Source organism: Rutilus rutilus (genome assembly GCF_951802725.1).
Source record: "Rutilus rutilus genome assembly, chromosome: 10".
NCBI classification, from domain to species: domain Eukaryota; kingdom Metazoa; phylum Chordata; class Actinopteri; order Cypriniformes; family Leuciscidae; genus Rutilus; species Rutilus rutilus.
Window position 1 is genome coordinate 39309230 of NC_140215.1, and position 65510 is coordinate 39374739.

The window sequence follows — 65510 nt, forward strand, 5'->3', positions numbered from 1 at the left end:
AAACATTATATTTTAGTTAACATGATTTCTGCGCTAGTCTTACCTGCAAATGCTTCTTTAGGTTGGATGTTGAGCCCTTTGATAAAGAAAGTGTTTTTGTTGGTGGAAGGCACAGTTTCCACTGTGCAATCATGTTGTTTGCATTTTCTTTAATAGAAAACGTACTCGGTTACTAACGTAACCTCGGTTCTCTCTAGAGAGGGAATGAGTACTGCCTAAGTCTTACGCTAGGGGAAAATCTCTTTTCCGCAAGATACTGAAGCCAAAAAATTATCCTTAATTTTTAAAATAATGTAAAACGCGTTGCGGCATCATGCAGACAAAGGCGAGACGGCTCGCGCGCCTATTGGCTGCCCTGCGGCAACTGCAGCAGCCTATCAATAAGGCCCTATCGTGATGTCAGCTCCAATGGGGGCGCTTCGCGCCCAATACGTCACGTCCCGCCGAAACGGGCGTGGCCTTTGGCTATAAGTATAGCTTCGAGAGGCTAGCTAACTGGTTTTTTTTTCGCCGGAGCGAACCAGAGCATGTGCAGGCACGGCAAGATACGCAGTACTCGTTCCCTCTCTAGAGAGAACCAAGGTTACGTTAGTAACCGAGTACGTTCTCTTACGAGAGGTTCTCTCGTACTGCGTAAGTCTTACGCTAGGGGAACACAGTGTAAAACGCCGTGCATGCTAAGATCCAGCACCAAAGTCCCAAGGGCAAGTGCCCGGGCTCATATAGTACATGATCATAAGGGACTCACAGAGAGTCCAGGAAAGAGTGGCTAGAATAGCATCATTCCTGTAAAATATAACATCCTATAAGGAGCAGTTATACTGATAATGTTTCATACAGTCAGGGCGACCCCCGGCCTGGACTGACGAATATAGTGAGTCTTACACACTGCCCATAGTGCTGTGCGATCAATCAGCGAGCGTTTGCTCAAGCAGTTTCAGTATTCTGGGCCGAAAACATCGGGGCAGACAGTACCGATTTTTTGACCGAAAGCAGCTTATCCTGCAAAGCGGGAACCTCTAGGTTATAAAACCTTATAAATGTAGACGGGGTGGCCCAGCCTGCTGCCATACAGATATCTTGCAAGGCAATCCCACTAGACCAAGCCCACGACGAGGCCATACCTCTCGTGGAGTGCACTCTGACACCTAATGGGCACTGCAAGCCCTTAGAGGTATAAGCCAGCGCTATAGCATCGACTATCCATCTGGATAGGCTCTGTTTCGACACCGCAAGTCCCTTAGAACGTCCGTAGAATGAAACAAAGAGCTGCTCTGTCTGTCTGAAAACAGACGTGCGAGACACATAAGCCCTTAATGCCCTGACCGGGCAAAGGAAGCTGGCGTCCTTTTCCTCGTTAGAGACCGGCAGGGCGGACAGGGAAATCACCTGAGCCCTGAACGGTGTGTTGAGGGATTTAGGAACGTACCCGTGCCTCGGTTTGAGTATGACTTTTGAGTCATTTGGCCCAAACTCCATACATGTCCAGAAGAAACACTGTCTTGAAAGACACGTGTTTGATATCTATTGATTGGATCGGCTCGAATGGGGCACCTTTCATGGCCTCCAAGACCGTAGAAAGGTCCCATATGGGAACTGAGGGAGGTCTGGGAGGATTTAACCTCTTAGCTCCTCTAAGGAAGCGAATGACCAGATCTTTCCTTCCAAGTGACTGGCCAAGCGTTGGTTTAGAAAAAGCTGCTATAGCCGCCACATAATCTTTGAGCGTGGATGGGGCTCTTCCCTCATCCAGTAGCTCTTGTAGGAAGGAGAGAACCTCCGTCACTCCACAGTCTTGGGGTGAAAAGTCGTGTGCTGTGCACCAGCTAGAGAACACAGACCATTTTGAGGAATAGAGCCGCCTCGTAGAGGGGGCTCTAGCCTGCATGATCGTGTTTAACACTCCCTGTGGGAGATCAGTGGGTACCCGTTGATGGCCCACGCATGTAGGGACCAAAGCTCCGGGCGAGGATGCCAGATCGAGCCCCTGGCCTGAGAGAGGAGGTCCCTCCTCACTGGTATTGACCATGGGGCAGCGCTCGTCAGCTGCATCAGAACTGGGAACCAAGCCTGGTTCTTCCAGAACGGAGCCACTAGAAGCACTGAGCATATGTTTTCCCTGATCCGCTCTAACACCTGAGGTAGGAGCGCGACGGGGGGAAAAGCATAGAGCGGGCAGCGGGGCCAGACGTGGGCCAGCGCATCCCTGCTCTTGGAGAAAAACTCCGGGCAGTGAGCGTTTTCTTGAGACGCAAACAGGTCTATTTCCGCTCTGCCGAATGTCTCCCACAGCAGTTGGACTGTCTGTGGGTGTAGAGACCATTTTCCTGCCGGAACATTGTTCCTGGACAGTCTGTCTGGTCCCACGTTCAGATGGCCTGGCACATGCGCTGCTCTCAGCGAGCGCAGGTTGTGCTGAACCCAAACCAGGAGGCGTTCCGTCAGCCTGTACAGGTTTCGGGATCTGATACCTCCCTGGTGACTTATATAGGATACCACCGACATGTTGTCCGAACGGACCAAGACGTGGTGTCCTTTTATTCGGGGACAAAAGCGCCTCAGCGTGTTGTCGACTGCCATCATTTCCAGGCAGTTTATGTGTAGGAGCTTTTCCCGTTCCGACCACTGGCCGAAGAACGGTCTGCCCTCGAGCAGCGCTCCCCATCCCGAGGTGGAGGCGTCCGTAGACACCACCATCACACTCGAGGAAGTCCCCAGGCTTACACCTGACCGGTACCAGTCGGTCACTTTCCAAGATTTCAGGGCTGCGATGCATCCTTGAGTGATCTTGAGGCGAAAAAGACCAGAGGTCCAAGCTCGCTGTGGTACTTGTGCTTTTAGCCAGAACTGCAGGGGCGCATGCGAAGCAGACCCAGCTGGAGCACTGATGATGCTGAGGCCATAAGACCAAGCATTTTCTGAACCCTTCTGAGCGGGACTATAGTGCCACGGCGGAAGGATTTCGTCATGCGCTGGATGTCCAGCCTGCGCTGTGGCGATAGCTGAGCTGTCATAGACAGCGAGTCCAGTTCCAAGCCCAGAAAAGAAATTCTCTGACTGGTAGACAGTGAACTCTTTGCCAATTGACTTTGAGACCTAGATTCTCGAGATGCTCGAGTAAAATGGTCCTGTGTTCTATGAGCTCTGATTGTGATCGAGCTAGAATCAGCCAATCGTCCAGGTAATTCAAAACTCGCACGCCCCGGAGTTTCAGGGGTGCGAGCGCTGCGTCCATGCACATCGTGAATGTGCGGGGTGCTAGGGACAACCCGAACTGCAGGACTGTGTATTGATAAGCCTGGCCCTCGAAGGCGAATCTCAAGAAACGCCTGTGACGTGACGCTATTTGTATTTGAAATACGCGTCCTTCAGATCTATTGACATAAACCAGTACCCCTGGCGAATTTTCCTGGTTGTGAGCATTCTGAACCGGTGTTTTGAAAGCACTTTGTTCAGCTGTCTCAGATCTAGAATGGTCTGAGACCCCCGTCTTTTTCCGGTACCAGAAAGTATCTGCTGTATAGACCCCCTTCGCTCTGAGCCTGAGATAAAGGCTCTATGGCCCCTTTGCTCAACAGTTTCGCTATTTCGGCTCGAAGTAGATGTGCTACTTCCTTTTCCACCGTAGTTTCGATTTGCGCCGCATAACGGCGGGGACGTCGAGCGAACTGTAGTGAATAGCCTCTCTTTATGATGTTTAGCACCCATTCTGATACCCCGGGAAGCTTTGCCCATGCACTTGCATGAATAGCTAGGGGTTGAATGGAATCTGGGCTCTGGCCGCGACATGGTGGCGACCGGAGCGCTCCGGTGTGCTGAAACACAAACATCGTGCTTGTAGCATTCGAGGCGGGGGGCGCGCTGATCACAGCGGGCAGCCTGCCCGAGCTCGACTCTCTTACGGCGGGTTGCCGAGGGAGAGTGAGCGGGGGGAACCCCGTGGGGCTTGTCATGTCTGTGAGTGACAGCGGGCACATTTACTGCACTGAAAACACCGTCGGCGTGAGCTGACTGTATGCGTGTTGGTTTCGTTTTTACAGAAACCGTGGTACGTGCAGTGTGTAGTGTTTGTGGGCACTGGGTCGTGGGCACATACACTACGTTTAATGCACAATCGACATGAGTCGATTTTATGTGTGCGAGCCCTGTATTTTGGCGGGCTGTGCTTGTGTGTAGGAATGAACACTGGGTTGTGGGCATTTTTACTACACTCATAACACCATCGGCCTTGAGAAACCGTGAGATATGCAATGTGTAGTGTTTGTGGGCACTGGGTCGTGGGCACATTCACTACATCTAATGCACAATCGACATGAGTCGATTTTATTTGTGCGAGCCGCGTGTGGCGGGCTGTGCTTGTGTGTAGGAATGAGCACTGGGCTGTGGGCATTTTACTACACTCATAACACCATCGGCCGTGGCCGGAATACCAGAAAATACACTCTTTATGGGATTTATCTGGGTTTGTGTGCAGGCAAACGGGCTGTGAAACCGGCTTGTTTTCTGCTAAATACACTGGAACAGTCACATTTTCTGGAACTGAACGAGCGAGAAGTTTTGGTGGAAGTCCGGCCGCAGCGGGACTTGAACACCGTCGTTTCCCTAGACTGGCTAGGAAGACTTTGAGTTGCCATAGAAACAGTGTTTGGGTGCAGGCGAGCGGGTTGTACAACGCGCTCGCTGGCTGCAAAATACACATCTCCAGTCGCCTTTTTAAGGGAACTGACAGAACAAAAGCATTGACGGCATAATTTTATCTGCCGGCAGACACGGAATTCGAACACAGGTCTCTGGCGCGAAAGCCTAAGATTCCGCCACTGAGCTACAGGGGGGAATACATAAGCTTACAGTTAGCGCGAGCATATAAGAGAGCATCAACGTGTCTTGTGATGGCGTTTGTTTGCAGGCATGCATGTATTACAACAGGCTCGTTTACTGCAATATTGACATTTCCAGTCGCCTGAACTTAAAGAGGGAACTGAGAAATGTGTGAGAAATGATCTGGCCTCAACGGATCTAAACACTCTCTTTTCTCCTTTCACCGTTGAGTGACGCGTGAATGGGCGGGGGTAGCTTTCTTGTAACGTAAAGAAAAAACTAACCACGTGACCGTCCGCTCCTGACATCCCCTGTGAACGGCGCAGTTTGCGCGGCTCGAACAGAGGGAGAGCAGGTATCATCACCCCCACAGACGCGGCTTCTTGGTCGATATCCACGACGGAAGCGGCGGCAGACGGCGGCCACTGTCCATCAGGAAGAGACTCTAGCGAAGCAGGCGGGCGAACCGGCGAGCTTTGCGAGTTGGGGGAGGTTCCGGGACCCGTTGAGCACAGCGCTTTTTACGGCGCGGTACGGAGGTGCAGTCTCAGAGAAGGATGCCAGGCGAGTCCTCAGAGTCACCGTAGGCAGTAGCTCGCAGTGAAGGCAGCCGCCGTCAGCGAGCGCGAGAGCTGCGTGATCCTCACCCAGGAAAGGGTTTTCAAGACGCCCGGCTCTTTAGTGCAATGAGAGTGTGTCGCGGCGGCGAACACACACACACACTAAACACAGTAGCAGAGAAAATGATATAACGCCGGATAGCGCAGCAGGAACGGCGACTGAAGGCGGCGCAGGTGCAGTGGCTCATCCCGCTGAAGAGCTTTCTCAGACGGCGTGGCTTCTTCCTCACGGGATCCAGCGATGCGTGAGCTCCGCTGAAGAGATGAAAAATCAGTTAGCTAGCCTCTCGAAGCTATATTTATAGCCAAAGGCCACGCCCGTTTCAGCGGGACGTGACGTATTGGGCGCGAAGCGCCCCCATTGGAGCTGACGATAGGGCCTTATCGATAGGCTGCTGCAGTTGCCGCAGGGCAGCCAATAGGAGCGCGAGCCGTCTCGCCTGTGTCTGCATGCTGCCGCAACGCATTATACATTATTTAAAAAATTAAGGATAATTTTTTGGCTTCAGTATCTCGCGGAAAAGAGATTTTCCCCTAGCGTAAGACTTACGCAGTACGAGAGAACCTCTCGTAAGAGAACAAAATATTAGCGATGAACTGAAAGTGTCTTTCACCGTGGGCAGTCTCGTTTCAACCGCAGTGATTGGATTTGCGTTTGAGGATTGTAGACAGCTGTTATTTGCACATGCGCCAGCGGGTGGCGCACGTGAGTCACGACTGGCAACAGAACCAGGAACTACTGCCTAATCAAGCAGCGCTTAATATACTGTTATTATGCCCAGGGCCGTTTCAAGATATTTGGGGGCCCTAGGCAAAAGAGTGAAGTGAGGTCCCAAGTCCTCCCTCACCTCCCCTCCCTCCCTCCCTTCTTAAGAGCTGTCTTCTCTTTATGCAGAGCAGTGTTTTAATCTTGAGCTATACAATTTATGTTGAATTAAAAGAAAGGTATTAAAATGGTGTATAACACAAACTATTTTAACAACATTGTACAACAAGGATTTTTTGGTCAAAGAATAACCATCCAAAATTAAGAGGTTTAGCAACGCTTGCGGACTTTAGCTTGCACAAAAGCAGTGACCAAATCTTCCATGTTCAATGACCTCCTTACGTTACGCTCTATTGATATAAGTGCCAGTCCTCTCAGTCTTTCTTGGCTCATGGATGATCTGAGGTAAGACTTAATCAGTTTCAAAGCTGAAAAGCTTCTCTCTCCAGAAGCTACAGTGATAGGAAGTGTCAGAAGGAGACGTAGTGCTATGCTGAGATTGCTGTACAAATCCAGCATGCCCTCACTGTAAATGTAATTCAGCATGTCTTGTGGGCATGTAGAGACATGATCAGGAAAGGTATGGATGGCTGATCTGACCTCCAAAACTAAATCATCTGCCTCAATGTCATGAAGCATCTTCTCTAAGGTTTTGCATTTCACTTGCAGTTTATTCTCTTCTACAGCTTGCCTCATGTTGTCTTTGGAAAATAGAAAACTGTACAGTGCATACACATCTTCCATTTTTGAGAAGCGGTCGTTGAGACTTCTAAGTGCAGTGTCTACTAAAGGGAGAAATAATTCCCTTCTGAATGCCTCTTCTGGACTGTGTAGAGTTTCTTCTGCTGCTGAGTCACAGTCAAAATGCTTTGGTGTTCTTTTCTGTCTCTTTGCAGGAAGTATTTTTTCAATCTTCAGTTCCTCTGCAATGTCCATTGCATCTGTTTGACAGCAAGACAATCCACTTTCTCTAAACTGCATAAGATAACCTCTCACACCTTCTGTTTCTCTTCTGAGTGTTTCCAGAGAAACATTTGGACTCTGCAGAAGTTTACTCATGTGGTTTATCTGGTACAAAATATTGTACCAGATAATGGTGCATAAAAGGAAACGCCATGTGTTCATTTCACTGTGCAAACTTTTGGCAGTGGACAATGTTTCAGCATCCCTCTTTTCAACAGCAAAAGTCTGAAGTGCAGACAGTGCTTCCAAAACCTCCGGTAGGTGGTAACGCAACACTTTAACACTGTCTATTCGAGCTTCCCACCTGGTTGTTGACAACATTTTTAAAGTCAACTGCATGACATGTTGCTTGAGAACAGCCCACCGTTGCACTGAAGAGCTGAACAGATTGTAGAGTCGTTGGAGCAAACCAAAAAAGGACATAGACATAACAGATGACTTTGCTGCATCTGAAACAACAAGATTTAGTGTGTGACTGCTGCAGGGCACACACAGAGCTTTGCTGTTCATTTGCAAAATTCTGGCCTGCACACCTTGTTTGTGGCCCATCATGTTGCTCCCATTGTCATATGATTGGCCGCGACAGTCAGAAATGTTGAGCACATTTTGCTGAAGGAAGCCTACTAGAGTCTCTGTTAGCCCTCTTCCGGTTGTGTCCTTAACATCAAAAAAGCCAACAAAATGCTCCGATATAGCTGCTCCAACAGATGTTTCACAGTTTACTATTCTAAGCACCAATGACAGCTGTTCCTTGTGTGACAGGTCTGGTGTGCAGTCCATTATGACAGAGTAGTACTTGGCCAGTTTAACTCTTCGCATTATTTCCTCAATGATTTTCTCTCTTACCAAATTTATAATCTCATTTTGAATAGTTGGACTTAGATAGTGAACTTTCATCTCTTTGTTTTTAATTCTTTTCAAATGTTCATTGAGCACAGAATCAAACTGACCCATGAGTTCAACCAGTGACAGAAAATTCCCATTGCGATCATCAAATGGTACATTAGATGTACCCCTGAGGGCTTGGTTTTGTTCAGCCAGGTGACAGATAATGGCTATGACTCTGTGTATAACTGCTTTCCGTGAACCTTCTTGGTGCTTTTGTGAACCTTCTTGGTGGAAATTCAGCGTTTTTAGGAAAATCAAAGTCCACAATTTGAACTGGTCCATTTCTAACAATTTGACGAGTTTCATCATTTATTACGTCTGGCCACAACCCAGGATCAACACTGAGGGTTGCAGTAAGTGCAGCCTCTTCAGATTCAGGAGGAGTAGAGGTATCTTCTGCTGGAGAAGTAGAGGAGCTTTCTTCGGCTGGAGTGGTGGAGGTGGAGGTATCTTCTGCTGGAGAAGTAGAGGAGCTTTCTTCGGCTGGAGTGGTGGAGGTGGAGGTATCTTCTGCTGGAGAAGTAGAGGAGCTTTCTTCGGCTGGAGTGGTGGAGGTGGAGGTAGTAAGAAGCAGTGGGGCGCAGTCAGTCTCAAACTGAGATGATGATTGACTGCTCCTGGCTGGGTCTCGAGAGTTGACATCTGAAGTTCCATCACAGCCTAAAAGAAATAGTTAAATACAGATTTTTAATAGTAATAATAATAATAATAATAATTTATTATTATTATTATTACTGTGTTATAATTATTATTATTATTATTTTACTAATTTTAATATAAGTAATTAAAAATAATTATTTTAGATGTAACACATACCTTCAGCTTGTGAAGAGGTGGCATTATCAATTGGCACAGACAGAAATTTAAGCAAAGCACCTAATAAAGCAAAAAAAAAAAAAAAAAAAAAACTGGTGAACAGCCATACGTTTATTGTTATTCTCATAGCATATCATGAAAGTGAAGTGTGGAGGATTCGATATTTACTTTACAGGAAAAGAACTTCACTTCCCATAATGCCACAGACAGTAACGTCATACGCAAAACTACCTGTTGCGTACGGTACAAAGTGTTGAGATGTGTTGATGGAGAAGAATAGAAGGACAAACGCGAAGGAAAAATGGCATTTTTCTCCAGATGGAATAGAAACATCACCAACGGAAATTGATAGCCTGTGTACACCTAAAATGTAACCGGACTTGATGGATTATTTTGTTTGGACCTAACTGCATGGGAGTCATAGGACCAGCTCATTTTGTTTGGAATTGACAAAGTTTTTATAGTTTCTGCCGCAGGCAGACAGCCGTCAAGAGTAAGTGACAACAGTTAACTAGCTTTTGCCTTTATAACGTTACGTTACATGGCTCTGATTATGCCAAAACACTGATTTATTTATTTTTAAATGAAACCATTGTAATCCTGATAGTATTCCCTCTTTTTACAAAATGTAACTGTAATATGATTACTATGTTTTTTGGATGTCACTTCAACATTACAGTGATAAGGGCACTCATAGTGTTTGTCGTTGCATAGGGGGAATCGCTCTAGTTTGGGGGGCCCCTCTCACGGAGCAGTACTGGAGAGTGATAGCGCTGTCTCACTGTGGTGGTTTGTTTACGGTGGTTGATAATGTTTGACGAGGGCAGATACACAACCTTAACGACCGCGCGGCCATCGGGGGCCCCCTTCAGCTGCGGGCCCTAGGCTGCTGCCTACCTTGCCTACCCCATTGCGATGGCTCTGATTATGCCAAAACACTGATTTATTTATTTTTAAATGAAACCATTGTAATCCTGATAGTATTCCCTCTTTTTACAAAATGTAACTGTAATATGATTACTATGTTTTTTTTGTTTTGTTTTTTTTACGTAACTGTAACAAATTACAGTTACTGGATTTGTGTATCCTGATCCTACAATGCTGTGGTCACAAAGGCAAGGAAAGTTTTATTTTATCTGAGGTGTTTTTGGGGTCCTTGAGATGTTTTGACATGCCCTGACATTTGTGCTTTTTTCAGTTGCTTATAAACATATTAAAGGTAGGGTAGGTAATCCTTTTTCTAAAAAAAAAACATTCCAAATTTGTTTAAACTGTCTTTATATACCAATACATAATTAAAATGTAAGTACTCTGAAAAAGAAACTATAAAAATCGAGTGACTGTAGACCTTTTAATCTGCAATAAACACAGCTCATTATTTCCATTCACTCCCACCCCCTCCCTTCTGAGCTCCTTCCAAAGCCACGCCCCCAAAACACATGAACGCGCGACGCCAAACGCTCAGGCTGAGCTGGAAGACGCATTTATTACCTGAGACGAGTGGAGAGGAAGGAGCGCAGTACATACAGTGACATCATGTCAGAATCACATGTAATAAAATACCTAACTTTATCACTATGAATATAAACAAATAAGATTTATTTTAGTACTCACTATCAAGCTAGCATATCGATACTGGTAAAGTTTCATTCGGTAACGAGCTATATTTATAAGGCAAAACTAAAAACGGGTTGCATTGATACACGTTTTTCCATTACCATCAGTTACACTGTGATGAAGGTGAATTTCGTGTAAGATTCATAACATATACGGTGTTTTGCATGTAAGAGTTTCCATGATGAAAACATTGTTGACTCTAATGAAGACTAACGTACACTCCGAGTCCGGAGACAAGTACCGCATCGTCGGTTCGAGGACAGGTCCGGGGTTGAGGGCGAAGCAGAGGAGGTCGTTCAAGAGTGCGGGCAGGGTCAGAGGAAGTAGTTTTTGCCTTGTTTGCCTTCGCTGACTGCATGCAGGTGCTTTGAGCTGAATATTTCCGGGAACGTGATGAGTGCACGCAGTGGGGCTCGGGCACGAGACATGAAGGCATCTGATTGGTTCTTTACATTCGCACCGAATGGCAGAGTTTTTACTGTCCTGCAGCTGCTACAGAGGTCCGATTTTTTTCATTCCTTTTTCTAAACACATAATGTATTGACTACTATCAGGATGGAAGGACCATTTCACCCAGTATAAAAAAAAGTGTTTCTGAACAGGATTACCTACCCTACCTTTAATGGCAAAGGTATAATTACACTCCATTTAGCACAAACAGGGCTACCATAATATGAGAGCAACATGTATGTACATGTTTGTATTTTTGAGAGAATAATGTTTATGCATGGTTATTGAAAAAACTAAAAATGAAGATTTCTGAAATAAGGCCACAAAACACATACTAAATATGTGTCCACAAGACTTCTGAATAATGCATTTTGTTGCCTAGAGTTTTTTCTTCAAAATGATGTGAAAATCATCCTGCCTAATCATTCACATAAAACAGAACATTGATTTAAATTTTGTAACACACTTTTTGTTTGGAAAGGCAATATACGAGTGGGCGTGATTCACACCTGAGGAGACAATGCCCCTGCATAATGAGGCTGCATAAATAATGAGCCATTCATTCAGGTGTGTGACTGAGCCACAAGAAAGAATGCAAGGACTATATATATATATATATATATATATATAATTGGTTCACAGTTGGAAACACAGTTGCTGTTTTTTTTTTTTTCACAAATTGTGCTTGCAAATTGTATAATAGCCGAGGTAAACATTTCTAGTAATTGTGCGGTTAATTGTTCTCATACTGTATTTTCAGAAAGTTTTGGAATATATTCTCTACCCAAATGTGTCACTAATAAAACACAATAAAAATAATTTAAAGAGAAGACTTATATTGACCTTTTAAGATTTTGTTTACATCTATCCTTGTATATATATATATTTTTTTTTTGTGCTATTTTATTAAAAAGGTTATACAATTACAACAACAATTAAAATTGTAACAATATTTCAAGTGTAATCTTTCTTTGTAAAAACTAAAGTATACATTTTATCATATTTATTTCAAAGTTAACCCTCTGGGGTCTAAAGTGTTTTTGGGGTCCTTGAGATGTTCTGACATGCCCTTACATTTGTGCTTTTTTTCAGTTGCTTATAAACATATTAATGGCAAAGGTGTAATTACACTCTATTTAGCACAAACAGGGCTACCATAATATGTGAGCAACAAGTATGTACATGTTTGTATTTTTGAGAAAATAATGTTTATGCATGGTTATTGAAAAAACTAAAAATGAAAATTTCTGAAATAAGGCCACAAAACACATACTAAATATGTGTCAATAAGACTTCTGAATAATGCATTTTGTCGCCTAGAGTTTTTTCTTCAAAATGATGTGAAAATCATCCTGCCTAATCATTCACATAAAACAATACATTGATTTAAATTTTGTAACACACTTTTTGTTTGGAAAGGCAATATGCGGGTGGGCGTGATTCACACCTGAGGAGACAATGCCCCCGCATAATGAGGCTGCATACTTAATGAGCCTTTCATTCAGGTGTGTGACTGAGCCACAAGAAAGAATGCAAGGACAATATATATACAATATATATATATAATTGGTTCACAGTTGTTGTTGTTTTTTCCACAAATTGTGCTTGCAAATTGTATAATATCCAAGGTAAACATTTCTAGTAATTGTGCAGTTAATTGTTCTCATACTGTATTTTCAGATTTGGAATATATTCTCTACCCAAATGTGTCACTAATAAAGCATAATAAAATTATTTAAAGAGAAGGCTTATAATGACCTTTTAAGATTTTGTTTACATCTATACTCTTTATTAATATGTGCATAGTTTAATGTTATATTTTATTGTTAAAAATAAAAAAACTTTTTATTGTTCATAGAATAGTTTCTCGTCATTCATTAATCATTCAGTGAGCCTGAGTCAAAACATTGTTATTATTATTATTATTATTATTATAGGCCTATATATATATATATATATAGCACATTTCAAGGAACTCCATATTCATATGGGTAATTATTAAATAAAAACATGTATCGATAAAACACTTTTTAATAAAATAAGTGTTAAGGCATAAAAGCATATGAAATGTACACATATAGGTTTATATACATATATACATTAAGAAAAGAATGCTTACATTTTATGCAGTTTCCATTGAAAAATCAGTATCAAATCACAAAGAAATTAATCTTGGTGGCAAATTATTTATTTTCATTCACAATCAGCATTCTCTGTAGACTATTGGGTGATTTAAACCTTGTCCGATGTGGGACTCGAACCGATGTCGTTCACGTCAGTGATTTGCCCATGAAATATATAAAAAGGCAATTTTCTATAAAATATGAATACCAATCTACCAAAAACCACACAGAAGTGTGAAAGGTGGGTTTACCTTTTCCCTTTCCCCTCCCTTTCGTTTCATTTTTCTCTTTTTTTCCTTCTCTTTTCTCTCTTTTTCCTCCTTCCCCTTCTTCCCCTTCTTTTTCCTTCTCCACTTCCTCAAACAGACTATTGTTCCCCAGCTTTAGCGGGAGAGGTTAAGGCGATGGACTTGAAATCCATTGGGGTCTCCCCGCGCAGGTTCGAACCCTGCCGACTACGTGGCTCCCCGTCACTTTGTCTGTTTGCGACAGGAATTGTGACATCCAGGAGCTTTGTACGAGCTGCTTTTTTCTCTAAAACGGAAAATTGGGCAACCCACATCTCTTTTCAAGCCTGAAGTGAGCAGGGTTTTGTGTAGGTGAAGACGTCGTTAGTTTATAAATAAGTGTTTTGGCACACCTGTCCGAGTGACGCTACAAATTCTTCTAAAATCGGATTTTATTTCGGGCATGTTAAATTAGCGTTCGACAAACGCGAACAACCTTTTATTTATATACACTCACAATAACAATTAAATGTTGTGCTTTTGTAAAATAAAGAAAACAAACAGGGTGCGCTTTCTGCCATCTCGGTCTCCGTCACAGAAATTAACCAAAATTCTATAGGCTACTTGCCTCGGTCACGATAAGAAATATGTCTATAGAAAGCTTGAGTGAACAAATATGATCTGATTATGCAAATATGCAAATCCATATGAAACCATCCAATATTAAATTGGCTATGATATAACCATGGCTGTGTATTCCCCTATATTCACTACAGTGGCTGGAAACATTGTTTTCATTCATAATTACTTGCATGGATTCACATCGCAAATCAATCAGCAATTGAAAAATTCAGATTCAAATTCTAGACATGCCCCTTTGTCTCTTGATGTCAGTCTCCAGTAGAGATCCATTTCCTGGAGAGTTTAGGTGTAGGAGTTTAGTCATAATTACAACTTGTAACTTATGGTAGAACTCCGACTTGTACCACGTGATCGCTGTACCACCTGACCACTGCAGATTCAATCATCTCGTAATTACGGTAATTATTACGACGTCCAACCCTAATCAAACACACCTGAACAAGCTAATCAAGGTCTTCAAGATTAGGCTATATTAGAAAGCTGCAGGCAAGTGATATTCATTAGGGTTGGAGTTACCCAGACCCCCAATTGGATCTTCAAAAAGTGTTTTAAACTCTTCTGATAGCGTTTGTTGTGGGACTCAGCTGATATTTTGATGCAGCAACAGGGGTCTTTCTTTGTAGTTTTGTGGTCCTTGCTGTCCGCCCCCCTCCTGACTCACTAATTCAGTGCATCTTCCAGCAGAGTTGATTTTGAGATTGCAGGTCGAGAGGATGACAGCTCAAGTGTATTGCTCATTTAGTGCTGTTTTATTGTGTCTGTCTGCTTGTTTATTGTGCAGACAGACTTGTTTATTGTGCAGACAGTTTATTGTGTTTTATTGTGTCTGTCTGCTTGTCTGCTTGCCGTAGTCGTTACTACGTGACAGATTAAGAATATTAATGTTATGTTTTAGGTTATGTGGCATTGTAATCGTTTCTGTATATCATTAAATGCCAAAAGCAACCCTTCTCTTCCTTTTTAAAATCACTTCCTTTTTTTGTATTTTGTCTGATGATTAAATTACCCCTACGCCATCCTCTTTACTGTTGCTTAGTGATTTTTGCGCTCTTTAGCTCTTTGCCGTTCCATCAGCAGCTGTTGCTTAAAGTCCCTAGTAACCAAGCATTACAGCAGGCAAAACAACACCAAATGCTGGGAAATAACCCCGCCACATCTTAATCTTGAAGAGGAAGACCACCTCTCTCAAAGGCTGGGAAGAGCACAGCAAGAGATTAGGGGAGGTCTGCAACAAACCTTCGCCCGAACAGGGACTTGAACCCTGGACCTTCAGATTAAAAGTCCAAGGCGCTACCATTTGAGCTAGCCGGGCTTTCGCCAGGGAACAGCCACCCTAGGGATATAACAGCACTTTCCCCCTAAAGTGTTCATGCTTTGTCAGCTTAAAGTTTGTGGTATTAAAGGATGAAGACCACAATTTATAAAGGGACGAGAGAGATAGGCTGCTCCTTCCAAAGCTAGGAACACTGACATTGAAAGAGTGGAGTTTTTTTTTCGTGGCATGTTGCTAACTCTAAGGTGGTTTCGACAAAAGAGCAACTGGGACATAATGAGTAGGTTTCTGTTTGACTTTTCTAAGAGAGAACGAATGCAACATTTCAAAACACTAATATCCAAGATTCTCCATAAAATATAATGCGGCGACTCTTGAGCTGCACAACATGAAGGCCGTGAAGTTGTCGGGGGATGCCAAAGCCATTGCTCCGACAGCCTGAATAGAATGGCCAAAATCACATATGATCTGGGCCTTTTGAAACGATGCCCACTTCAGGCTTGAAAAGAGCCCAATGTCCGTGTTCGGAAAAAAAAAGCAGATCGTACAAAGATCCTGGATGTCACAATCAGACAAAGTGACAAGGAGTCACATAGTCAGCAGGGTTCGAACCTGCGTGGGGAGACCCCAATGGTTTTCGAGGCCATCGCCTTAACCTCTCGGTCATGACTGCTCTTGAAAGTGAGTCAGTGATAGTGGTAGTGAGTCACATGCTATTTTCCTTTCTGGAAGTGAGCAGCAGAGGACACCCGGGCCAACCATCAATGTGGATGTGAGCAGCAGAGGATGCACTCAGCTAACATATTGTGTTGGCAAAAAGGAGTTCAACGACGTCTTCACCTACACAAAAACCAGCTCACTTCAGGCTTGAAAAGAGATGTGGGTTGCCCAGTTTTCTGTGTTAGAGAAAAAAAAAAAATGCAGCTCGTACAAAGCTCCTGGATGTCACAATTCCTGTCGCAAACAGACGAAGAGGGTTCGAACCTGCGCGGGGAGACCCCAATGGATTTCAAGTCCATCGCCTTAACCTCTCGGCCACGACTACTCCTGCCACTTCTTGCGTGGGTTTGGTTGTGAAACGCAGTTTGCAGACCAGACAGTTGTCAGCGATTCTTTCTTTTGTATAGTCATGCAGTGTGAAACTGTCATCGGTGCATCGTGCACACAGCAGCAACTGAACGTTAACCCAGATAGTCGTGCAGTGTGAAAAGAACAGTGACTCGACTACTTTGAAAATTGTGCAGTGTGAACGCGGCGTTACAGGCATTCAGAACTCATTTGGTCGCAGGTAACTAAAGGGATCATCTGTTAATAGGCTTGAAGTTGCAACTTCCTAAAATAAAACGACCACTAGAAGACACAATTTCACTAAAATGCTTCAGAATGCAGAAGACTATTGGTCAATAGACAATACTGGTTGAAACTTCACAGAATTGTTCGTCCAAACATTGCATTTGGATTCAGAAGTTTCCATGTCAACACTATCAACGCCAAACTGAATCTGCATCAGTCAGGTGGTACAACTAGAGCACTGCAAGTTGTTTACGTTCATTATCACTATAATGTTATGCATTTTAGACATGAGGCAATTTAGTGCAGTCTTTCGACCTTTGACACTTTACAGACTCTGCTGTGTGTTTTCAAGCGTTTTGAAGGAGGCACGGCTTTGGAGAGTGGGATCTCACGCATTGATTCCAATGAGCCATTATGTGAGAGAACAGCCAAACTAACACTGGAACACAAAAATCTAATTCCTTGTTTTCCCACTTAAAAAAAAAAAAAGAAAAAAAGAGAGGAAATGGTCTTACAAGTGTGAGATTTATTTGGTGATAAACAGGGAAAACACCATACATCCAATGGTTAAATCAGCACAGTTAACTGCATGCATAGCCACATTACTTATGGCCAGGACATTTGCCATAAGGGTCAGTTGGCTTTGGAGGTTCGGCTGCAGGCTTCATTGGAGGCTTGGGCGGTCCGGCTGCAGGCTTCACAGGAGGCTTCGGGGGTTCGGCTGCAGGCTTCATTGGAGGCTTGGGCGGTTCGGCTGCAGGCTTCACAGGAGGCTTCGGGGGTTCAGCTGCAGGCTTCATTGGAGGCTTCGGGGGTTCGGCCGCAGGCTTCATTGGAGGCTTCGGGGGTTCGGCTGCAGGCTTCATTGGAGGCTTGGCTGCAGGCTTCACTGGAGGCTTCGGGGGTTCCACTGGAGGCATCACTGGCAGTTCGTCTGATGGCTCCGGAGGTTCGGTAGAAGGCTCCGGCAGTTCAGCAGAAGGCTCCGGCAGTTCGGCAGAAGGCTCCGGCAGTTCGGCAGAAGGCTCCGGCAGTTCGGTAGAAGGCTCCGGCAGTTCGGCAGAAGGCTCCGGCAGTTCGGCAGAAGGCTCCGGCAGTTCGGTAGAAGGCTCCGGCAGTTCGGCAGAAGGCTCCGGCTCTTCGGTAGAAGGCTCCACTGGAAGCTTTACTGGAGGCTTCGGAGGTTCAGCTGCAGGCTTCACTGGAGGCTTTGGAGGTTCGGCTGCAGGCTTCCCTGGAGGCTTCGGCGGTTCGGCTGCAGGCTTCCCTGGAGGCTTCGGCGGTTCGGCTGCAGGCTTCCCTGGAGGCTTCGGAGGTTCAGCTGCAGGCTTCACTGGAGGCTTCGGAGGTTCGGCTGCAGGCTTCCCTGGAGGCTTTGGAGGTTCAGCTGCAGGCTTTCCTGGAGGCTTCGGCGGTTCGGCTGCAGGCTTCACTGGATGGATACAGATAGTCAACTTCAGTCAGTCCGTTTAGAGGCATTCAGTCTCAGATACAGCACAAAACCCAAATACCAAGTTTTACACCTCTTAATTATTAATCATGATCGTATTAATTAATCACATGAATTAATTTTGTAAAGCCATCCTGTGCTATTGGCTGAATACTTTTTACATTGAGAACGATTAATTATAAAACAAGACAAACTGAAATGAGGAAGCTGACCCAAACACTAATATAATAACAAATACCTGCAAATGGATCCATACACTGATGTCCACATCCATTGCTGCAGCATTTCTCATTGTTCGGACAGTCACTGTCATAGTAACACAACTCTGCACACATTCCTGTTCCAGACTTTGTGCTTGGACACTCCCCTGCCTTTGCTGTTATAGGGACACATGACAGAGAAACCACATCACTGAATACTGAATGTCTCGTACACTGTATGAAAAAAAAAAGAAGAGATGATCGTAGGAGGATTTACCGGAATATTCAGTCCATCTACTTCATAGTTTCACGTTTAGGTCAATGTGTTACTTGCAGTTTCTTTGCAATTATTTGTGAAACTTACTAGCAATTCCTGAGTGAAAACATTTGTTCAGGGGTTTTTTTCTGGAAGACGTATAGCATGCATCAATAATTAAAACTCACTGAAAACAGGCGGCACACACGCAGCCCCACAGGGAAATTGACAGCATTTGTGTCCTCCAGAGCAGTCTCTATCAGAAGTGCATCCTCGTCGGGAGGGCACGACCGTCAGCATCGCCGGACACTGACCAGACACTACAGAAGAGGATCATTAGGGGAGACCAGGAAGTACTGTAAAAGTTTGCTTCAGCATTTGCAAGTCAGGGGTTTTGCAATGAGTCTCAAACTTTATAATATTCACACATTTATCTGCTTCAAGTCAAGTAGCTTAGAAGTCTACCATTTTTCACTAAACTGCATCAATCGGTTTCAAAGACTGAGCGTGAAGTTACAACCTACCCCACTGTAGTAGAGTGAGTAATAGTGCAATGCTGATAGAAATCAGTTAATATGTTGTATACAAATTTACTGGTGTACATCTTCAAAAATGATGCCATCCCCATGACCACCCTCATTTCCTTTTTAGCATTTTAATAAGCTACTCAACAGAAAACAAAACAAACATAGAAACCCACTATATATGTAAAACGCAGACTTATCGGTTATAATTAGCTCCCCACGTTATATTGTAGGCTTATGCATTTGTTAAAACAAAACAAACAAAAAAACTTTAGGCAAAAGTTTAAACTCAGGATTGATACAGTCCGGTAACAATTTTGCAGCCATATTATAACACTAATGTTCGTGTTTAACAGTAAACAAAAATGCCTATTAGTGATTATATGGGTTTTACTTGTACAATGAAAAATGCATAAAGTTACGACAGTTTGCATATTTATACGTTGCTTATTATTAAAACTAAACCAACACACAAAGATGAACTTCCACTTGACGTCTGTACTGTATTTTTGTAAGCAGATGTGTCTGAAATCAAATTTTGTAAGGCACTTTATTTATGCACTTCTGCAGGCTGCGTAATGAAGCTAAAACAACTTCTCACCTAGGACTCCAGCGTCTGTTGTGCTTAAACAAGCAGACAGACACAATAAAACAGCACTAAATGAGCAATACACTTGAGCTGTCATCCTCTCGACCTGCAATCTCAAAATCAACTCTGCTGGAAGATGCACTGAATTAGTGAGTCAGGAGGGGGGCGGACAGCAAGGACCACAAAACTACAAAGAAAGACCCCTGTTGCTGCATCAAAATATCAGCTGAGTCCCACAACAAACGCTATCAGAAGAGTTTAAAACACTTTTTGAAGATCCAATTGGGGGTCTGGGTAACTCCAACCCTAATGAATATCACTTGCCTGCAGCTTTCTAATATAGCCTAATCTTGAAGACCTTGATTAGCTTGTTCAGGTGTGTTTGATTAGGGTTGGACGTCGTAATAATTACCGTAATTACGAGATGATTGAATCTGCAGTGGTCAGGTGGTACAGCGATCACGTGGTACAAGTCGGAGTTCTACCACAAGTTACAAGTTGTAATTATGACTAAACTCCTACACCTAAACTCTCCAGGAAATGGATCTCTACTGGAGACTGACATCAAGAGACAAAGGGGCATGTCTAGAATTTGAATCTGAATTTTTCAATTGCTGATTGATTTGCGATGTGAATCCATGCAAGTAATTATGAATGAAAACAATGTTTCCAGCCACTGTAGTGAATATAGGGGAATACACAGCCATGGTTATATCATAGCCAATTTAATATTGGATGGTTTCATATGGATTTGCATATTTGCATAATCAGATAATATTTGTTCACTCAAGCTTTCTATAGACATATTTCTTATCGTGACCGAGGCAAGTAGCCTATAGAATTTTGGTTAATTTCTGTGACGGAGACCGAGACGGCAGAAAGCGCACCCTGTTTGTTTTCTTTATTTTACAAAAGCACAACATTTAATTGTTATTGTGAGTGTATATAAATAAAAGGTTGTTCGCGTTTGTCGAACGCTAATTTAACATGCCCGAAATAAAATCCGATTTTAGAAGAATTTGTAGCGTCACTCGGACAGGTGTGCCAAAACACTTATTTATAAACTAACGACGTCTTCACCTACACAAAACCCTGCTCACTTCAGGCTTGAAAAGAGATGTGGGTTGCCCAATTTTCCGTTTTAGAGAAAAAAGCAGCTCGTACAAAGCTCCTGGATGTCACAATTCCTGTCGCAAACAGACAAAGTGACGGGGAGCCACGTAGTCGGCAGGGTTCGAACCTGCGCGGGGAGACCCCAATGGATTTCAAGTCCATCGCCTTAACCTCTCGGCCACGACTACTCCTGCCAGTGAGTCACATGCTCAGAGAACACCTGGGGCCAACTATCAATGTGGATGGCGAAAATATTGTGTTGGCAAAAAGGAGTTCAACAACGTCTTCACCTACACGAAAAGATGCCATGATCCGGATTTGGACTGGGGATGCTGCGGGCACAACGCAGAGTACTAAATGCTATGGCGAGAAAGCAATCTTTCCACTTGCCCCGGGCCTGCACATACAGAGTCAACGGCAAGCTTCAGCTCAGTTCTCTCAAAGTCCCCCACCACCGCTTGCCTAGACAGTAGGGTCTTTGAGCAACAGCCTCTGGTGGAACGGCATTCTGTCGTTCTATTGCGCACGCGCGACATTAACTGCTACCTCGCGACGTTCTACTGTAACCGTCTACTACGGGAGAACAGCTGATTTGCCGTAGTCGTTACTACGTGACAGATTAAGAATATTAATGTTATGTTTTAGGTTATGTGGCATTGTAATCGTTTCTGTATATCATTAAATGCCAAAAGCAACCCTTCTCTTCCTTTTTAAAATCACTTCCTTTTTTTGTATTTTGTCTGATGATTAAATTACCCCTACGCCATCCTCTTTAATGTTGCTTAGTGATTTTTGCGCTCTTTAGCTCTTTGCCGTTCCATCAGCAGCTGTTGCTTAAAGTCCCTAGTAACCAAGCATTACAGCAGGCAAAACAACACCAAATGCTGGGAAATAACCCCGCCACATCTTAATCTTGAAGAGGAAGACCACCTCTCTCAAAGGCTGGGAAGAGCACAGCAAGAGATTAGGGGAGGTCTGCAACAAACCTTCGCCCGAACAGGGACTTGAACCCTGGACCTTCAGATTAAAAGTCCAAGGCGCTACCATTTGAGCTAGCCGGGCTTTCGCCAGGGAACAGCCACCCTAGGGATATAACAGCACTTTCCCCCTAAAGTGTTCATGCTTTGTCAGCTTAAAGTTTGTGGTATTAAAGGATGAAGACCACAATTTATAAAGGGACGAGAGAGATAGGCTGCTCCTTCCAAAGCTAGGAACACTGACATTGAAAGAGTGGAGTTTTTTTTTCGTGGCATGTTGCTAACTCTAAGGTGGTTTCGACAAAAGAGCAACTGGGACATAATGAGTAGGTTTCTGTTTGACTTTTCTAAGAGAGAACGAATGCAACATTTCAAAACACTAATATCCAAGATTCTCCATAAAATATAATGCGGCGACTCTTGAGCTGCACAACATGAAGGCCGTGAAGTTGTCGGGGGATGCCAAAGCCATTGCTCCGACAGCCTGAATAGAATGGCCAAAATCACATATGATCTGGGCCTTTTGAAACGATGCCCACTTCAGGCTTGAAAAGAGCCCAATGTCCGTGTTCGAAAAAAAAAAGCAGATCGTACAAAGATCCTGGATGTCACAATCAGACAAAGTGACAAGGAGTCACATAGTCAGCAGGGTTCGAACCTGCGTGGGGAGACCCCAATGGTTTTCGAGGCCATCGCCTTAACCTCTCGGTCACGACTGCTCTTGAAAGTGAGTCAGTGATAGTGGTAGTGAGTCACATGCTATTTTCCTTTCTGGAAGTGAGCAGCAGAGGACACCCGGGCCAACCATCAATGTGGATGTGAGCAGCAGAGGATGCACTCAGCTAACATATTGTGTTGGCAAAAAGGAGTTCAACGACGTCTTCACCTACACAAAAACCAGCTCACTTCAGGCTTGAAAAGAGATGTGGGTTGCCCAGTTTTCTGTGTTAGAGAAAAAAAAAAAATGCAGCTCGTACAAAGCTCCTGGATGTCACAATTCCTGTCGCAAACAGACGAAGAGGGTTCGAACCTGCGCGGGGAGACCCCAATGGATTTCAAGTCCATCGCCTTAACCTCTCGGCCACGACTACTCCTGCCACTTCTTGCGTGGGTTTGGTTGTGAAACGCAGTTTGCAGACCAGACAGTTGTCAGCGATTCTTTCTTTTGTATAGTCATGCAGTGTGAAACTGTCATCGGTGCATCGTGCACACAGCAGCAACTGAACGTTAACCCAGATAGTCGTGCAGTGTGAAAAGAACAGTGACTCGACTACTTTGAAAATTGTGCAGTGTGAACGCGGCGTTACAGGCATTCAGAACTCATTTGGTCGCAGGTAACTAAAGGGATCATCTGTTAATAGGCTTGAAGTTGCAACTTCCTAAAATAAAACGACCACTAGAAGACACAATTTCACTAAAATGCTTCAGAATGCAGAAGACTATTGGTCAATAGACAATACTGGTTGAAACTTCACAGAATTGTTCGTCCAAACATTGCATTTGGATTCAGAAGTTTCCATGTCAACACTATCAACGCCAAACTGAATCTGCATCAGTCAGGTGGTACAACTAGAGCACTGCAAGTTGTTTACGTTCATTATCACTATAATGTTATGCATTTTAGACATGAGGCAATTTAGTGCAGTCTTTCGACCTTTGACACTTTACAGACTCTGCTGTGTGTTTTCAAGCGTTTTGAAGGAGGCACGGCTTTGGAGAGTGGGATCTCACGCATTGATTCCAATGAGCCATTATGTGAGAGAACAGCCAAACTAACACTGGAACACAAAAATCTAATTCCTTGTTTTCCCACTTAAAAAAAAAAAAGAAAAAAAGAGAGGAAATGGTCTTACAAGTGTGAGATTTATTTGGTGATAAACAGGGAAAACACCATACATCCAATGGTTAAATCAGCACAGTTAACTGCATGCATAGCCACATTACTTATGGCCAGGACATTTGCCATAAGGGTCAGTTGGCTTTGGAGGTTCGGCTGCAGGCTTCATTGGAGGCTTGGGCGGTCCGGCTGCAGGCTTCACAGGAGGCTTCGGGGGTTCGGCTGCAGGCTTCATTGGAGGCTTGGGCGGTTCGGCTGCAGGCTTCACAGGAGGCTTCGGGGGTTCAGCTGCAGGCTTCATTGGAGGCTTCGGGGGTTCGGCCGCAGGCTTCATTGGAGGCTTCGGGTGTTCGGCTGCAGGCTTCATTGGAGGCTTGGCTGCAGGCTTCACTGGAGGCTTCGGGGGTTCCACTGGAGGCATCACTGGCAGTTCGTCTGATGGCTCCGGAGGTTCGGTAGAAGGCTCCGGCAGTTCAGCAGAAGGCTCCGGCAGTTCGGCAGAAGGCTCCGGCAGTTCGGTAGAAGGCTCCGGCAGTTCGGCAGAAGGCTCCGGCAGTTCGGCAGAAGGCTCCGGCTCTTCGGTAGAAGGCTCCACTGGAAGCTTTACTGGAGGCTTCGGAGGTTCAGCTGCAGGCTTCACTGGAGGCTTTGGAGGTTCGGCTGCAGGCTTCCCTGGAGGCTTCGGCGGTTCGGCTGCAGGCTTCCCTGGAGGCTTCGGAGGTTCAGCTGCAGGCTTCACTGGAGGCTTTGGAGGTTCGGCTGCAGGCTTCCCTGGAGGCTTCGGAGGTTCGGCTGCAGGCTTCCCTGGAGGCTTTGGAGGTTCAGCTGCAGGCTTTCCTGGAGGCTTCGGCGGTTCGGCTGCAGGCTTCACTGGATGGATACAGATAGTCAACTTCAGTCAGTCCGTTTAGAGGCATTCAGTCTCAGATACAGCACAAAACCCAAATACCAAGTTTTACACCTCTTAATTATTAATCATGATCGTATTAATTAATCACATGAATTAATTTTGTAAAGCCATCCTGTGCTATTGGCTGAATACTTTTTACATTGAGAACGATTAATTATAAAACAAGACAAACTGAAATGAGGAAGCTGACCCAAACACTAATATAATAACATAAATACCTGCAAATGGATCCATACACTGATGTCCACATCCATTGCTGCAGCATTTCTCATTGTTCGGACAGTCACTGTCATAGTAACACAACTCTGCACACATTCCTGTTCCAGACTTTGTGCTTGGACACTCCCCTGCCTTTGCTGTTATAGAGACACATGACAGAGAAACCACATCACTGAATACTGAATGTCTCGTACACTGTATGAAAAAAAAAAAAGAAGAGATGATCGTAGGAGGATTTACCGGAATATTCAGTCCATCTACTTCATAGTTTCACGTTTAGGTCAATGTGTTACTTGCAGTTTCTTTGCAATTATTTGTGAAACTTACTAGCAATTCCTGAGTGAAAACATTTGTTCAGGGGTTTTTTTCTGGAAGACGTATAGCATGCATCAATAATTAAAACTCACTGAAAACAGGCGGCACACACGCAGCCCCACAGGGAAATTGACAGCATTTGTGTCCTCCAGAGCAGTCTCTATCAGAAGTGCATCCTCGTCGGGAGGGCACGACCGTCAGCATCGCCGGACACTGACCAGACACTACAGAAGAGGATCATTAGGGGAGACCAGGAAGTACTGTAAAAGTTTGCTTCAGCATTTGCAAGTCAGGGGTTTTGCAATGAGTCTCAAACTTTATAATATTCACACATTTATCTGCTTCAAGTCAAGTAGCTTAGAAGTCTACCATTTTTCACTAAACTGCATCAATCGGTTTCAAAGACTGAGCGTGAAGTTACAACCTACCCCACTGTAGTAGAGTGAGTAATAGTGCAATGCTGATAGAAATCAGTTAATATGTTGTATACAAATTTACTGGTGTACATCTTCAAAAATGATGCCATCCCCATGACCACCCTCATTTCCTTTTTAGCATTTTAATAAGCTACTCAACAGAAAACAAAACAAACATAGAAACCCACTATATATGTAAAACGCAGAGTTATCGGTTATAATTAGCTCCCCACGTTATATTGTAGGCTTATGCATTTGTTAAAACAAAACAAAAAAAAAAACTTTAGGCAAAAGTTTAAACTCAGGATTGATACAGTCCGGTCACAATTTTGCAGCCATATTATAACACTAATGTTCGTGTTTAACAGTAAACAAAAATGCCTATTAGTGATTATATGGGTTTTACTTGTACAATGAAAAATGCATAAAGTTACGACAGTTTGCATATTTATACGTTGCTTATTATTAAAACTAAACCAACACACAAAGATGAACTTCCGCTTGACGTCTGTACTGTATTTTTGTAAGCAGATGTGTCTGAAATCAAATTTTGTAAGGCACTTTATTTATGCACTTCTGCAGGCTGCGTAATGAAGCTAAAACAACTTCTCACCTAGGACTCCAGCGTCTGTTGTGCTTAAACAAGCAGACAGACACAATAAAACAGCACTAAATGAGCAATACACTTGAGCTGTCATCCTCTCGACCTGCAATCTCAAAATCAACTCTGCTGGAAGATGCACTGAATTAGTGAGTCAGGAGGGGGGCGGACAGCAAGGACCACAAAACTACAAAGAAAGACCCCTGTTGCTGCATCAAAATATCAGCTGAGTCCCACAACAAACGCTATCAGAAGAGTTTAAAACACTTTTTGAAGATCCAATTGGGGGTCTGGGTAACTCCAACCCTAATGAATATCACTTGCCTGCAGCTTTCTAATATAGCCTAATCTTGAAGACCTTGATTAGCTTGTTCAGGTGTGTTTGATTAGGGTTGGACGTCGTAATAATTACCGTAATTACGAGATGATTGAATCTGCAGTGGTCAGGTGGTACAGCGATCACGTGGTACAAGTCGGAGCTCTACCACAAGTTACAAGTTGTAATTATGACTAAACTCCTACACCTAAACTCTCCAGGAAATGGATCTCTACTGGAGACTGACATCAAGAGACAAAGGGGCATGTCTAGAATTTGAATCTGAATTTTTCAATTGCTGATTGATTTGCGATGTGAATCCATGCAAGTAATTATGAATGAAAACAATGTTTCCAGCCACTGTAGTGAATATAGGGGAATACACAGCCATGGTTATATCATAGCCAATTTAATATTGGATGGTTTCATATGGATTTGCATATTTGCATAATCAGATAATATTTGTTCACTCAAGCTTTCTATAGACATATTTCTTATCGTGACCGAGGCAAGTAGCCTATAGAATTTTGGTTAATTTCTGTGACGGAGACCGAGACGGCAGAAAGCGCACCCTGTTTGTTTTCTTTATTTTACAAAAGCACAACATTTAATTGTTATTGTGAGTGTATATAAATAAAAGGTTGTTCGCGTTTGTCGAACGCTAATTTAACATGCCCGAAATAAAATCCGATTTTAGAAGAATTTGTAGCGTCACTCGGACAGGTGTGCCAAAACACTTATTTATAAACTAACGACGTCTTCACCTACACAAAACCCTGCTCACTTCAGGCTTGAAAAGAGATGTGGGTTGCCCAATTTTCCGTTTTAGAGAAAAAAGCAGCTCGTACAAAGCTCCTGGATGTCACAATTCCTGTCGCAAACAGACAAAGTGACGGGGAGCCACGTAGTCGGCAGGGTTCGAACCTGCGCGGGGAGACCCCAATGGATTTCAAGTCCATCGCCTTAACCTCTCGGCCACGACTACTCCCGCCAGTGAGTCACATGCTCAGAGAACACCTGGGGCCAACTATCAATGTGGATGGCGAAAATATTGTGTTGGCAAAAAGGAGTTCAACAACGTCTTCACCTACACGAAAAGATGCCATGATCCGGATTTGGACTGGGGATGCTGCGGGCACAACGCAGAGTACTAAATGCTATGGCGAGAAAGCAATCTTTCCACTTGCCCCGGGCCTGCACATACAGAGTCAACGGCAAGCTTCAGCTCAGTTCTCTCAAAGTCCCCCACCACCGCTTGCCTAGACAGTAGGGTCTTTGAGCAACAGCCTCTGGTGGAACGGCATTCTGTCGTTCTATTGCGCACGCGCGACATTAACTGCTACCTCGCGACGTTCTACTGTAACCGTCTACTACGGGAGAACAGCTGATTTGCCGTAGTCGTTACTACGTGACAGATTAAGAATATTAATGTTATGTTTTAGGTTATGTGGCATTGTAATCGTTTCTGTATATCATTAAATGCCAAAAGCAACCCTTCTCTTCCTTTTTAAAATCACTTCCTTTTTTTGTATTTTGTCTGATGATTAAATTACCCCTACGCCATCCTCTTTAATGTTGCTTAGTGATTTTTGCGCTCTTTAGCTCTTTGCCGTTCCATCAGCAGCTGTTGCTTAAAGTCCCTAGTAACCAAGCATTACAGCAGGCAAAACAACACCAAATGCTGGGAAATAACCCCGCCACATCTTAATCTTGAAGAGGAAGACCACCTCTCTCAAAGGCTGGGAAGAGCACAGCAAGAGATTAGGGGAGGTCTGCAACAAACCTTCGCCCGAACAGGGACTTGAACCCTGGACCTTCAGATTAAAAGTCCAAGGCGCTACCATTTGAGCTAGCCGGGCTTTCGCCAGGGAACAGCCACCCTAGGGATATAACAGCACTTTCCCCCTAAAGTGTTCATGCTTTGTCAGCTTAAAGTTTGTGGTATTAAAGGATGAAGACCACAATTTATAAAGGGACGAGAGAGATAGGCTGCTCCTTCCAAAGCTAGGAACACTGACATTGAAAGAGTGGAGTTTTTTTTTCGTGGCATGTTGCTAACTCTAAGGTGGTTTCGACAAAAGAGCAACTGGGACATAATGAGTAGGTTTCTGTTTGACTTTTCTAAGAGAGAACGAATGCAACATTTCAAAACACTAATATCCAAGATTCTCCATAAAATATAATGCGGCGACTCTTGAGCTGCACAACATGAAGGCCGTGAAGTTGTCGGGGGATGCCAAAGCCATTGCTCCGACAGCCTGAATAGAATGGCCAAAATCACATATGATCTGGGCCTTTTGAAACGATGCCCACTTCAGGCTTGAAAAGAGCCCAATGTCCGTGTTCGGAAAAAAAAAGCAGATCGTACAAAGATCCTGGATGTCACAATCAGACAAAGTGACAAGGAGTCACATAGTCAGCAGGGTTCGAACCTGCGTGGGGAGACCCCAATGGTTTTCGAGGCCATCGCCTTAACCTCTCGGTCACGACTGCTCTTGAAAGTGAGTCAGTGATAGTGGTAGTGAGTCACATGCTATTTTCCTTTCTGGAAGTGAGCAGCAGAGGACACCCGGGCCAACCATCAATGTGGATGTGAGCAGCAGAGGATGCACTCAGCTAACATATTGTGTTGGCAAAAAGGAGTTCAACGACGTCTTCACCTACACAAAAACCTGCTCACTTCAGGCTTGAAAAGAGATGTGGGTTGCCCAGTTTTCTGTGTTAGAGAAAAAAAAAAAATGCAGCTCGTACAAAGCTCCTGGATGTCACAATTCCTGTCGCAAACAGACGAAGAGGGTTCGAACCTGCGCGGGGAGACCCCAATGGATTTCAAGTCCATCGCCTTAACCTCTCGGCCACGACTACTCCTGCCACTTCTTGCGTGGGTTTGGTTGTGAAACGCAGTTTGCAGACCAGACAGTTGTCAGCGATTCTTTCTTTTGTATAGTCATGCAGTGTGAAACTGTCATCGGTGCATCGTGCACACAGCAGCAACTGAACGTTAACCCAGATAGTCGTGCAGTGTGAAAAGAACAGTGACTCGACTACTTTGAAAATTGTGCAGTGTGAACGCGGCGTTACAGGCATTCAGAACTCATTTGGTCGCAGGTAACTAAAGGGATCATCTGTTAATAGGCTTGAAGTTGCAACTTCCTAAAATAAAACGACCACTAGAAGACACAATTTCACTAAAATGCTTCAGAATGCAGAAGACTATTGGTCAATAGACAATACTGGTTGAAACTTCACAGAATTGTTCGTCCAAACATTGCATTTGGATTCAGAAGTTTCCATGTCAACACTATCAACGCCAAACTGAATCTGCATCAGTCAGGTGGTACAACTAGAGCACTGCAAGTTGTTTACGTTCATTATCACTATAATGTTATGCATTTTAGACATGAGGCAATTTAGTGCAGTCTTTCGACCTTTGACACTTTACAGACTCTGCTGTGTGTTTTCAAGCGTTTTGAAGGAGGCACGGCTTTGGAGAGTGGGATCTCACGCATTGATTCCAATGAGCCATTATGTGAGAGAACAGCCAAACTAACACTGGAACACAAAAATCTAATTCCTTGTTTTCCCACTTAAAAAAAGAAAAGAAAAAAAGAGAGGAACTGGTCTTACAAGTGTGAGATTTATTTGGTGATAAACAGGGAAAACACCATACATCCAATGGTTAAATCAGCACAGTTAACTGCATGCATAGCCACATTACTTATGGCCAGGACATTTGCCATAAGGGTCAGTTGGCTTTGGAGGTTCGGCTGCAGGCTTCATTGGAGGCTTGGGCGGTCCGGCTGCAGGCTTCACAGGAGGCTTCGGGGGTTCGGCTGCAGGCTTCATTGGAGGCTTGGGCGGTTCGGCTGCAGGCTTCACAGGAGGCTTCGGGGGTTCAGCTGCAGGCTTCATTGGAGGCTTCGGGGGTTCGGCCGCAGGCTTCATTGGAGGCTTCGGGGGTTCGGCTGCAGGCTTCATTGGAGGCTTGGCTGCAGGCTTCACTGGAGGCTTCGGGGGTTCCACTGGAGGCATCACTGGCAGTTCGTCTGATGGCTCCGGAGGTTCGGTAGAAGGCTCCGGCAGTTCAGCAGAAGGCTCCGGCAGTTCGGCAGAAGGCTCCGGCAGTTCGGTAGAAGGCTCCGGCAGTTCGGCAGAAGGCTCCGGCTCTTCGGTAGAAGGCTCCACTGGAAGCTTTACTGGAGGCTTCGGAGGTTCAGCTGCAGGCTTCACTGGAGGCTTTGGAGGTTCGGCTGCAGGCTTCCCTGGAGGCTTCGGCGGTTCGGCTGCAGGCTTCCCTGGAGGCTTCGGCGGTTCGGCTGCAGGCTTCCCTGGAGGCTTCGGCGGTTCGGCTGCAGGCTTCCCTGGAGGCTTCGGAGGTTCAGCTGCAGGCTTCACTGGAGGCTTCGGAGGTTCGGCTGCAGGCTTCCCTGGAGGCTTTGGAGGTTCAGCTGCAGGCTTTCCTGGAGGCTTCGGCGGTTCGGCTGCAGGCTTCACTGGATGGATACAGATAGTCAACTTCAGTCAGTCCGTTTAGAGGCATTCAGTCTCAGATACAGCACAAAACCCAAATACCAAGTTTTACACCTCTTAATTATTAATCATGATCGTATTAATTAATCACATGAATTAATTTTGTAAAGCCATCCTGTGCTATTGGCTGAATACTTTTTACATTGAGAACGATTAATTATAAAACAAGACAAACTGAAATGAGGAAGCTGACCCAAACACTAATATAATAACAAATACCTGCAAATGGATCCATACACTGATGTCCACATCCATTGCTGCAGCATTTCTCATTGTTCGGACAGTCACTGTCATAGTAACACAACTCTGCACACATTCCTGTTCCAGACTTTGTGCTTGGACACTCCCCTGCCTTTGCTGTTATAGGGACACATGACAGAGAAACCACATCACTGAATACTGAATGTCTCGTACACTGTATGAAAAAAAAAAGAAGAGATGATCGTAGGAGGATTTACCGGAATATTCAGTCCATCTACTTCATAGTTTCACGTTTAGGTCAATGTGTTACTTGCAGTTTCTTTGCAATTATTTGTGAAACTTACTAGCAATTCCTGAGTGAAAACATTTGTTCAGGGGTTTTTTTCTGGAAGACGTATAGCATGCATCAATAATTAAAACTCACTGAAAACAGGCGGCACACACGCAGCCCCACAGGGAAATTGACAGCATTTGTGTCCTCCAGAGCAGTCTTTATCAGAAGTGCATCCTCGTCGGGAGGGCACGACCGTCAGCATCGCCGGACACTGACCAGACACTACAGAAGAGGATCATTAGGGGAGACCAGGAAGTACTGTAAAAGTTTGCTTCAGCATTTGCAAGTCAGGGGTTTTGCAATGAGTCTCAAACTTTATAATATTCACACATTTATCTGCTTCAAGTCAAGTAGCTTAGAAGTCTACCATTTTTCACTAAACTGCATCAATCGGTTTCAAAGACTGAGCGTGAAGTTACAACCTACCCCACTGTAGTAGAGTGAGTAATAGTGCAATGCTGATAGAAATCAGTTAATATGTTGTATACAAATTTACTGGTGTACATCTTCAAAAATGATGCCATCCCCATGACCACCCTCATTTCCTTTTTAGCATTTTAATAAGCTACTCAACAGAAAACAAAACAAACATAGAAACCCACTATATATGTAAAACGCAGAGTTATCGGTTATAATTAGCTCCCCACGTTATATTGTAGGCTTATGCATTTGTTAAAACAAAACAAACAAAAAAACTTTAGGCAAAAGTTTAAACTCAGGATTGATACAGTCCGGTAACAATTTTGCAGCCATATTATAACACTAATGTTCGTGTTTAACAGTAAACAAAAATGCCTATTAGTGATTATATGGGTTTTACTTGTACAATGAAAAATGCATAAAGTTACGACAGTTTGCATATTTATACGTTGCTTATTATTAAAACTAAACCAACACACAAAGATGAACTTCCACTGGACGTCTGTACTGTATTTTTGTAAGCAGATGTGTCTGAAATCAAATTTTGTAAGGCACTTTATTTATGCACTTCTGCAGGCTGCGTAATGAAGCTAAAACAACTTCTCACCTAGGACTCCAGCGTCTGTTGTGCTTAAACAAGCAGACAGACACAATAAAACAGCACTAAATGAGCAATACACTTGAGCTGTCATCCTCTCGACCTGCAATCTCAAAAGCAACTCTGCTGGAAGATGCACTGAATTAGTGAGTCAGGAGGGGGGCGGACAGCAAGGACCACAAAACTACAAAGAAAGACCCCTGTTGCTGCATCAAAATATCAGCTGAGTCCCACAACAAACGCTATCAGAAGAGTTTAAAACACTTTTTGAAGATCCAATTGGGGGTCTGGGTAACTCCAACCCTAATGAATATCACTTGCCTGCAGCTTTCTAATATAGCCTAATCTTGAAGACCTTGATTAGCTTGTTCAGGTGTGTTTGATTAGGGTTGGACGTCGTAATAATTACCGTAATTACGAGATGATTGAATCTGCAGTGGTCAGGTGGTACAGCGATCACGTGGTACAAGTCGGAGTTCTACCACAAGTTACAAGTTGTAATTATGACTAAACTCCTACACCTAAACTCTCCAGGAAATGGATCTCTACTGGAGACTGACATCAAGAGACAAAGGGGCATGTCTAGAATTTGAATCTGAATTTTTCAATTGCTGATTGATTTGCGATGTGAATCCATGCAAGTAATTATGAATGAAAACAATGTTTCCAGCCACTGTAGTGAATATAGGGGAATACACAGCCATGGTTATATCATAGCCAATTTAATATTGGATGGTTTCATATGGATTTGCATATTTGCATAATCAGATAATATTTGTTCACTCAAGCTTTCTATAGACATATTTCTTATCGTGACCGAGGCAAGTAGCCTATAGAATTTTGGTTAATTTCTGTGACGGAGACCGAGACGGCAGAAAGCGCACCCTGTTTGTTTTCTTTATTTTACAAAAGCACAACATTTAATTGTTATTGTGAGTGTATATAAATAAAAGGTTGTTCGCGTTTGTCGAACGCTAATTTAACATGCCCGAAATAAAATCCGATTTTAGAAGAATTTGTAGCGTCACTCGGACAGGTGTGCCAAAACACTTATTTATAAACTAACGACGTCTTCACCTACACAAAACCCTGCTCACTTCAGGCTTGAAAAGAGATGTGGGTTGCCCAATTTTCCGTTTTAGAGAAAAAAGCAGCTCGTACAAAGCTCCTGGATGTCACAATTCCTGTCGCAAACAGACAAAGTGACGGGGAGCCACGTAGTCGGCAGGGTTCGAACCTGCGCGGGGAGACCCCAATGGATTTCAAGTCCATCGCCTTAACCTCTCGGCCACGACTACTCCCGCCAGTGAGTCACATGCTCAGAGAACACCTGGGGCCAACTATCAATGTGGATGGCGAAAATATTGTGTTGGCAAAAAGGAGTTCAACAACGTCTTCACCTACACGAAAAGATGCCATGATCCGGATTTGGACTGGGGATGCTGCGGGCACAACGCAGAGTACTAAATGCTATGGCGAGAAAGCAATCTTTCCACTTGCCCCGGGCCTGCACATACAGAGTCAACGGCAAGCTTCAGCTCAGTTCTCTCAAAGTCCCCCACCACCGCTTGCCTAGACAGTAGGGTCTTTGAGCAACAGCCTCTGGTGGAACGGCATTCTGTCGTTCTATTGCGCACGCGCGACATTAACTGCTACCTCGCGACGTTCTACTGTAACCGTCTACTACGGGAGAACAGCTGATTTGCCGTAGTCGTTACCACGTGACAGATTAAGAATATTAATGTTATGTTTTAGGTTATGTGGCATTGTAATCGTTTCTGTATATCATTAAATGCCAAAAGCAACCCTTCTCTTCCTTTTTAAAATCACTTCCTTTTTTTGTATTTTGTCTGATGATTAAATTACCCCTACGCCATCCTCTTTACTGTTGCTTAGTGATTTTTGCGCTCTTTAGCTCTTTGCCGTTCCATCAGCAGCTGTTGCTTAAAGTCCCTAGTAACCAAGCATTACAGCAGGCAAAACAACACCAAATGCTGGGAAATAACCCCGCCACATCTTAATCTTGAAGAGGAAGACCACCTCTCTCAAAGGCTGGGAAGAGCACAGCAAGAGATTAGGGGAGGTCTGCAACAAACCTTCGCCCGAACAGGGACTTGAACCCTGGACCTTCAGATTAAAAGTCCAAGGCGCTACCATTTGAGCTAGCCGGGCTTTCGCCAGGGAACAGCCACCCTAGGGATATAACAGCACTTTCCCCCTAAAGTGTTCATGCTTTGTCAGCTTAAAGTTTGTGGTATTAAAGGATGAAGACCACAATTTATAAAGGGACGAGAGAGATAGGCTGCTCCTTCCAAAGCTAGGAACACTGACATTGAAAGAGTGGAGTTTTTTTTTCGTGGCATGTTGCTAACTCTAAGGTGGTTTCGACAAAAGAGCAACTGGGACATAATGAGTAGGTTTCTGTTTGACTTTTCTAAGAGAGAACGAATGCAACATTTCAAAACACTAATATCCAAGATTCTCCATAAAATATAATGCGGCGACTCTTGAGCTGCACAACATGAAGGCCGTGAAGTTGTCGGGGGATGCCAAAGCCATTGCTCCGACAGCCTGAATAGAATGGCCAAAATCACATATGATCTGGGCCTTTTGAAACGATGCCCACTTCAGGCTTGAAAAGAGCCCAATGTCCGTGTTCGGAAAAAAAAAGCAGATCGTACAAAGATCCTGGATGTCACAATCAGACAAAGTGACAAGGAGTCACATAGTCAGCAGGGTTCGAACCTGCGTGGGGAGACCCCAATGGTTTTCGAGGCCATCGCCTTAACCTCTCGGTCACGACTGCTCTTGAAAGTGAGTCAGTGATAGTGGTAGTGAGTCACATGCTATTTTCCTTTCTGGAAGTGAGCAGCAGAGGACACCCGGGCCAACCATCAATGTGGATGTGAGCAGCAGAGGATGCACTCAGCTAACATATTGTGTTGGCAAAAAGGAGTTCAACGACGTCTTCACCTACACAAAAACCAGCTCACTTCAGGCTTGAAAAGAGATGTGGGTTGCCCAGTTTTCTGTGTTAGAGAAAAAAAAAAAATGCAGCTCGTACAAAGCTCCTGGATGTCACAATTCCTGTCGCAAACAGACGAAGAGGGTTCGAACCTGCGCGGGGAGACCCCAATGGATTTCAAGTCCATCGCCTTAACCTCTCGGCCACGACTACTCCTGCCACTTCTTGCGTGGGTTTGGTTGTGAAACGCAGTTTGCAGACCAGACAGTTGTCAGCGATTCTTTCTTTTGTATAGTCATGCAGTGTGAAACTGTCATCGGTGCATCGTGCACACAGCAGCAACTGAACGTTAACCCAGATAGTCGTGCAGTGTGAAAAGAACAGTGACTCGACTACTTTGAAAATTGTGCAGTGTGAACGCGGCGTTACAGGCATTCAGAACTCATTTGGTCGCAGGTAACTAAAGGGATCATCTGTTAATAGGCTTGAAGTTGCAACTTCCTAAAATAAAACGACCACTAGAAGACACAATTTCACTAAAATGCTTCAGAATGCAGAAGACTATTGGTCAATAGACAATACTGGTTGAAACTTCACAGAATTGTTCGTCCAAACATTGCATTTGGATTCAGAAGTTTCCATGTCAACACTATCAACGCCAAACTGAATCTGCATCAGTCAGGTGGTACAACTAGAGCACTGCAAGTTGTTTACGTTCATTATCACTATAATGTTATGCATTTTAGACATGAGGCAATTTAGTGCAGTCTTTCGACCTTTGACACTTTACAGACTCTGCTGTGTGTTTTCAAGCGTTTTGAAGGAGGCACGGCTTTGGAGAGTGGGATCTCACGCATTGATTCCAATGAGCCATTATGTGAGAGAACAGCCAAACTAACACTGGAACACAAAAATCTAATTCCTTGTTTTCCCACTTAAAAAAAAAAAAGAAAAAAAGAGAGGAAATGGTCTTACAAGTGTGAGATTTATTTGGTGATAAACAGGGAAAACACCATACATCCAATGGTTAAATCAGCACAGTTAACTGCATGCATAGCCACATTACTTATGGCCAGGACATTTGCCATAAGGGTCAGTTGGCTTTGGAGGTTCGGCTGCAGGCTTCATTGGAGGCTTGGGCGGTCCGGCTGCAGGCTTCACAGGAGGCTTCGGGGGTTCGGCTGCAGGCTTCATTGGAGGCTTGGGCGGTTCGGCTGCAGGCTTCACAGGAGGCTTCGGGGGTTCAGCTGCAGGCTTCATTGGAGGCTTCGGGGGTTCGGCCGCAGGCTTCATTGGAGGCTTCGGGTGTTCGGCTGCAGGCTTCATTGGAGGCTTGGCTGCAGGCTTCACTGGAGGCTTCGGGGGTTCCACTGGAGGCATCACTGGCAGTTCGTCTGATGGCTCCGGAGGTTCGGTAGAAGGCTCCGGCAGTTCAGCAGAAGGCTCCGGCAGTTCGGCAGAAGGCTCCGGCAGTTCGGTAGAAGGCTCCGGCAGTTCGGCAGAAGGCTCCGGCAGTTCGGCAGAAGGCTCCGGCTCTTCGGTAGAAGGCTCCACTGGAAGCTTTACTGGAGGCTTCGGAGGTTCAGCTGCAGGCTTCACTGGAGGCTTTGGAGGTTCGGCTGCAGGCTTCCCTGGAGGCTTCGGCGGTTCGGCTGCAGGCTTCCCTGGAGGCTTCGGAGGTTCAGCTGCAGGCTTCACTGGAGGCTTTGGAGGTTCGGCTGCAGGCTTCCCTGGAGGCTTCGGAGGTTCGGCTGCAGGCTTCCCTGGAGGCTTTGGAGGTTCAGCTGCAGGCTTTCCTGGAGGCTTCGGCGGTTCGGCTGCAGGCTTCACTGGATGGATACAGATAGTCAACTTCAGTCAGTCCGTTTAGAGGCATTCAGTCTCAGATACAGCACAAAACCCAAATACCAAGTTTTACACCTCTTAATTATTAATCATGATCGTATTAATTAATCACATGAATTAATTTTGTAAAGCCATCCTGTGCTATTGGCTGAATACTTTTTACATTGAGAACGATTAATTATAAAACAAGACAAACTGAAATGAGGAAGCTGACCCAAACACTAATATAATAACATAAATACCTGCAAATGGATCCATACACTGATGTCCACATCCATTGCTGCAGCATTTCTCATTGTTCGGACAGTCACTGTCATAGTAACACAACTCTGCACACATTCCTGTTCCAGACTTTGTGCTTGGACACTCCCCTGCCTTTGCTGTTATAGAGACACATGACAGAGAAACCACATCACTGAATACTGAATGTCTCGTACACTGTATGAAAAAAAAAAAAGAAGAGATGATCGTAGGAGGATTTACCGGAATATTCAGTCCATCTACTTCATAGTTTCACGTTTAGGTCAATGTGTTACTTGCAGTTTCTTTGCAATTATTTGTGAAACTTACTAGCAATTCCTGAGTGAAAACATTTGTTCAGGGTTTTTTTTCTGGAAGACGTATAGCATGCATCAATAATTAAAACTCACTGAAAACAGGCGGCACACACGCAGCCCCACAGGGAAATTGACAGCATTTGTGTCCTCCAGAGCAGTCTCTATCAGAAGTGCATCCTCGTCGGGAGGGCACGACCGTCAGCATCGCCGGACACTGACCAGACACTACAGAAGAGGATCATTAGGGGAGACCAGGAAGTACTGTAAAAGTTTGCTTCAGCATTTGCAAGTCAGGGGTTTTGCAATGAGTCTCAAACTTTATAATATTCACACATTTATCTGCTTCAAGTCAAGTAGCTTAGAAGTCTACCATTTTTCACTAAACTGCATCAATCGGTTTCAAAGACTGAGCGTGAAGTTACAACCTACCCCACTGTAGTAGAGTGAGTAATAGTGCAATGCTGATAGAAATCAGTTAATATGTTGTATACAAATTTACTGGTGTACATCTTCAAAAATGATGCCATCCCCATGACCACCCTCATTTCCTTTTTAGCATTTTAATAAGCTACTCAACAGAAAACAAAACAAACATAGAAACCCACTATATATGTAAAACGCAGAGTTATCGGTTATAATTAGCTCCCCACGTTATATTGTAGGCTTATGCATTTGTTAAAACAAAACAAAAAAAAAAACTTTAGGCAAAAGTTTAAACTCAGGATTGATACAGTCCGGTCACAATTTTGCAGCCATATTATAACACTAATGTTCGTGTTTAACAGTAAACAAAAATGCCTATTAGTGATTATATGGGTTTTACTTGTACAATGAAAAATGCATAAAGTTACGACAGTTTGCATATTTATACGTTGCTTATTATTAAAACTAAACCAACACACAAAGATGAACTTCCGCTTGACGTCTGTACTGTATTTTTGTAAGCAGATGTGTCTGAAATCAAATTTTGTAAGGCACTTTATTTATGCACTTCTGCAGGCTGCGTAATGAAGCTAAAACAACTTCTCACCTAGGACTCCAGCGTCTGTTGTGCTTAAACAAGCAGACAGACACAATAAAACAGCACTAAATGAGCAATACACTTGAGCTGTCATCCTCTCGACCTGCAATCTCAAAATCAACTCTGCTGGAAGATGCACTGAATTAGTGAGTCAGGAGGGGGGCGGACAGCAAGGACCACAAAACTACAAAGAAAGACCCCTGTTGCTGCATCAAAATATCAGCTGAGTCCCACAACAAACGCTATCAGAAGAGTTTAAAACACTTTTTGAAGATCCAATTGGGGGTCTGGGTAACTCCAACCCTAATGAATATCACTTGCCTGCAGCTTTCTAATATAGCCTAATCTTGAAGACCTTGATTAGCTTGTTCAGGTGTGTTTGATTAGGGTTGGACGTCGTAATAATTACCGTAATTACGAGATGATTGAATCTGCAGTGGTCAGGTGGTACAGCGATCACGTGGTACAAGTCGGAGCTCTACCACAAGTTACAAGTTGTAATTATGACTAAACTCCTACACCTAAACTCTCCAGGAAATGGATCTCTACTGGAGACTGACATCAAGAGACAAAGGGGCATGTCTAGAATTTGAATCTGAATTTTTCAATTGCTGATTGATTTGCGATGTGAATCCATGCAAGTAATTATGAATGAAAACAATGTTTCCAGCCACTGTAGTGAATATAGGGGAATACACAGCCATGGTTATATCATAGCCAATTTAATATTGGATGGTTTCATATGGATTTGCATATTTGCATAATCAGATAATATTTGTTCACTCAAGCTTTCTATAGACATATTTCTTATCGTGACCGAGGCAAGTAGCCTATAGAATTTTGGTTAATTTCTGTGACGGAGACCGAGACGGCAGAAAGCGCACCCTGTTTGTTTTCTTTATTTTACAAAAGCACAACATTTAATTGTTATTGTGAGTGTATATAAATAAAAGGTTGTTCGCGTTTGTCGAACGCTAATTTAACATGCCCGAAATAAAATCCGATTTTAGAAGAATTTGTAGCGTCACTCGGACAGGTGTGCCAAAACACTTATTTATAAACTAACGACGTCTTCACCTACACAAAACCCTGCTCACTTCAGGCTTGAAAAGAGATGTGGGTTGCCCAATTTTCCGTTTTAGAGAAAAAAGCAGCTCGTACAAAGCTCCTGGATGTCACAATTCCTGTCGCAAACAGACAAAGTGACGGGGAGCCACGTAGTCGGCAGGGTTCGAACCTGCGCGGGGAGACCCCAATGGATTTCAAGTCCATCGCCTTAACCTCTCGGCCACGACTACTCCCGCCAGTGAGTCACATGCTCAGAGAACACCTGGGGCCAACTATCAATGTGGATGGCGAAAATATTGTGTTGGCAAAAAGGAGTTCAACAACGTCTTCACCTACACGAAAAGATGCCATGATCCGGATTTGGACTGGGGATGCTGCGGGCACAACGCAGAGTACTAAATGCTATGGCGAGAAAGCAATCTTTCCACTTGCCCCGGGCCTGCACATACAGAGTCAACGGCAAGCTTCAGCTCAGTTCTCTCAAAGTCCCCCACCACCGCTTGCCTAGACAGTAGGGTCTTTGAGCAACAGCCTCTGGTGGAACGGCATTCTGTCGTTCTATTGCGCACGCGCGACATTAACTGCTACCTCGCGACGTTCTACTGTAACCGTCTACTACGGGAGAACAGCTGATTTGCCGTAGTCGTTACTACGTGACAGATTAAGAATATTAATGTTATGTTTTAGGTTATGTGGCATTGTAATCGTTTCTGTATATCATTAAATGCCAAAAGCAACCCTTCTCTTCCTTTTTAAAATCACTTCCTTTTTTTGTATTTTGTCTGATGATTAAATTACCCCTACGCCATCCTCTTTAATGTTGCTTAGTGATTTTTGCGCTCTTTAGCTCTTTGCCGTTCCATCAGCAGCTGTTGCTTAAAGTCCCTAGTAACCAAGCATTACAGCAGGCAAAACAACACCAAATGCTGGGAAATAACCCCGCCACATCTTAATCTTGAAGAGGAAGACCACCTCTCTCAAAGGCTGGGAAGAGCACAGCAAGAGATTAGGGGAGGTCTGCAACAAACCTTCGCCCGAACAGGGACTTGAACCCTGGACCTTCAGATTAAAAGTCCAAGGCGCTACCATTTGAGCTAGCCGGGCTTTCGCCAGGGAACAGCCACCCTAGGGATATAACAGCACTTTCCCCCTAAAGTGTTCATGCTTTGTCAGCTTAAAGTTTGTGGTATTAAAGGATGAAGACCACAATTTATAAAGGGACGAGAGAGATAGGCTGCTCCTTCCAAAGCTAGGAACACTGACATTGAAAGAGTGGAGTTTTTTTTTCGTGGCATGTTGCTAACTCTAAGGTGGTTTCGACAAAAGAGCAACTGGGACATAATGAGTAGGTTTCTGTTTGACTTTTCTAAGAGAGAACGAATGCAACATTTCAAAACACTAATATCCAAGATTCTCCATAAAATATAATGCGGCGACTCTTGAGCTGCACAACATGAAGGCCGTGAAGTTGTCGGGGGATGCCAAAGCCATTGCTCCGACAGCCTGAATAGAATGGCCAAAATCACATATGATCTGGGCCTTTTGAAACGATGCCCACTTCAGGCTTGAAAAGAGCCCAATGTCCGTGTTCGGAAAAAAAAAGCAGATCGTACAAAGATCCTGGATGTCACAATCAGACAAAGTGACAAGGAGTCACATAGTCAGCAGGGTTCGAACCTGCGTGGGGAGACCCCAATGGTTTTCGAGGCCATCGCCTTAACCTCTCGGTCACGACTGCTCTTGAAAGTGAGTCAGTGATAGTGGTAGTGAGTCACATGCTATTTTCCTTTCTGGAAGTGAGCAGCAGAGGACACCCGGGCCAACCATCAATGTGGATGTGAGCAGCAGAGGATGCACTCAGCTAACATATTGTGTTGGCAAAAAGGAGTTCAACGACGTCTTCACCTACACAAAAACCTGCTCACTTCAGGCTTGAAAAGAGATGTGGGTTGCCCAGTTTTCTGTGTTAGAGAAAAAAAAAAAATGCAGCTCGTACAAAGCTCCTGGATGTCACAATTCCTGTCGCAAACAGACGAAGAGGGTTCGAACCTGCGCGGGGAGACCCCAATGGATTTCAAGTCCATCGCCTTAACCTCTCGGCCACGACTACTCCTGCCACTTCTTGCGTGGGTTTGGTTGTGAAACGCAGTTTGCAGACCAGACAGTTGTCAGCGATTCTTTCTTTTGTATAGTCATGCAGTGTGAAACTGTCATCGGTGCATCGTGCACACAGCAGCAACTGAACGTTAACCCAGATAGTCGTGCAGTGTGAAAAGAACAGTGACTCGACTACTTTGAAAATTGTGCAGTGTGAACGCGGCGTTACAGGCATTCAGAACTCATTTGGTCGCAGGTAACTAAAGGGATCATCTGTTAATAGGCTTGAAGTTGCAACTTCCTAAAATAAAACGACCACTAGAAGACACAATTTCACTAAAATGCTTCAGAATGCAGAAGACTATTGGTCAATAGACAATACTGGTTGAAACTTCACAGAATTGTTCGTCCAAACATTGCATTTGGATTCAGAAGTTTCCATGTCAACACTATCAACGCCAAACTGAATCTGCATCAGTCAGGTGGTACAACTAGAGCACTGCAAGTTGTTTACGTTCATTATCACTATAATGTTATGCATTTTAGACATGAGGCAATTTAGTGCAGTCTTTCGACCTTTGACACTTTACAGACTCTGCTGTGTGTTTTCAAGCGTTTTGAAGGAGGCACGGCTTTGGAGAGTGGGATCTCACGCATTGATTCCAATGAGCCATTATGTGAGAGAACAGCCAAACTAACACTGGAACACAAAAATCTAATTCCTTGTTTTCCCACTTAAAAAAAGAAAAGAAAAAAAGAGAGGAAATGGTCTTACAAGTGTGAGATTTATTTGGTGATAAACAGGGAAAACACCATACATCCAATGGTTAAATCAGCACAGTTAACTGCATGCATAGCCACATTACTTATGGCCAGGACATTTGCCATAAGGGTCAGTTGGCTTTGGAGGTTCGGCTGCAGGCTTCATTGGAGGCTTGGGCGGTCCGGCTGCAGGCTTCACAGGAGGCTTCGGGGGTTCGGCTGCAGGCTTCATTGGAGGCTTGGGCGGTTCGGCTGCAGGCTTCACAGGAGGCTTCGGGGGTTCAGCTGCAGGCTTCATTGGAGGCTTCGGGGGTTCGGCCGCAGGCTTCATTGGAGGCTTCGGGGGTTCGGCTGCAGGCTTCATTGGAGGCTTGGCTGCAGGCTTCACTGGAGGCTTCGGGGGTTCCACTGGAGGCATCACTGGCAGTTCGTCTGATGGCTCCGGAGGTTCGGTAGAAGGCTCCGGCAGTTCAGCAGAAGGCTCCGGCAGTTCGGCAGAAGGCTCCGGCAGTTCGGTAGAAGGCTCCGGCAGTTCGGCAGAAGGCTCCGGCTCTTCGGTAGAAGGCTCCACTGGAAGCTTTACTGGAGGCTTCGGAGGTTCAGCTGCAGGCTTCACTGGAGGCTTTGGAGGTTCGGCTGCAGGCTTCCCTGGAGGCTTCGGCGGTTCGGCTGCAGGCTTCCCTGGAGGCTTCGGCGGTTCGGCTGCAGGCTTCCCTGGAGGCTTCGGAGGTTCAGCTGCAGGCTTCACTGGAGGCTTCGGAGGTTCGGCTGCAGGCTTCCCTGGAGGCTTTGGAGGTTCAGCTGCAGGCTTTCCTGGAGGCTTCGGCGGTTCGGCTGCAGGCTTCACTGGATGGATACAGATAGTCAACTTCAGTCAGTCCGTTTAGAGGCATTCAGTCTCAGATACAGCACAAAACCCAAATACCAAGTTTTACACCTCTTAATTATTAATCATGATCGTATTAATTAATCACATGAATTAATTTTGTAAAGCCATCCTGTGCTATTGGCTGAATACTTTTTACATTGAGAACGATTAATTATAAAACAAGACAAACTGAAATGAGGAAGCTGACCCAAACACTAATATAATAACAAATACCTGCAAATGGATCCATACACTGATGTCCACATCCATTGCTGCAGCATTTCTCATTGTTCGGACAGTCACTGTCATAGTAACACAACTCTGCACACATTCCTGTTCCAGACTTTGTGCTTGGACACTCCCCTGCCTTTGCTGTTATAGGGACACATGACAGAGAAACCACATCACTGAATACTGAATGTCTCGTACACTGTATGAAAAAAAAAAGAAGAGATGATCGTAGGAGGATTTACCGGAATATTCAGTCCATCTACTTCATAGTTTCACGTTTAGGTCAATGTGTTACTTGCAGTTTCTTTGCAATTATTTGTGAAACTTACTAGCAATTCCTGAGTGAAAACATTTGTTCAGGGTTTTTTTTCTGGAAGACGTATAGCATGCATCAATAATTAAAACTCACTGAAAACAGGCGGCACACACGCAGCCCCACAGGGAAATTGACAGCATTTGTGTCCTCCAGAGCAGTCTCTATCAGAAGTGCATCCTCGTCGGGAGGGCACGACCGTCAGCATCGCCGGACACTGACCAGACACTACAGAAGAGGATCATTAGGGGAGACCAGGAAGTACTGTAAAAGTTTGCTTCAGCATTTGCAAGTCAGGGGTTTTGCAATGAGTCTCAAACTTTATAATATTCACACATTTATCTGCTTCAAGTCAAGTAGCTTAGAAGTCTACCATTTTTCACTAAACTGCATCAATCGGTTTCAAAGACTGAGCGTGAAGTTACAACCTACCCCACTGTAGTAGAGTGAGTAATAGTGCAATGCTGATAGAAATCAGTTAATATGTTGTATACAAATTTACTGGTGTACATCTTCAAAAATGATGCCATCCCCATGACCACCCTCATTTCCTTTTTAGCATTTTAATAAGCTACTCAACAGAAAACAAAACAAACATAGAAACCCACTATATATGTAAAACGCAGAGTTATCGGTTATAATTAGCTCCCCACGTTATATTGTAGGCTTATGCATTTGTTAAAACAAAACAAACAAAAAAACTTTAGGCAAAAGTTTAAACTCAGGATTGATACAGTCCGGTAACAATTTTGCAGCCATATTATAACACTAATGTTCGTGTTTAACAGTAAACAAAAATGCCTATTAGTGATTATATGGGTTTTACTTGTACAATGAAAAATGCATAAAGTTACGACAGTTTGCATATTTATACGTTGCTTATTATTAAAACTAAACCAACACACAAAGATGAACTTCCACTGGACGTCTGTACTGTATTTTTGTAAGCAGATGTGTCTGAAATCAAATTTTGTAAGGCACTTTATTTATGCACTTCTGCAGGCTGCGTAATGAAGCTAAAACAACTTCTCACCTAGGACTCCAGCGTCTGTTGTGCTTAAACAAGCAGACAGACACAATAAAACAGCACTAAATGAGCAATACACTTGAGCTGTCATCCTCTCGACCTGCAATCTCAAAAGCAACTCTGCTGGAAGATGCACTGAATTAGTGAGTCAGGAGGGGGGCGGACAGCAAGGACCACAAAACTACAAAGAAAGACCCCTGTTGCTGCATCAAAATATCAGCTGAGTCCCACAACAAACGCTATCAGAAGAGTTTAAAACACTTTTTGAAGATCCAATTGGGGGTCTGGGTAACTCCAACCCTAATGAATATCACTTGCCTGCAGCTTTCTAATATAGCCTAATCTTGAAGACCTTGATTAGCTTGTTCAGGTGTGTTTGATTAGGGTTGGACGTCGTAATAATTACCGTAATTACGAGATGATTGAATCTGCAGTGGTCAGGTGGTACAGCGATCACGTGGTACAAGTCGGAGTTCTACCACAAGTTACAAGTTGTAATTATGACTAAACTCCTACACCTAAACTCTCCAGGAAATGGATCTCTACTGGAGACTGACATCAAGAGACAAAGGGGCATGTCTAGAATTTGAATCTGAATTTTTCAATTGCTGATTGATTTACGATGTGAATCCATGCAAGTAATTATGAATGAAAACAATGTTTCCAGCCACTGTAGTGAATATAGGGGAATACACAGCCATGGTTATATCATAGCCAATTTAATATTGGATGGTTTCATATGGATTTGCATATTTGCATAATCAGATAATATTTGTTCACTCAAGCTTTCTATAGACATATTTCTTATCGTGACCGAGGCAAGTAGCCTATAGAATTTTGGTTAATTTCTGTGACGGAGACCGAGACGGCAGAAAGCGCACCCTGTTTGTTTTCTTTATTTTACAAAAGCACAACATTTAATTGTTATTGTGAGTGTATATAAATAAAAGGTTGTTCGCGTTTGTCGAACGCTAATTTAACATGCCCGAAATAAAATCCGATTTTAGAAGAATTTGTAGCGTCACTCGGACAGGTGTGCCAAAACACTTATTTATAAACTAACAATTTTCCGTTTTAGAGAAAAAAGCAGCTCGTACAAAGCTCCTGGATGTCACAATTCCTGTCGCAAACAGACAAAGTGACGGGGAGCCACGTAGTCGGCAGGGTTCGAACCTGCGCGGGGAGACCCCAATGGATTTCAAGTCCATCGCCTTAACCTCTCGGCCACGACTACTCCCGCCAGTGAGTCACATGCTCAGAGAACACCTGGGGCCAACTATCAATGTGGATGGCGAAAATATTGTGTTGGCAAAAAGGAGTTCAACAACGTCTTCACCTACACGAAAAGATGCCATGATCCGGATTTGGACTGGGGATCGTACAAAGATCCTGGATGTCACAATCAGACAAAGTGACAAGGAGTCACATAGTCAGCAGGGTTCGAACCTGCGTGGGGAGACCCCAATGGTTTTCGAGGCCATCGCCTTAACCTCTCGGTCACGACTGCTCTTGAAAGTGAGTCAGTGATAGTGGTAGTGAGTCACATGCTATTTTCCTTTCTGGAAGTGAGCAGCAGAGGACACCCGGGCCAACCATCAATGTGGATGTGAGCAGCAGAGGATGCACTCAGCTAACATATTGTGTTGGCAAAAAGGAGTTCAACGACGTCTTCACCTACACAAAAACCAGCTCACTTCAGGCTTGAAAAGAGATGTGGGTTGCCCAGTTTTCTGTGTTAGAGAAAAAAAAAAAATGCAGCTCGTACAAAGCTCCTGGATGTCACAATTCCTGTCGCAAACAGACGAAGAGGGTTCGAACCTGCGCGGGGAGACCCCAATGGATTTCAAGTCCATCGCCTTAACCTCTCGGCCACGACTACTCCTGCCACTTCTTGCGTGGGTTTGGTTGTGAAACGCAGTTTGCAGACCAGACAGTTGTCAGCGATTCTTTCTTTTGTATAGTCATGCAGTGTGAAACTGTCATCGGTGCATCGTGCACACAGCAGCAACTGAACGTTAACCCAGATAGTCGTGCAGTGTGAAAAGAACAGTGACTCGACTACTTTGAAAATTGTGCAGTGTGAACGCGGCGTTACAGGCATTCAGAACTCATTTGGTCGCAGGTAACTAAAGGGATCATCTGTTAATAGGCTTGAAGTTGCAACTTCCTAAAATAAAACGACCACTAGAAGACACAATTTCACTAAAATGCTTCAGAATGCAGAAGACTATTGGTCAATAGACAATACTGGTTGAAACTTCACAGAATTGTTCGTCCAAACATTGCATTTGGATTCAGAAGTTTCCATGTCAACACTATCAACGCCAAACTGAATCTGCATCAGTCAGGTGGTACAACTAGAGCACTGCAAGTTGTTTACGTTCATTATCACTATAATGTTATGCATTTTAGACATGAGGCAATTTAGTGCAGTCTTTCGACCTTTGACACTTTACAGACTCTGCTGTGTGTTTTCAAGCGTTTTGAAGGAGGCACGGCTTTGGAGAGTGGGATCTCACGCATTGATTCCAATGAGCCATTATGTGAGAGAACAGCCAAACTAACACTGGAACACAAAAATCTAATTCCTTGTTTTCCCACTTAAAAAAAGAAAAGAAAAAAAGAGAGGAAATGGTCTTACAAGTGTGAGATTTATTTGGTGATAAACAGGGAAAACACCATACATCCAATGGTTAAATCAGCACAGTTAACTGCATGCATAGCCACATTACTTATGGCCAGGACATTTGCCATAAGGGTCAGTTGGCTTTGGAGGTTCGGCTGCAGGCTTCATTGGAGGCTTGGGCGGTCCGGCTGCAGGCTTCACAGGAGGCTTCGGGGGTTCGGCTGCAGGCTTCATTGGAGGCTTGGGCGGTTCGGCTGCAGGCTTCACAGGAGGCTTCGGGGGTTCAGCTGCAGGCTTCATTGGAGGCTTCGGGGGTTCGGCCGCAGGCTTCATTGGAGGCTTCGGGGGTTCGGCTGCAGGCTTCATTGGAGGCTTGGCTGCAGGCTTCACTGGAGGCTTCGGGGGTTCCACTGGAGGCATCACTGGCAGTTCGTCTGATGGCTCCGGAGGTTCGGTAGAAGGCTCCGGCAGTTCAGCAGAAGGCTCCGGCAGTTCGGCAGAAGGCTCCGGCAGTTCGGTAGAAGGCTCCGGCAGTTCGGCAGAAGGCTCCGGCAGTTCGGCAGAAGGCTCCGGCTCTTCGGTAGAAGGCTCCACTGGAAGCTTTACTGGAGGCTTCGGAGGTTCAGCTGCAGGCTTCACTGGAGGCTTTGGAGGTTCGGCTGCAGGCTTCCCTGGAGGCTTCGGCGGTTCGGCTGCAGGCTTCCCTGGAGGCTTCGGCGGTTCGGCTGCAGGCTTCCCTGGAGGCTTCGGAGGTTCAGCTGCAGGCTTCACTGGAGGCTTTGGAGGTTCGGCTGCAGGCTTCCCTGGAGGCTTCGGAGGTTCGGCTGCAGGCTTCCCTGGAGGCTTTGGAGGTTCAGCTGCAGGCTTTCCTGGAGGCTTCGGCGGTTCGGCTGCAGGCTTCACTGGATGGATACAGATAGTCAACTTCAGTCAGTCCGTTTAGAGGCATTCAGTCTCAGATACAGCACAAAACCCAAATACCAAGTTTTACACCTCTTAATTATTAATCATGATCGTATTAATTAATCACATGAATTAATTTTGTAAAGCCATCCTGTGCTATTGGCTGAATACTTTTTACATTGAGAACGATTAATTATAAAACAAGACAAACTGAAATGAGGAAGCTGACCCAAACACTAATATAATAACAAATACCTGCAAATGGATCCATACACTGATGTCCACATCCATTGCTGCAGCATTTCTCATTGTTCGGACAGTCACTGTCATAGTAACACAACTCTGCACACATTCCTGTTCCAGACTTTGTGCTTGGACACTCCCCTGCCTTTGCTGTTATAGGGACACATGACAGAGAAACCACATCACTGAATACTGAATGTCTCGTACACTGTATGAAAAAAAAAAGAAGAGATGATCGTAGGAGGATTTACCGGAATATTCAGTCCATCTACTTCATAGTTTCACGTTTAGGTCAATGTGTTACTTGCAGTTTCTTTGCAATTATTTGTGAAACTTACTAGCAATTCCTGAGTGAAAACATTTGTTCAGGGTTTTTTTTCTGGAAGACGTATAGCATGCATCAATAATTAAAACTCACTGAAAACAGGCGGCACACACGCAGCCCCACAGGGAAATTGACAGCATTTGTGTCCTCCAGAGCAGTCTCTATCAGAAGTGCATCCTCGTCGGGAGGGCACGACCGTCAGCATCGCCGGACACTGACCAGACACTACAGAAGAGGATCATTAGGGGAGACCAGGAAGTACTGTAAAAGTTTGCTTCAGCATTTGCAAGTCAGGGGTTTTGCAATGAGTCTCAAACTTTATAATATTCACACATTTATCTGCTTCAAGTCAAGTAGCTTAGAAGTCTACCATTTTTCACTAAACTGCATCAATCGGTTTCAAAGACTGAGCGTGAAGTTACAACCTACCCCACTGTAGTAGAGTGAGTAATAGTGCAATGCTGATAGAAATCAGTTAATATGTTGTATACAAATTTACTGGTGTACATCTTCAAAAATGATGCCATCCCCATGACCACCCTCATTTCCTTTTTAGCATTTTAATAAGCTACTCAACAGAAAACAAAACAAACATAGAAACCCACTATATATGTAAAACGCAGAGTTATCGGTTATAATTAGCTCCCCACGTTATATTGTAGGCTTATGCATTTGTTAAAACAAAACAAAAAAAAAAACTTTAGGCAAAAGTTTAAACTCAGGATTGATACAGTCCGGTCACAATTTTGCAGCCATATTATAACACTAATGTTCGTGTTTAACAGTAAACAAAAATGCCTATTAGTGATTATATGGGTTTTACTTGTACAATGAAAAATGCATAAAGTTACGACAGTTTGCATATTTATACGTTGCTTATTATTAAAACTAAACCAACACACAAAGATGAACTTCCGCTTGACGTCTGTACTGTATTTTTGTAAGCAGATGTGTCTGAAATCAAATTTTGTAAGGCACTTTATTTATGCACTTCTGCAGGCTGCGTAATGAAGCTAAAACAACTTCTCACCTAGGACTCCAGCGTCTGTTGTGCTTAAACAAGCAGACAGACACAATAAAACAGCACTAAATGAGCAATACACTTGAGCTGTCATCCTCTCGACCTGCAATCTCAAAATCAACTCTGCTGGAAGATGCACTGAATTAGTGAGTCAGGAGGGGGGCGGACAGCAAGGACCACAAAACTACAAAGAAAGACCCCTGTTGCTGCATCAAAATATCAGCTGAGTCCCACAACAAACGCTATCAGAAGAGTTTAAAACACTTTTTGAAGATCCAATTGGGGGTCTGGGTAACTCCAACCCTAATGAATATCACTTGCCTGCAGCTTTCTAATATAGCCTAATCTTGAAGACCTTGATTAGCTTGTTCAGGTGTGTTTGATTAGGGTTGGACGTCGTAATAATTACCGTAATTACGAGATGATTGAATCTGCAGTGGTCAGGTGGTACAGCGATCACGTGGTACAAGTCGGAGCTCTACCACAAGTTACAAGTTGTAATTATGACTAAACTCCTACACCTAAACTCTCCAGGAAATGGATCTCTACTGGAGACTGACATCAAGAGACAAAGGGGCATGTCTAGAATTTGAATCTGAATTTTTCAATTGCTGATTGATTTGCGATGTGAATCCATGCAAGTAATTATGAATGAAAACAATGTTTCCAGCCACTGTAGTGAATATAGGGGAATACACAGCCATGGTTATATCATAGCCAATTTAATATTGGATGGTTTCATATGGATTTGCATATTTGCATAATCAGATAATATTTGTTCACTCAAGCTTTCTATAGACATATTTCTTATCGTGACCGAGGCAAGTAGCCTATAGAATTTTGGTTAATTTCTGTGACGGAGACCGAGACGGCAGAAAGCGCACCCTGTTTGTTTTCTTTATTTTACAAAAGCACAACATTTAATTGTTATTGTGAGTGTATATAAATAAAAGGTTGTTCGCGTTTGTCGAACGCTAATTTAACATGCCCGAAATAAAATCCGATTTTAGAAGAATTTGTAGCGTCACTCGGACAGGTGTGCCAAAACACTTATTTATAAACTAACGACGTCTTCACCTACACAAAACCCTGCTCACTTCAGGCTTGAAAAGAGATGTGGGTTGCCCAATTTTCCGTTTTAGAGAAAAAAGCAGCTCGTACAAAGCTCCTGGATGTCACAATTCCTGTCGCAAACAGACAAAGTGACGGGGAGCCACGTAGTCGGCAGGGTTCGAACCTGCGCGGGGAGACCCCAATGGATTTCAAGTCCATCGCCTTAACCTCTCGGCCACGACTACTCCCGCCAGTGAGTCACATGCTCAGAGAACACCTGGGGCCAACTATCAATGTGGATGGCGAAAATATTGTGTTGGCAAAAAGGAGTTCAACAACGTCTTCACCTACACGAAAAGATGCCATGATCCGGATTTGGACTGGGGATGCTGCGGGCACAACGCAGAGTACTAAATGCTATGGCGAGAAAGCAATCTTTCCACTTGCCCCGGGCCTGCACATACAGAGTCAACGGCAAGCTTCAGCTCAGTTCTCTCAAAGTCCCCCACCACCGCTTGCCTAGACAGTAGGGTCTTTGAGCAACAGCCTCTGGTGGAACGGCATTCTGTCGTTCTATTGCGCACGCGCGACATTAACTGCTACCTCGCGACGTTCTACTGTAACCGTCTACTACGGGAGAACAGCTGATTTGCCGTAGTCGTTACTACGTGACAGATTAAGAATATTAATGTTATGTTTTAGGTTATGTGGCATTGTAATCGTTTCTGTATATCATTAAATGCCAAAAGCAACCCTTCTCTTCCTTTTTAAAATCACTTCCTTTTTTTGTATTTTGTCTGATGATTAAATTACCCCTACGCCATCCTCTTTAATGTTGCTTAGTGATTTTTGCGCTCTTTAGCTCTTTGCCGTTCCATCAGCAGCTGTTGCTTAAAGTCCCTAGTAACCAAGCATTACAGCAGGCAAAACAACACCAAATGCTGGGAAATAACCCCGCCACATCTTAATCTTGAAGAGGAAGACCACCTCTCTCAAAGGCTGGGAAGAGCACAGCAAGAGATTAGGGGAGGTCTGCAACAAACCTTCGCCCGAACAGGGACTTGAACCCTGGACCTTCAGATTAAAAGTCCAAGGCGCTACCATTTGAGCTAGCCGGGCTTTCGCCAGGGAACAGCCACCCTAGGGATATAACAGCACTTTCCCCCTAAAGTGTTCATGCTTTGTCAGCTTAAAGTTTGTGGTATTAAAGGATGAAGACCACAATTTATAAAGGGACGAGAGAGATAGGCTGCTCCTTCCAAAGCTAGGAACACTGACATTGAAAGAGTGGAGTTTTTTTTTCGTGGCATGTTGCTAACTCTAAGGTGGTTTCGACAAAAGAGCAACTGGGACATAATGAGTAGGTTTCTGTTTGACTTTTCTAAGAGAGAACGAATGCAACATTTCAAAACACTAATATCCAAGATTCTCCATAAAATATAATGCGGCGACTCTTGAGCTGCACAACATGAAGGCCGTGAAGTTGTCGGGGGATGCCAAAGCCATTGCTCCGACAGCCTGAATAGAATGGCCAAAATCACATATGATCTGGGCCTTTTGAAACGATGCCCACTTCAGGCTTGAAAAGAGCCCAATGTCCGTGTTCGGAAAAAAAAAGCAGATCGTACAAAGATCCTGGATGTCACAATCAGACAAAGTGACAAGGAGTCACATAGTCAGCAGGGTTCGAACCTGCGTGGGGAGACCCCAATGGTTTTCGAGGCCATCGCCTTAACCTCTCGGTCACGACTGCTCTTGAAAGTGAGTCAGTGATAGTGGTAGTGAGTCACATGCTATTTTCCTTTCTGGAAGTGAGCAGCAGAGGACACCCGGGCCAACCATCAATGTGGATGTGAGCAGCAGAGGATGCACTCAGCTAACATATTGTGTTGGCAAAAAGGAGTTCAACGACGTCTTCACCTACACAAAAACCTGCTCACTTCAGGCTTGAAAAGAGATGTGGGTTGCCCAGTTTTCTGTGTTAGAGAAAAAAAAAAAATGCAGCTCGTACAAAGCTCCTGGATGTCACAATTCCTGTCGCAAACAGACGAAGAGGGTTCGAACCTGCGCGGGGAGACCCCAATGGATTTCAAGTCCATCGCCTTAACCTCTCGGCCACGACTACTCCTGCCACTTCTTGCGTGGGTTTGGTTGTGAAACGCAGTTTGCAGACCAGACAGTTGTCAGCGATTCTTTCTTTTGTATAGTCATGCAGTGTGAAACTGTCATCGGTGCATCGTGCACACAGCAGCAACTGAACGTTAACCCAGATAGTCGTGCAGTGTGAAAAGAACAGTGACTCGACTACTTTGAAAATTGTGCAGTGTGAACGCGGCGTTACAGGCATTCAGAACTCATTTGGTCGCAGGTAACTAAAGGGATCATCTGTTAATAGGCTTGAAGTTGCAACTTCCTAAAATAAAACGACCACTAGAAGACACAATTTCACTAAAATGCTTCAGAATGCAGAAGACTATTGGTCAATAGACAATACTGGTTGAAACTTCACAGAATTGTTCGTCCAAACATTGCATTTGGATTCAGAAGTTTCCATGTCAACACTATCAACGCCAAACTGAATCTGCATCAGTCAGGTGGTACAACTAGAGCACTGCAAGTTGTTTACGTTCATTATCACTATAATGTTATGCATTTTAGACATGAGGCAATTTAGTGCAGTCTTTCGACCTTTGACACTTTACAGACTCTGCTGTGTGTTTTCAAGCGTTTTGAAGGAGGCACGGCTTTGGAGAGTGGGATCTCACGCATTGATTCCAATGAGCCATTATGTGAGAGAACAGCCAAACTAACACTGGAACACAAAAATCTAATTCCTTGTTTTCCCACTTAAAAAAAGAAAAGAAAAAAAGAGAGGAAATGGTCTTACAAGTGTGAGATTTATTTGGTGATAAACAGGGAAAACACCATACATCCAATGGTTAAATCAGCACAGTTAACTGCATGCATAGCCACATTACTTATGGCCAGGACATTTGCCATAAGGGTCAGTTGGCTTTGGAGGTTCGGCTGCAGGCTTCATTGGAGGCTTGGGCGGTCCGGCTGCAGGCTTCACAGGAGGCTTCGGGGGTTCGGCTGCAGGCTTCATTGGAGGCTTGGGCGGTTCGGCTGCAGGCTTCACAGGAGGCTTCGGGGGTTCAGCTGCAGGCTTCATTGGAGGCTTCGGGGGTTCGGCCGCAGGCTTCATTGGAGGCTTCGGGGGTTCGGCTGCAGGCTTCATTGGAGGCTTGGCTGCAGGCTTCACTGGAGGCTTCGGGGGTTCCACTGGAGGCATCACTGGCAGTTCGTCTGATGGCTCCGGAGGTTCGGTAGAAGGCTCCGGCAGTTCAGCAGAAGGCTCCGGCAGTTCGGCAGAAGGCTCCGGCAGTTCGGTAGAAGGCTCCGGCAGTTCGGCAGAAGGCTCCGGCTCTTCGGTAGAAGGCTCCACTGGAAGCTTTACTGGAGGCTTCGGAGGTTCAGCTGCAGGCTTCACTGGAGGCTTTGGAGGTTCGGCTGCAGGCTTCCCTGGAGGCTTCGGCGGTTCGGCTGCAGGCTTCCCTGGAGGCTTCGGCGGTTCGGCTGCAGGCTTCCCTGGAGGCTTCGGAGGTTCAGCTGCAGGCTTCACTGGAGGCTTCGGAGGTTCGGCTGCAGGCTTCCCTGGAGGCTTTGGAGGTTCAGCTGCAGGCTTTCCTGGAGGCTTCGGCGGTTCGGCTGCAGGCTTCACTGGATGGATACAGATAGTCAACTTCAGTCAGTCCGTTTAGAGGCATTCAGTCTCAGATACAGCACAAAACCCAAATACCAAGTTTTACACCTCTTAATTATTAATCATGATCGTATTAATTAATCACATGAATTAATTTTGTAAAGCCATCCTGTGCTATTGGCTGAATACTTTTTACATTGAGAACGATTAATTATAAAACAAGACAAACTGAAATGAGGAAGCTGACCCAAACACTAATATAATAACAAATACCTGCAAATGGATCCATACACTGATGTCCACATCCATTGCTGCAGCATTTCTCATTGTTCGGACAGTCACTGTCATAGTAACACAACTCTGCACACATTCCTGTTCCAGACTTTGTGCTTGGACACTCCCCTGCCTTTGCTGTTATAGGGACACATGACAGAGAAACCACATCACTGAATACTGAATGTCTCGTACACTGTATGAAAAAAAAAAGAAGAGATGATCGTAGGAGGATTTACCGGAATATTCAGTCCATCTACTTCATAGTTTCACGTTTAGGTCAATGTGTTACTTGCAGTTTCTTTGCAATTATTTGTGAAACTTACTAGCAATTCCTGAGTGAAAACATTTGTTCAGGGTTTTTTTTCTGGAAGACGTATAGCATGCATCAATAATTAAAACTCACTGAAAACAGGCGGCACACACGCAGCCCCACAGGGAAATTGACAGCATTTGTGTCCTCCAGAGCAGTCTCTATCAGAAGTGCATCCTCGTCGGGAGGGCACGACCGTCAGCATCGCCGGACACTGACCAGACACTACAGAAGAGGATCATTAGGGGAGACCAGGAAGTACTGTAAAAGTTTGCTTCAGCATTTGCAAGTCAGGGGTTTTGCAATGAGTCTCAAACTTTATAATATTCACACATTTATCTGCTTCAAGTCAAGTAGCTTAGAAGTCTACCATTTTTCACTAAACTGCATCAATCGGTTTCAAAGACTGAGCGTGAAGTTACAACCTACCCCACTGTAGTAGAGTGAGTAATAGTGCAATGCTGATAGAAATCAGTTAATATGTTGTATACAAATTTACTGGTGTACATCTTCAAAAATGATGCCATCCCCATGACCACCCTCATTTCCTTTTTAGCATTTTAATAAGCTACTCAACAGAAAACAAAACAAACATAGAAACCCACTATATATGTAAAACGCAGAGTTATCGGTTATAATTAGCTCCCCACGTTATATTGTAGGCTTATGCATTTGTTAAAACAAAACAAACAAAAAAACTTTAGGCAAAAGTTTAAACTCAGGATTGATACAGTCCGGTAACAATTTTGCAGCCATATTATAACACTAATGTTCGTGTTTAACAGTAAACAAAAATGCCTATTAGTGATTATATGGGTTTTACTTGTACAATGAAAAATGCATAAAGTTACGACAGTTTGCATATTTATACGTTGCTTATTATTAAAACTAAACCAACACACAAAGATGAACTTCCACTGGACGTCTGTACTGTATTTTTGTAAGCAGATGTGTCTGAAATCAAATTTTGTAAGGCACTTTATTTATGCACTTCTGCAGGCTGCGTAATGAAGCTAAAACAACTTCTCACCTAGGACTCCAGCGTCTGTTGTGCTTAAACAAGCAGACAGACACAATAAAACAGCACTAAATGAGCAATACACTTGAGCTGTCATCCTCTCGACCTGCAATCTCAAAAGCAACTCTGCTGGAAGATGCACTGAATTAGTGAGTCAGGAGGGGGGCGGACAGCAAGGACCACAAAACTACAAAGAAAGACCCCTGTTGCTGCATCAAAATATCAGCTGAGTCCCACAACAAACGCTATCAGAAGAGTTTAAAACACTTTTTGAAGATCCAATTGGGGGTCTGGGTAACTCCAACCCTAATGAATATCACTTGCCTGCAGCTTTCTAATATAGCCTAATCTTGAAGACCTTGATTAGCTTGTTCAGGTGTGTTTGATTAGGGTTGGACGTCGTAATAATTACCGTAATTACGAGATGATTGAATCTGCAGTGGTCAGGTGGTACAGCGATCACGTGGTACAAGTCGGAGTTCTACCACAAGTTACAAGTTGTAATTATGACTAAACTCCTACACCTAAACTCTCCAGGAAATGGATCTCTACTGGAGACTGACATCAAGAGACAAAGGGGCATGTCTAGAATTTGAATCTGAATTTTTCAATTGCTGATTGATTTACGATGTGAATCCATGCAAGTAATTATGAATGAAAACAATGTTTCCAGCCACTGTAGTGAATATAGGGGAATACACAGCCATGGTTATATCATAGCCAATTTAATATTGGATGGTTTCATATGGATTTGCATATTTGCATAATCAGATAATATTTGTTCACTCAAGCTTTCTATAGACATATTTCTTATCGTGACCGAGGCAAGTAGCCTATAGAATTTTGGTTAATTTCTGTGACGGAGACCGAGACGGCAGAAAGCGCACCCTGTTTGTTTTCTTTATTTTACAAAAGCACAACATTTAATTGTTATTGTGAGTGTATATAAATAAAAGGTTGTTCGCGTTTGTCGAACGCTAATTTAACATGCCCGAAATAAAATCCGATTTTAGAAGAATTTGTAGCGTCACTCGGACAGGTGTGCCAAAACACTTATTTATAAACTAACAATTTTCCGTTTTAGAGAAAAAAGCAGCTCGTACAAAGCTCCTGGATGTCACAATTCCTGTCGCAAACAGACAAAGTGACGGGGAGCCACGTAGTCGGCAGGGTTCGAACCTGCGCGGGGAGACCCCAATGGATTTCAAGTCCATCGCCTTAACCTCTCGGCCACGACTACTCCCGCCAGTGAGTCACATGCTCAGAGAACACCTGGGGCCAACTATCAATGTGGATGGCGAAAATATTGTGTTGGCAAAAAGGAGTTCAACAACGTCTTCACCTACACGAAAAGATGCCATGATCCGGATTTGGACTGGGGATCGTACAAAGATCCTGGATGTCACAATCAGACAAAGTGACAAGGAGTCACATAGTCAGCAGGGTTCGAACCTGCGTGGGGAGACCCCAATGGTTTTCGAGGCCATCGCCTTAACCTCTCGGTCACGACTGCTCTTGAAAGTGAGTCAGTGATAGTGGTAGTGAGTCACATGCTATTTTCCTTTCTGGAAGTGAGCAGCAGAGGACACCCGGGCCAACCATCAATGTGGATGTGAGCAGCAGAGGATGCACTCAGCTAACATATTGTGTTGGCAAAAAGGAGTTCAACGACGTCTTCACCTACACAAAAACCAGCTCACTTCAGGCTTGAAAAGAGATGTGGGTTGCCCAGTTTTCTGTGTTAGAGAAAAAAAAAAAATGCAGCTCGTACAAAGCTCCTGGATGTCACAATTCCTGTCGCAAACAGACGAAGAGGGTTCGAACCTGCGCGGGGAGACCCCAATGGATTTCAAGTCCATCGCCTTAACCTCTCGGCCACGACTACTCCTGCCACTTCTTGCGTGGGTTTGGTTGTGAAACGCAGTTTGCAGACCAGACAGTTGTCAGCGATTCTTTCTTTTGTATAGTCATGCAGTGTGAAACTGTCATCGGTGCATCGTGCACACAGCAGCAACTGAACGTTAACCCAGATAGTCGTGCAGTGTGAAAAGAACAGTGACTCGACTACTTTGAAAATTGTGCAGTGTGAACGCGGCGTTACAGGCATTCAGAACTCATTTGGTCGCAGGTAACTAAAGGGATCATCTGTTAATAGGCTTGAAGTTGCAACTTCCTAAAATAAAACGACCACTAGAAGACACAATTTCACTAAAATGCTTCAGAATGCAGAAGACTATTGGTCAATAGACAATACTGGTTGAAACTTCACAGAATTGTTCGTCCAAACATTGCATTTGGATTCAGAAGTTTCCATGTCAACACTATCAACGCCAAACTGAATCTGCATCAGTCAGGTGGTACAACTAGAGCACTGCAAGTTGTTTACGTTCATTATCACTATAATGTTATGCATTTTAGACATGAGGCAATTTAGTGCAGTCTTTCGACCTTTGACACTTTACAGACTCTGCTGTGTGTTTTCAAGCGTTTTGAAGGAGGCACGGCTTTGGAGAGTGGGATCTCACGCATTGATTCCAATGAGCCATTATGTGAGAGAACAGCCAAACTAACACTGGAACACAAAAATCTAATTCCTTGTTTTCCCACTTAAAAAAAGAAAAGAAAAAAAGAGAGGAAATGGTCTTACAAGTGTGAGATTTATTTGGTGATAAACAGGGAAAACACCATACATCCAATGGTTAAATCAGCACAGTTAACTGCATGCATAGCCACATTACTTATGGCCAGGACATTTGCCATAAGGGTCAGTTGGCTTTGGAGGTTCGGCTGCAGGCTTCATTGGAGGCTTGGGCGGTCCGGCTGCAGGCTTCACAGGAGGCTTCGGGGGTTCGGCTGCAGGCTTCATTGGAGGCTTGGGCGGTTCGGCTGCAGGCTTCACAGGAGGCTTCGGGGGTTCAGCTGCAGGCTTCATTGGAGGCTTCGGGGGTTCGGCCGCAGGCTTCATTGGAGGCTTCGGGGGTTCGGCTGCAGGCTTCATTGGAGGCTTGGCTGCAGGCTTCACTGGAGGCTTCGGGGGTTCCACTGGAGGCATCACTGGCAGTTCGTCTGATGGCTCCGGAGGTTCGGTAGAAGGCTCCGGCAGTTCAGCAGAAGGCTCCGGCAGTTCGGCAGAAGGCTCCGGCAGTTCGGTAGAAGGCTCCGGCAGTTCGGCAGAAGGCTCCGGCAGTTCGGCAGAAGGCTCCGGCTCTTCGGTAGAAGGCTCCACTGGAAGCTTTACTGGAGGCTTCGGAGGTTCAGCTGCAGGCTTCACTGGAGGCTTTGGAGGTTCGGCTGCAGGCTTCCCTGGAGGCTTCGGCGGTTCGGCTGCAGGCTTCCCTGGAGGCTTCGGCGGTTCGGCTGCAGGCTTCCCTGGAGGCTTCGGAGGTTCAGCTGCAGGCTTCACTGGAGGCTTTGGAGGTTCGGCTGCAGGCTTCCCTGGAGGCTTCGGAGGTTCGGCTGCAGGCTTCCCTGGAGGCTTTGGAGGTTCAGCTGCAGGCTTTCCTGGAGGCTTCGGCGGTTCGGCTGCAGGCTTCACTGGATGGATACAGATAGTCAACTTCAGTCAGTCCGTTTAGAGGCATTCAGTCTCAGATACAGCACAAAACCCAAATACCAAGTTTTACACCTCTTAATTATTAATCATGATCGTATTAATTAATCACATGAATTAATTTTGTAAAGCCATCCTGTGCTATTGGCTGAATACTTTTTACATTGAGAACGATTAATTATAAAACAAGACAAACTGAAATGAGGAAGCTGACCCAAACACTAATATAATAACAAATACCTGCAAATGGATCCATACACTGATGTCCACATCCATTGCTGCAGCATTTCTCATTGTTCGGACAGTCACTGTCATAGTAACACAACTCTGCACACATTCCTGTTCCAGACTTTGTGCTTGGACACTCCCCTGCCTTTGCTGTTATAGGGACACATGACAGAGAAACCACATCACTGAATACTGAATGTCTCGTACACTGTATGAAAAAAAAAAGAAGAGATGATCGTAGGAGGATTTACCGGAATATTCAGTCCATCTACTTCATAGTTTCACGTTTAGGTCAATGTGTTACTTGCAGTTTCTTTGCAATTATTTGTGAAACTTACTAGCAATTCCTGAGTGAAAACATTTGTTCAGGGTTTTTTTTCTGGAAGACGTATAGCATGCATCAATAATTAAAACTCACTGAAAACAGGCGGCACACACGCAGCCCCACAGGGAAATTGACAGCATTTGTGTCCTCCAGAGCAGTCTCTATCAGAAGTGCATCCTCGTCGGGAGGGCACGACCGTCAGCATCGCCGGACACTGACCAGACACTACAGAAGAGGATCATTAGGGGAGACCAGGAAGTACTGTAAAAGTTTGCTTCAGCATTTGCAAGTCAGGGGTTTTGCAATGAGTCTCAAACTTTATAATATTCACACATTTATCTGCTTCAAGTCAAGTAGCTTAGAAGTCTACCATTTTTCACTAAACTGCATCAATCGGTTTCAAAGACTGAGCGTGAAGTTACAACCTACCCCACTGTAGTAGAGTGAGTAATAGTGCAATGCTGATAGAAATCAGTTAATATGTTGTATACAAATTTACTGGTGTACATCTTCAAAAATGATGCCATCCCCATGACCACCCTCATTTCCTTTTTAGCATTTTAATAAGCTACTCAACAGAAAACAAAACAAACATAGAAACCCACTATATATGTAAAACGCAGAGTTATCGGTTATAATTAGCTCCCCACGTTATATTGTAGGCTTATGCATTTGTTAAAACAAAACAAACAAAAACTTTAGGCAAAAGTTTAAACTCAGGATTGATACAGTCCGGTAACAATTTTGCAGCCATATTATAACACTAATGTTCGTGTTTAACAGTAAACAAAAATGCCTATTAGTGATTATATGGGTTTTACTTGTACAATGAAAAATGCATAAAGTTACGACAGTTTGCATATTTATACGTTGCTTATTATTAAAACTAAACCAACACACAAAGATGAACTTCCACTGGACGTCTGTACTGTATTTTTGTAAGCAGATGTGTCTGAAATCAAATTTTGTAAGGCACTTTATTTATGCACTTCTGCAGGCTGCGTAATGAAGCTAAAACAACTTCTCACCTAGGACTCCAGCGTCTGTTGTGCTTAAACAAGCAGACAGACACAATAAAACAGCACTAAATGAGCAATACACTTGAGCTGTCATCCTCTCGACCTGCAATCTCAAAATCAACTCTGCTGGAAGATGCACTGAATTAGTGAGTCAGGAGGGGGGCGGACAGCAAGGACCACAAAACTACAAAGAAAGACCCCTGTTGCTGCATCAAAATATCAGCTGAGTCCCACAACAAACGCTATCAGAAGAGTTTAAAACACTTTTTGAAGATCCAATTGGGGGTCTGGGTAACTCCAACCCTAATGAATATCACTTGCCTGCAGCTTTCTAATATAGCCTAATCTTGAAGACCTTGATTAGCTTGTTCAGGTGTGTTTGATTAGGGTTGGACGTCGTAATAATTACCGTAATTACGAGATGATTGAATCTGCAGTGGTCAGGTGGTACAGCGATCACGTGGTACAAGTCGGAGTTCTACCACAAGTTACAAGTTGTAATTATGACTAAACTCCTACACCTAAACTCTCCAGGAAATGGATCTCTACTGGAGACTGACATCAAGAGACAAAGGGGCATGTCTAGAATTTGAATCTGAATTTTTCAATTGCTGATTGATTTGCGATGTGAATCCATGCAAGTAATTATGAATGAAAACAATGTTTCCAGCCACTGTAGTGAATATAGGGGAATACACAGCCATGGTTATATCATAGCCAATTTAATATTGGATGGTTTCATATGGATTTGCATATTTGCATAATCAGATAATATTTGTTCACTCAAGCTTTCTATAGACATATTTCTTATCGTGACCGAGGCAAGTAGCCTATAGAATTTTGGTTAATTTCTGTGACGGAGACCGAGACGGCAGAAAGCGCACCCTGTTTGTTTTCTTTATTTTACAAAAGCACAACATTTAATTGTTATTGTGAGTGTATATAAATAAAAGGTTGTTCGCGTTTGTCGAACGCTAATTTAACATGCCCGAAATAAAATCCGATTTTAGAAGAATTTGTAGCGTCACTCGGACAGGTGTGCCAAAACACTTATTTATAAACTAACGACGTCTTCACCTACACAAAACCCTGCTCACTTCAGGCTTGAAAAGAGATGTGGGTTGCCCAATTTTCCGTTTTAGAGAAAAAAGCAGCTCGTACAAAGCTCCTGGATGTCACAATTCCTGTCGCAAACAGACAAAGTGACGGGGAGCCACGTAGTCGGCAGGGTTCGAACCTGCGCGGGGAGACCCCAATGGATTTCAAGTCCATCGCCTTAACCTCTCGGCCACGACTACTCCCGCCAGTGAGTCACATGCTCAGAGAACACCTGGGGCCAACTATCAATGTGGATGGCGAAAATATTGTGTTGGCAAAAAGGAGTTCAACAACGTCTTCACCTACACGAAAAGATGCCATGATCCGGATTTGGACTGGGGATGCTGCGGGCACAACGCAGAGTACTAAATGCTATGGCGAGAAAGCAATCTTTCCACTTGCCCCGGGCCTGCACATACAGAGTCAACGGCAAGCTTCAGCTCAGTTCTCTCAAAGTCCCCCACCACCGCTTGCCTAGACAGTAGGGTCTTTGAGCAACAGCCTCTGGTGGAACGGCATTCTGTCGTTCTATTGCGCACGCGCGACATTAACTGCTACCTCGCGACGTTCTACTGTAACCGTCTACTACGGGAGAACAGCTGATTTGCCGTAGTCGTTACTACGTGACAGATTAAGAATATTAATGTTATGTTTTAGGTTATGTGGCATTGTAATCGTTTCTGTATATCATTAAATGCCAAAAGCAACCCTTCTCTTCCTTTTTAAAATCACTTCCTTTTTTTGTATTTTGTCTGATGATTAAATTACCCCTACGCCATCCTCTTTAATGTTGCTTAGTGATTTTTGCGCTCTTTAGCTCTTTGCCGTTCCATCAGCAGCTGTTGCTTAAAGTCCCTAGTAACCAAGCATTACAGCAGGCAAAACAACACCAAATGCTGGGAAATAACCCCGCCACATCTTAATCTTGAAGAGGAAGACCACCTCTCTCAAAGGCTGGGAAGAGCACAGCAAGAGATTAGGGGAGGTCTGCAACAAACCTTCGCCCGAACAGGGACTTGAACCCTGGACCTTCAGATTAAAAGTCCAAGGCGCTACCATTTGAGCTAGCCGGGCTTTCGCCAGGGAACAGCCACCCTAGGGATATAACAGCACTTTCCCCCTAAAGTGTTCATGCTTTGTCAGCTTAAAGTTTGTGGTATTAAAGGATGAAGACCACAATTTATAAAGGGACGAGAGAGATAGGCTGCTCCTTCCAAAGCTAGGAACACTGACATTGAAAGAGTGGAGTTTTTTTTTCGTGGCATGTTGCTAACTCTAAGGTGGTTTCGACAAAAGAGCAACTGGGACATAATGAGTAGGTTTCTGTTTGACTTTTCTAAGAGAGAACGAATGCAACATTTCAAAACACTAATATCCAAGATTCTCCATAAAATATAATGCGGCGACTCTTGAGCTGCACAACATGAAGGCCGTGAAGTTGTCGGGGGATGCCAAAGCCATTGCTCCGACAGCCTGAATAGAATGGCCAAAATCACATATGATCTGGGCCTTTTGAAACGATGCCCACTTCAGGCTTGAAAAGAGCCCAATGTCCGTGTTCGGAAAAAAAAAGCAGATCGTACAAAGATCCTGGATGTCACAATCAGACAAAGTGACAAGGAGTCACATAGTCAGCAGGGTTCGAACCTGCGTGGGGAGACCCCAATGGTTTTCGAGGCCATCGCCTTAACCTCTCGGTCACGACTGCTCTTGAAAGTGAGTCAGTGATAGTGGTAGTGAGTCACATGCTATTTTCCTTTCTGGAAGTGAGCAGCAGAGGACACCCGGGCCAACCATCAATGTGGATGTGAGCAGCAGAGGATGCACTCAGCTAACATATTGTGTTGGCAAAAAGGAGTTCAACGACGTCTTCACCTACACAAAAACCTGCTCACTTCAGGCTTGAAAAGAGATGTGGGTTGCCCAGTTTTCTGTGTTAGAGAAAAAAAAAAAATGCAGCTCGTACAAAGCTCCTGGATGTCACAATTCCTGTCGCAAACAGACGAAGAGGGTTCGAACCTGCGCGGGGAGACCCCAATGGATTTCAAGTCCATCGCCTTAACCTCTCGGCCACGACTACTCCTGCCACTTCTTGCGTGGGTTTGGTTGTGAAACGCAGTTTGCAGACCAGACAGTTGTCAGCGATTCTTTCTTTTGTATAGTCATGCAGTGTGAAACTGTCATCGGTGCATCGTGCACACAGCAGCAACTGAACGTTAACCCAGATAGTCGTGCAGTGTGAAAAGAACAGTGACTCGACTACTTTGAAAATTGTGCAGTGTGAACGCGGCGTTACAGGCATTCAGAACTCATTTGGTCGCAGGTAACTAAAGGGATCATCTGTTAATAGGCTTGAAGTTGCAACTTCCTAAAATAAAACGACCACTAGAAGACACAATTTCACTAAAATGCTTCAGAATGCAGAAGACTATTGGTCAATAGACAATACTGGTTGAAACTTCACAGAATTGTTCGTCCAAACATTGCATTTGGATTCAGAAGTTTCCATGTCAACACTATCAACGCCAAACTGAATCTGCATCAGTCAGGTGGTACAACTAGAGCACTGCAAGTTGTTTACGTTCATTATCACTATAATGTTATGCATTTTAGACATGAGGCAATTTAGTGCAGTCTTTCGACCTTTGACACTTTACAGACTCTGCTGTGTGTTTTCAAGCGTTTTGAAGGAGGCACGGCTTTGGAGAGTGGGATCTCACGCATTGATTCCAATGAGCCATTATGTGAGAGAACAG

At 44.2% G+C, this 65510-nt stretch overlaps 8 protein-coding genes across 32 annotated transcripts; all 8 read right to left on the reverse strand.

Moving 5' to 3' along the window:
* Positions 1-17002: 17002 nt before the first annotated feature.
* Positions 17003-19876, reverse strand: LOC311298710 (uncharacterized protein). Of its 3 annotated transcripts, XM_084421844.1 has the most exons (5): positions 19528-19841; positions 18591-18722; positions 18424-18519; positions 18185-18322; positions 17003-17928 (listed from the first exon to the last, which is right to left on the reverse strand). In XM_084421844.1, the coding sequence occupies exons 4-5, from the start codon at positions 18279-18281 to the stop codon at positions 17099-17101; spliced, it is 927 nt and encodes a 308-aa protein (XP_084277970.1). In that variant the 5' UTR covers positions 18282-18322; positions 18424-18519; positions 18591-18722; positions 19528-19841; the 3' UTR covers positions 17003-17098. The 3 variants fall into 3 exon arrangements, with proteins under 3 accessions (XP_084277970.1, XP_084277968.1, XP_084277969.1); XM_084421842.1 differs by lacking the exon at positions 18424-18519 and having other exon boundaries at positions 19528-19876; XM_084421843.1 differs by lacking the exon at positions 18424-18519 and having other exon boundaries at positions 17003-17862.
* A 3573-nt stretch (positions 19877-23449) lies between these two features.
* LOC311298713 (uncharacterized protein) lies at positions 23450-26283 on the reverse strand. Of its 4 annotated transcripts, none has more exons than XM_084421853.1 (5): positions 25916-26229; positions 24979-25110; positions 24812-24907; positions 24571-24708; positions 23450-24312 (listed from the first exon to the last, which is right to left on the reverse strand). In XM_084421853.1, the coding sequence occupies exons 4-5, from the start codon at positions 24665-24667 to the stop codon at positions 23546-23548; spliced, it is 864 nt and encodes a 287-aa protein (XP_084277979.1). In that variant the 5' UTR covers positions 24668-24708; positions 24812-24907; positions 24979-25110; positions 25916-26229; the 3' UTR covers positions 23450-23545. The 4 variants fall into 4 exon arrangements, with proteins under 4 accessions (XP_084277979.1, XP_084277980.1, XP_084277977.1 ...); XM_084421854.1 differs by having other exon boundaries at positions 24812-24897; positions 25916-26214; XM_084421851.1 differs by lacking the exon at positions 24812-24907 and having other exon boundaries at positions 25916-26283.
* A 3554-nt stretch (positions 26284-29837) lies between these two features.
* On the reverse strand, positions 29838-32679 carry LOC311298711 (uncharacterized protein). Of its 5 annotated transcripts, XM_084421849.1 has the most exons (5): positions 32312-32625; positions 31375-31506; positions 31208-31303; positions 30969-31106; positions 29838-30712 (listed from the first exon to the last, which is right to left on the reverse strand). In XM_084421849.1, exons 4-5 carry the CDS (start codon positions 31063-31065, stop codon positions 29934-29936), a joined length of 876 nt encoding a protein of 291 aa, XP_084277975.1. In that variant the 5' UTR covers positions 31066-31106; positions 31208-31303; positions 31375-31506; positions 32312-32625; the 3' UTR covers positions 29838-29933. The 5 variants fall into 5 exon arrangements, with proteins under 5 accessions (XP_084277975.1, XP_084277974.1, XP_084277973.1 ...); XM_084421848.1 differs by lacking the exon at positions 31208-31303 and having other exon boundaries at positions 29838-30580; positions 32312-32679; XM_084421847.1 differs by lacking the exon at positions 31208-31303 and having other exon boundaries at positions 29838-30646; positions 32312-32679.
* Positions 32680-36233: 3554 nt separating this feature from the next.
* Positions 36234-39067, reverse strand: LOC311298714 (uncharacterized protein). Of its 2 annotated transcripts, XM_084421856.1 has the most exons (5): positions 38700-39013; positions 37763-37894; positions 37596-37691; positions 37355-37492; positions 36234-37096 (listed from the first exon to the last, which is right to left on the reverse strand). In XM_084421856.1, the coding sequence occupies exons 4-5, from the start codon at positions 37449-37451 to the stop codon at positions 36330-36332; spliced, it is 864 nt and encodes a 287-aa protein (XP_084277982.1). In that variant the 5' UTR covers positions 37452-37492; positions 37596-37691; positions 37763-37894; positions 38700-39013; the 3' UTR covers positions 36234-36329. The 2 variants fall into 2 exon arrangements, with proteins under 2 accessions (XP_084277982.1, XP_084277981.1); XM_084421855.1 differs by lacking the exon at positions 37596-37691 and having other exon boundaries at positions 38700-39067.
* Positions 39068-42621: 3554 nt separating this feature from the next.
* On the reverse strand, positions 42622-45430 carry LOC311298715 (uncharacterized protein). Of its 5 annotated transcripts, XM_084421861.1 has the most exons (5): positions 45063-45376; positions 44126-44257; positions 43959-44054; positions 43720-43857; positions 42622-43463 (listed from the first exon to the last, which is right to left on the reverse strand). In XM_084421861.1, the coding sequence occupies exons 4-5, from the start codon at positions 43814-43816 to the stop codon at positions 42718-42720; spliced, it is 843 nt and encodes a 280-aa protein (XP_084277987.1). In that variant the 5' UTR covers positions 43817-43857; positions 43959-44054; positions 44126-44257; positions 45063-45376; the 3' UTR covers positions 42622-42717. The 5 variants fall into 5 exon arrangements, with proteins under 5 accessions (XP_084277987.1, XP_084277983.1, XP_084277986.1 ...); XM_084421857.1 differs by lacking the exon at positions 43959-44054 and having other exon boundaries at positions 45063-45430; XM_084421860.1 differs by lacking the exon at positions 43959-44054 and having other exon boundaries at positions 42622-43298; positions 45063-45365.
* Positions 45431-47688: 2258 nt separating this feature from the next.
* On the reverse strand, positions 47689-50551 carry LOC311298716 (uncharacterized protein). 4 transcript variants are annotated; one of them, XM_084421865.1, is made up of 5 exons: positions 50184-50497; positions 49247-49378; positions 49080-49175; positions 48841-48978; positions 47689-48584 (listed from the first exon to the last, which is right to left on the reverse strand). In XM_084421865.1, the coding sequence occupies exons 4-5, from the start codon at positions 48935-48937 to the stop codon at positions 47785-47787; spliced, it is 897 nt and encodes a 298-aa protein (XP_084277991.1). In that variant the 5' UTR covers positions 48938-48978; positions 49080-49175; positions 49247-49378; positions 50184-50497; the 3' UTR covers positions 47689-47784. The 4 variants fall into 4 exon arrangements, with proteins under 4 accessions (XP_084277991.1, XP_084277988.1, XP_084277990.1 ...); XM_084421862.1 differs by lacking the exon at positions 49080-49175 and having other exon boundaries at positions 50184-50551; XM_084421864.1 differs by lacking the exon at positions 49080-49175 and having other exon boundaries at positions 47689-48386.
* A 3554-nt stretch (positions 50552-54105) lies between these two features.
* LOC311298719 (uncharacterized protein) lies at positions 54106-56914 on the reverse strand. Of its 5 annotated transcripts, XM_084421875.1 has the most exons (5): positions 56547-56860; positions 55610-55741; positions 55443-55538; positions 55204-55341; positions 54106-54947 (listed from the first exon to the last, which is right to left on the reverse strand). In XM_084421875.1, exons 4-5 carry the CDS (start codon positions 55298-55300, stop codon positions 54202-54204), a joined length of 843 nt encoding a protein of 280 aa, XP_084278001.1. In that variant the 5' UTR covers positions 55301-55341; positions 55443-55538; positions 55610-55741; positions 56547-56860; the 3' UTR covers positions 54106-54201. The 5 variants fall into 5 exon arrangements, with proteins under 5 accessions (XP_084278001.1, XP_084277997.1, XP_084278000.1 ...); XM_084421871.1 differs by lacking the exon at positions 55443-55538 and having other exon boundaries at positions 56547-56914; XM_084421874.1 differs by lacking the exon at positions 55443-55538 and having other exon boundaries at positions 54106-54782; positions 56547-56849.
* Positions 56915-59172: 2258 nt separating this feature from the next.
* Positions 59173-62033, reverse strand: LOC311298718 (uncharacterized protein). Of its 4 annotated transcripts, XM_084421870.1 has the most exons (5): positions 61666-61979; positions 60731-60862; positions 60564-60659; positions 60325-60462; positions 59173-60068 (listed from the first exon to the last, which is right to left on the reverse strand). In XM_084421870.1, the coding sequence occupies exons 4-5, from the start codon at positions 60419-60421 to the stop codon at positions 59269-59271; spliced, it is 897 nt and encodes a 298-aa protein (XP_084277996.1). In that variant the 5' UTR covers positions 60422-60462; positions 60564-60659; positions 60731-60862; positions 61666-61979; the 3' UTR covers positions 59173-59268. The 4 variants fall into 4 exon arrangements, with proteins under 4 accessions (XP_084277996.1, XP_084277993.1, XP_084277995.1 ...); XM_084421867.1 differs by lacking the exon at positions 60564-60659 and having other exon boundaries at positions 61666-62033; XM_084421869.1 differs by lacking the exon at positions 60564-60659 and having other exon boundaries at positions 59173-59870.
* Positions 62034-65510: the final 3477 nt, after the last annotated feature.

Coding starts and splice junctions, on each gene's coding strand:
- LOC311298710 (XM_084421842.1), bottom strand. CDS start 19,612: ATGACAGCTCAAGTGTATTGCTCATTTAGTGCTGTTTTATTGTGTCTG. Junction 18,723..19,527: donor AACAGACGCTGGAGTCCTAG/GTGAGAAGTTGT, acceptor CCTCTTCTGTAG/TGTCTGGTCAGTGTCCGGCG. Junction 17,929..18,184: donor GTGTATGGATCCATTTGCAG/GTATTTGTTATT, acceptor GTATCCATCCAG/TGAAGCCTGCAGCCGAACCG.
- LOC311298713 (XM_084421851.1), bottom strand. CDS start 26,000: ATGACAGCTCAAGTGTATTGCTCATTTAGTGCTGTTTTATTGTGTCTG. Junction 25,111..25,915: donor AACAGACGCTGGAGTCCTAG/GTGAGAAGTTGT, acceptor CCTCTTCTGTAG/TGTCTGGTCAGTGTCCGGCG. Junction 24,709..24,978: donor GTGTGTGCCGCCTGTTTTCA/GTGAGTTTTAAT, acceptor TCTCTATAACAG/CAAAGGCAGGGGAGTGTCCA.
- LOC311298711 (XM_084421845.1), bottom strand. CDS start 32,396: ATGACAGCTCAAGTGTATTGCTCATTTAGTGCTGTTTTATTGTGTCTG. Junction 31,507..32,311: donor AACAGACGCTGGAGTCCTAG/GTGAGAAGTTGT, acceptor CCTCTTCTGTAG/TGTCTGGTCAGTGTCCGGCG. Junction 31,107..31,374: donor GTGTGTGCCGCCTGTTTTCA/GTGAGTTTTAAT, acceptor TCCCTATAACAG/CAAAGGCAGGGGAGTGTCCA.
- LOC311298714 (XM_084421855.1), bottom strand. CDS start 38,784: ATGACAGCTCAAGTGTATTGCTCATTTAGTGCTGTTTTATTGTGTCTG. Junction 37,895..38,699: donor AACAGACGCTGGAGTCCTAG/GTGAGAAGTTGT, acceptor CCTCTTCTGTAG/TGTCTGGTCAGTGTCCGGCG. Junction 37,493..37,762: donor GTGTGTGCCGCCTGTTTTCA/GTGAGTTTTAAT, acceptor TCTCTATAACAG/CAAAGGCAGGGGAGTGTCCA.
- LOC311298715 (XM_084421857.1), bottom strand. CDS start 45,147: ATGACAGCTCAAGTGTATTGCTCATTTAGTGCTGTTTTATTGTGTCTG. Junction 44,258..45,062: donor AACAGACGCTGGAGTCCTAG/GTGAGAAGTTGT, acceptor CCTCTTCTGTAG/TGTCTGGTCAGTGTCCGGCG. Junction 43,858..44,125: donor GTGTGTGCCGCCTGTTTTCA/GTGAGTTTTAAT, acceptor TCCCTATAACAG/CAAAGGCAGGGGAGTGTCCA.
- LOC311298716 (XM_084421862.1), bottom strand. CDS start 50,268: ATGACAGCTCAAGTGTATTGCTCATTTAGTGCTGTTTTATTGTGTCTG. Junction 49,379..50,183: donor AACAGACGCTGGAGTCCTAG/GTGAGAAGTTGT, acceptor CCTCTTCTGTAG/TGTCTGGTCAGTGTCCGGCG. Junction 48,979..49,246: donor GTGTGTGCCGCCTGTTTTCA/GTGAGTTTTAAT, acceptor TCCCTATAACAG/CAAAGGCAGGGGAGTGTCCA.
- LOC311298719 (XM_084421871.1), bottom strand. CDS start 56,631: ATGACAGCTCAAGTGTATTGCTCATTTAGTGCTGTTTTATTGTGTCTG. Junction 55,342..55,609: donor GTGTGTGCCGCCTGTTTTCA/GTGAGTTTTAAT, acceptor TCCCTATAACAG/CAAAGGCAGGGGAGTGTCCA. Junction 54,948..55,203: donor GTGTATGGATCCATTTGCAG/GTATTTGTTATT, acceptor GTATCCATCCAG/TGAAGCCTGCAGCCGAACCG.
- LOC311298718 (XM_084421867.1), bottom strand. CDS start 61,750: ATGACAGCTCAAGTGTATTGCTCATTTAGTGCTGTTTTATTGTGTCTG. Junction 60,863..61,665: donor AACAGACGCTGGAGTCCTAG/GTGAGAAGTTGT, acceptor CCTCTTCTGTAG/TGTCTGGTCAGTGTCCGGCG. Junction 60,463..60,730: donor GTGTGTGCCGCCTGTTTTCA/GTGAGTTTTAAT, acceptor TCCCTATAACAG/CAAAGGCAGGGGAGTGTCCA.